Genomic DNA, 72,089 nt, shown 5'->3' with positions numbered 1-72,089 from the left:
ACAGTATATAATCTTGTAAAATGCTTTCTGACTTCTTATTCATTCAGTGCAAGCCCTGAACTTTGGGAAAATCAGAACTTCTTCATTGGTTCTCCAAAGTGTAGCAAAAGATGCAACTCAGATATTCAGGCATGTTAATTAATTATATGACTATCTCACCTTGCTCAATAGCCCCCATTCCCATTCAGGTGTTGTTGCTTAGCTTTAAGTCATGTCAAACTCTTTGCAACCCCATGGACTGCAGTGTGCCAGGCTTCCCTATCCTTCACTATCTCTCAGAGTTTGCTCAGATTCATGTCCATTAAGTTGGTGATGCTATACAATCATCTTGTCCTCTGTCATCCCCCTTCTCCTCATGCCCTCAACCTTTCTCAGCATCAGGATCTTTTCCATTGAGTCAGCTCTTTGTATGAGGTGGCCAAAGCATTAGAACTTCAGCTTCAGCATCATTCCTTTTAGTGAATATTCAGGGTTGATTTCCTTTAGGATGGACTGGTTGGATCTCCTTGCAGTCCACGGGACTCTCAAGAGTCTTCTCTAGCACCACAGTTCAAAAGCATCAATTCTTCAGCATTCAGCCTCCATTCAGTAGCAAACACTAAACCACCTTCACCACAAAACAGCCCATTCAAGATGACTCATTCTTTTTCATTTTAAAATATGTTTTATTGGGTGGCGGGTGCTTAGTCTTTCAGGACACCTTTCCTTTTCTTTCTGTGAGATTTCTTGACACAAGGAGTTCGAGTAACACTATGATGACGGGAGGATATATGTCTAGACCTCAGGTAGGCCTCACTGACTTCAGACTAGGTGTGTGTTTGAATGGCTAAACCCTTGAGAGTCAGTGCATTTTCCATCTGCTCCCCAGCCACTTTCCACCCCATTTATTTTCTCCCAAAACCTCTGGAAGGCAAATCGTTTCTTAATTATTAGCTGCCTGCCAGCTTCCCCATTCTCCCTCCAACCCCTTCCCCATCTACAAGGCAGTGGAGGAGTGAGCGCCTGAGCATGTCATACACAGTGTCTGCTCTACTGTGGCCAATCCAAGGGCTACAGGACCACTCAGAGGCTTTTTTTTTTTTTTTTTTTTTGGCTATAGCCTGAAATGGGAAAGCAGTATGTTCTCACGACTTTTCACTTCCAGCTATCTCACTCCCTGTCCCACCATCTTTGGTCCAGGAGCATCTGGCTCCATCTCAGGGACTCAGAGAGAGTTACCCTAATTCCATCTCCTCCAGAGCTCTCAAAGTCTTCTGTACACTAGAAAGACTTCTTCAACCTTTATGTCCAAGACTTCCCTGATATCCTTTCTTCTCTGTATATTAAGACTGAGAAAAAAAAAAAAACCTCTGACACCCTTGTTTTGCTTTTGCAATGTAAAAAGATTTTGAAATTTAGAAAACATATTCCTCCCAGAAAAGCTTGGTTCTCAAGACTATCATCTGACTGTAAACTAAGGAATAATTTAATTTTGAAGCTCAAAGTTGAATAATGACTTACTTGTTCTAGGAAGTCTCCAACAACTCCCTGAAATAATGACTATTACTCATATGATGGGTGGGGAGTCATAAAGAAGTGGATTTATAATGAATGAAAAATACACTGGATTCAAAACTATTATCCCTTTAAAAAATGTTATTTCAGACAGTGTGTTTTAAAATAGACTCTTATTCACATATCCTTTGATGAATAACCCAAATAAAACAAAGTATGTGAGGCTGACAATACTTAACTTTATAAAGTTACACAGCATATAAATGTTTTGAATAAAAGAGGCAAATTTATATTCTTTTCTGCTAATCTTGGCTGTTATTGCTTAAAAGTGTAATATACAAATGCATTCAAGTTTGTCCTTGAAAAATTAAAAGAACATCATTTTGTAAACCCTGAACCTTGTCTTTACACACAAAAATGATGACTCTAGTTGTGGTCAGAACAAGAGTTTTAACAAAAAAAAAATAAGAGGGCACAAATTCTAAAATTTTGTTCTCTCTAATGTGTATATCTGCTTTGATGTTCATCTACCCCAGAAATGGGTGTTGTTTAAACCACATTTACAGACATTTATGCACTCCTCTGTTTATTTCAGCCTGACTCACTGCTTCTGGAGTAAGGAATGGGGACATGAGAACTGGTCTGCTTCACAGCTGCTGTGTGGATGAAGTCAGGTAATATGTGAAAGGGGTTATGCTTCAGTGGAGGCCTGCATCCTGGTGAGGCACGTAAAGATCAGAGCGTTCACATTTATTCAGCACCTCCTATATGCCAAATGCTTTTGAAGAAGAGAGAGAAAGATTTCATGTAACCTTAAAGACCAAGAATCCTTTTTAACCTAGAAGTTGGAAATATAAACAGAATGAAAGGAGAGAGCTGTCGTTAGTTGAAGGTCGACTGTATAGGTGTTATGCCTATATTATCTTATTTAATCCTCAGAGCAATCCCATACAACAATTTTGTTTTTCAGATAAGACCCGTAAGAGTTAACAGACTTATTAGGACCACATTGGTGGTAACTGACAGGGCAGAGAAGCCCCAGCAAGATGATAGGCACTGGAGCGGTGGCTGCATGGTGCTGGAGGGACTTTGAGGAGATACCCCACGTCCAAGGGCAAAGGAGAAGACCCAGCAACACGGTAGGAGGGGCGAAATCACGTTTAGAATCAAACCCCATACCTGCCAGAGACATTCAGAGGACTCAAACAAAGCTTGTGCACGCCAGGACCCAGGGAACCCGCAGAGACTGAGGCAGAACTGTGTTTGAGTATATCTTGTAGAGGTACGGGTCAACAGTGGACCCCCGCAGGGGCAGGGGCTCTGGGCGCAGCAGACTTGAGTATGGCATAAACCCTCTTGGAGGTCACCATTGACCCCACCTTAGAGCTGCCAGAACTTACACAGGACTGGGGAAATAGGCTATCGGAGGGCACAACAGAACTTTATGTGCACCAGGACCCAGGAGAAAGGAGCAGTGACCCCACAGGAGACTGACCCAGACTTGCCTGTGAGTGTCCAGGAGTCTCCGGCAGAGGCATGGGTCAGTGGTGGCCTGCTGCAGGGTCGGGGGCACTGAGTGAGTGCATGGAACCTTTTGAAGGAGGTCGCCATTATCTTCATTATCTCCACCATAGTTTCAGTTCAGTTCAGTCGCTCAGTCGTGTCCGACTCTTCGCAACCCTGTTTGGCCCCAGGTAAATAACACGGAGGGAACACAGCCCCACCCATCGAAAGAAAATTGGATTTAAGATTTACTGAACATGGCCCATCTGGTGATGTCCATGTGTAGAGTCTTCTCTTGTGTTGTTGGAAGAGGGTGTTTGCTATGACCAGTGCGTTCTCTTGGCAAAATTCTATTAGCCTTTGCCCTGCTTCATTCCATATTCCAAGGCCAAATTTGCCTGTTACTCCAGGTATTTCTTCACTTCCTACCTTTGCATTCCAGTCCCTTATAATGAAAAGGACATCTTTTTTGGGTGTTAGTTCTAAAAGGTCTTGTGAGTCTTCATAGAACCATTCAACTTCAGCTTCTTCAGTGTTACTGGTTGGGGCATAGACTTGGATTACCATGATATTGAGTGGTTTGCCTTGGAAATAAACAGAGATCATTCTGTTGTTCTTGAGATTGCATCCAAGTTCTGCATTTCGGACTCTTTTGTTGACCATGATGGCTACTCTATTTCTTCTAAGGGATTCCTGCCCGCAGTAGTGGATATAATGGTCATCTGAGTTAAATTCATCCATTCGAGTCCATTTTAGTTCACTGATTCCTAGAATGTCAGTGTTCACTCTTTCCATCTCCTGTTTGACCACTTCTAATTTGCTTTGATTCATGGACCTAACATTCCAGGTTCCTATGCAATATTGCTCTTTACAGCATTGAACCTTGTTTCTATCACCAGTCACATCCACAGCGGGGTATTGTTTTTGCTTTGGCTCCATTCCTTCATTCTTTATGGAGTTATTTATCCACTGATCTCCTGTAGCATATTGGGCACCTACCAACCTGGGGAATTCCTCTTTCAGTATCCTATCATTTTGCCTTTTCATACTGTACATGGGGTTCTCAAGGCAAGAATACTGAAGTGGTTTGCCATTCCCTTCTCCACTGGACCACATTCTGTCAAACCTCTCCACCATGACCTGTCCATCTTGGGTGGTCCCACATGGCATGGCTTAGTTTCATTGAGTTAGACAAGGCTGTGGTCCATGTGATCAGATTGGCTAGTTTTCTGTGATTATGGTTTCAGTGTGTCTGCGCTCTGATGCCCTCTCACAACACCTACCGTCTTGGGTTTCTCTTGCCTTGGACGTGGGATGTCTATTCACGGCTGCTCCAGCAAAGCGCAGCTGCTGCTCCTTACCTTGGATGAAGTCGCCCCTCCTGACCTTGAACATGGAGTAGCTCCTCTCCACCCTACTGTGCCCACGCTCCTTGGAAATGGGGTAGCTCATCTCTGCCACTGCCCCTGACCAGGGGCATGGGGTAGCTCCTCTCGGCCGCACTTCTGCGCAGTCTGTCGCAGGTGGCAGACCCTGCTATTTAACTTATATGCAGAGTACATCCTGAGAAACGCTAGGCTGGAAGAAGCACAAGCTGGAATCAAGATTGCTGGGAGAAATATCAGTAACCTCAGATATGCAAATGACACCACCTTTATGGCAAAAAGTGAAGAAGAACTAAAAAGCCTCTTGATGAAAGTGAAAAAGGAAAGTAAAAAAGTTGGCTTAATGTTCAACATTCAGAAAACTAAGATCATGGCATCTGATCGAATCACTACATGAGAAATATATGGGGAAACAGTGGAAACAGTGTCAGACTTTATTTTGGGGGGCTCCAAAATAACTGCAGATGGTGATTACAGCCATGAAATTAAAAGACGCTTACTCTTTGGAAGGAAAGTTATGACCAACCTAGATAGAATATTAAAAAGCAGAGATATTACTTTGCCAACAAAGGTCTGTCTAGTCAAGGCTATGGTTTTTCCAGTGGTCATGTATAGATGTGAGAGTTGGACTGTGAAGAAAGCTGAGCACAGAAGAATTGATGCTTTTGAACTGTGGTGCTGGAGAAGACTCTTGTGAGTCCCTTGGACTGCAAGGAGATCCAACCAGTCTATCCTAAAGGAGACCAGTCCTGGGTGTTCATTGGAAAGACTGATGCTGAAGCTGAAACTCCAATACTTTGGCTACCTCATGTGAAAAGTTGACTCATTGGAAAAGACCCTGATGCTGGGAGGGATTGGGGCCAGGAAGAGAAGGGAATGACAGAGGATGAGGTGGCTGGATGGTATCACCGACTCTATGCACATGAGTCTGAGTGAACTCCAGGAGTTGGTGATGGACAGCGAGGCCTGGTGTGCTGCAGTTCATGGGGTCGCAAAGAATCAGACATGACTGAGACACTGAACTGACTGACTGAGCATGGCCCAACCCATCAGAAGACCCATTCAGTCTCTCCCATCAGGAGCTTCCATAAGCCTCTCATCCTTCTCCATCAGAGAGCAGACAGACCAAAAGCCACAGTCACAGAAAACTAACCAATCTGATCACATGGACCACAGCCTTGTCTGACTCAATGAAACTATGAGCCATGCCGTGTAGGGCCACCCAAGACAAATGGGTCAAGGTGGAGCGTTCTGACAAAATATGGTCCACTGGAGAAGGGAGTAGCAAAATTACTTCAGTATTCTTGCCTTGAGAACCCCATGAGCAGTATGAAAAGGCAAAAAGATAGGACACTGAAAGATGAACTCCCCAGATCAGTAGGTGCCCAATATGCTACTGGAGACCAGTAGAGAAATAACTCAAGAAATAATGAAGACATAGCACCAAAGCAAAAACAATACCCAGTTGTAGATGTGACTGGTGATGGAAGCAAGATCCGATGCTGTAAAGAGCAATATTGCATAGGAACCTGGAGGCATGAATCAAGGCAAATTGGAAGTGGTCAAACAGGAGATGGCAAGAGTGAACGTTGACATTTTAGGAATCAGCAAACTAAAACCATTGGAATGGGTGAATTTAACTCAGATAACCATTATATCTACTACTGTGGGCAAGAATCCCTTAGAAGAAATGGAGTAGCCATCATGGTCAACAAAAGAGTCCAAAATGAAGTACTTGGATGCAATCTCAAAAACAACAGAATGATTTCTGTTCGTTTCCAAGGCAAACCATTCAATATCACAATAATCTAACTCTATGACCTGACCAGTAATGCTGAAGAAACTGAAGCTGAACGGGTCTATGTAGACCTACAAGACCTTTTAGAACTAACACCCAAAAAAGATGTCCCCTTTTCATTGTAGGGGACTGGAATGCAAAAGTAGGAAGGGAAGAAATACCTGGAGTAACAGGCAAATTTGGCCTTGGAGTACAGGATGAAGAAGGGCAAAGGCTAACAGAGTTTTGCCAAGAGAACACACTGGTCATAGCAAACACCGTCTTCCAACAACACAAGAGACAACTCTCCACGTGGACATCAAGAGATGGTCAACACCAAAAACAGATAATATTCTTTGCAGCCAAAGATGGAGAAGCTCTATACAGGCAGAAAAACAAGACCAGAGGCTGACTATGGCTCAGATCATGAATGCCTTATTGCCAAATTCAGACTTAAATTGAAGAAAGTAGAGAGAACTACTAGAGGATTCAGATATTACCTTAATCAAATCGCTAACAGTTATACAGTAGAAGTGACAAATAAATTCAAGGAATTAGATCTGATAGACAGAGTGCCTGAAGAACTATGGATGGAGGTTTGTGACATTGTACAGGAGACAGGGATCAAGACTATCACCAAGAAAAAAGAAATGCAAAAAGTCAAAATGGATATCTGAGGAGGCATTACAAATAGCTGAGGAAAGAAGAGAAGTGAAAGGCAAAGGAGAAAAGGAAAGACATAAGCTTCTGAATTCAGAGTTCCAAGAATAGCAAGAAGAGATAAGAAAGCCTTCCTCAGTGATCAGTGCAAAGAAATAGAGGAAAACAATAGAATGGGAAAGACTCGAGATCTCTTCAAGAAAATTAGAGATACCAAGGGAACATTCCATGTAAATATGGGCACAATAAAGGACAAAAATGGTATCAACCTAACAGAAGCAGAAGATATTAAGAAGAGGTGGCAAGAATACACAGAAAAACCATACCAAAAAAAGATCTTCATGACCCAGATAGTCACCATGGTATATCAGTAGCCTACAGCAAGACTTCCTGGTGTGCGAAGTCAAGTGGGCCTTAAGAAGCATCCCTATGAACAAAGCTAGTGTAGGTGATAGAATTCCAGATGAGCCATTTCAAATCCTAAAAGATGATGCTCTGAAAAAGTGCTGCACTCAATATGCCAGCAAATTTGGAAAACTCCCAGTGGCCACAGGACTGGAAAAGGTCAGTTTTCATTCCAGTCCCTAAGAAAGGCAATGCCAAAGAATGCTCAAACTACCACACAATTGCACTCATCTCATACGCTAGTAAAGTAATGCTCAAAATTCTCCAAGCAAGGCTTCAACAGTACATGAACCATGATCTTCCAGATGTTCGAACTAGATTTAGAAAAGGCAGAGGAACAAGAGATCACATGCCAACATCCACTGGATCGTTGAAAAAGCAAGAGAATTTCAGAAAAACATCTACTTCTGCTTTATTGACTATGCTAAAGCCTTTGACTGTATGGATCACAACAAACTGTGGAAAATTCTTCAAGAGATGGGAATACCAGACCACCTGACCTGCCTCCTGAGAAATCTGTATGCAGGTCAGGAAGCAACAGTTAGAACTGGACATGAAACAGACTGGTTCCAAATAGGAAAAGGAGTATGTCAAGGCTGTATATTATCACCCTGCTTATTTAACTTATATGCAGAGCACATCATGAGAAATGCTGGGCTGGAGGAAGCACAAGCTGCAGTCAAGATTACCAGGAGACTGCCATACAACCCAGCAATCCCACTGCTGGGCATACACACTAAGGAAACCAGAATTGAAAGAGACACATGTACCCTAATATTCATTACAGCACTGTTTATAATAGCCAGGACATGGAAGCAACCTAGATGTCCATCAGCAGATGAATGGGTAAGAAAGCTGTGGTACCTATACATAATGGAGTATTACTCAGCCATTAAAAAGAATACATTTGAATCAGTTCTAATGAGGTGGATGAAATTGGAGCCTATTATACAGAGTGAAGTAAGCCAGAAAGAAAAACACCAATACAGTATACTAATGCATATATATGGAATATAGAACGATGGTAACGACAACCCTGTATGTGAGACAACAAAAGAGACACAGATGTATAGAACAGTCTTTTGGACTCTGTGGGAGAGGGAGGGGTGGATGATTTGGGAGAATGGCATTAAAACATGTATAATATCATATAAGAAATGAATCACCAGTCCAGGTTCAATGCAAGATACAGGAAGCTTGGGGCTGGTGCCCTGGGATGACCCAGAGGGATGGTATGGGGAGGGAGGTGGGAGGGGGTTCAGGATGGGGAACACGTGTACACCCGTGGCAGATGCATGTTGATGTATGGCAAAACCAATACAATATTGTAAAGTAAAAAAAAATAATAAAAATTTTTTTTAATTTTTAATAAATAAAACACACACAAAAAAGAAAAAATTTAAAAAATAATAATAACTTCAGATATGTAAATGACACCACCTTTATGGCAGAAAGTGAAGAGGAACTAAAGAGCCTCTTGATGACAGTGAAAGAGGAGAGTGAAAAAGTTGGCTTAAAGCTCAACATTCAGAAAACTAAGATCATGGCATCTGGTCCCATCACTTCATGGCAAATAGATGGAGAAACAGTAGAAACAGTGACAGACTTTATTTTTGGCGGCTCCAAAATCACTGCAGATGGTGACTGCAGCCATGAAATTAAAAGACGCTTGCTCCTTGGAAGAAAAGCAATGATCAACCTAAACAGCATATTAAAAAAAAAAAAAAAACAGAGACATTACTTTGCCAACAAAGGTCCATCTAGTCAAGGCTATGATTTTTCCAGTGGTCATGTATGGATGTGAGAGTTGGACTGTAAAGAAAGCTGAGTGCTGAAGAACTGATGCTTTTGAACTGTGGTGTTGGAGAAGACTCTTGAGAATCACTTGGACAGCAAGAAGATCCAACCAGTCCATCCTAGAGGAAATCAGTCCTGAATATTCATTGGAAGGACTAATGCTAAAGCTGAAACTCCAATACTTTGGCCACCTGCTGCAAAGAACTGACTCATTTTAAAACCCTGGTGCTGGGAAAGATTAAAGGCAGGAGGAGAAGGGGACGACAGAGGATGAGATTGTTGGATAGCATCACTGAGTCCAAGGACATGAGTTTGAGTAAAATCTGGGAGCTGGCGTTGAATAGGGAGGCTGGTGTGCTGCTGTCCAGGGGGTTGCAAAGAGTTGGACACGACTGAGTGAACTGAACTGAACTGGTGGTAACTGACAGACTGAGGGTGGAACCCATGTCCATTGGATTTCAATGTCAGGCTTTTTAACTACACCAAAAGGAGTCTAAACACGCATTTGCTTGGGGTTTTGTTGCTGTTGTTTTCCATTTGTTATTTTTTATTGGAGTATAATTGCTTTATGGCATTGTGTTAGTTTCTGCTGCATTTGTTGTTTCTCACCTTGGCTACGTTGGTATATTTTTCCCCTGAGAGGTCAGTTAATCAAGATGATTCCATAGTTCAAGGGGATGCCAGCATGGTTGTTGACTGATCTTGTGGAGACTACGTGAGAACTGGAACTCAATATTCCTTAATAAAAGTCCTGGGAAATTGCTGTTAATACTAATAACTAACTGGGAAATCTTACAGGCTTTAACTTAAGGAATTGATTTTTTTCTCCAGATTATCGTGGCTTATCTGGTAATTTTTGTTATTTTACAGAGTACAGTATCTAACTTGTGCTCACTGATAGCTATACTCAGAGTTTATTATGCCTGGACCATTATCCAGCACAAACCTGAGTTTTTGTATGGCTTGGCCATGTAGAAACTATGGCTATGCCATAAATGTACTAATGGAGATAATTATTTCTGTATTTCAGTCCTGTTTTAAACTTCTAGTAGGTTATAAATTATAATACATTAATTCAAGACACAATAAACCATTAATTCATACATGATATAGTATCTAATTAGAGCAGAAAGATGCCACATGCCTTGGGAAGTATATAGGGTTTGAGTCTTGCCCATAACTCTTTTTTGGACTGATTTAGACATGTAAACTCGGAGAAGGCAATGGCACCCCAGTCCAGTACTCTTGCCTGGAAAATCCCATGGATGGAGGAGCCTGGTAGGCTGTAGTCCATGGGGTCGCTAAGAGTCGGACACGACTGAGCGACTTCCTTTTCACTTTTCACTTTCATGCATTGGAGAAGGAAATGGTAACCCACTCCAGTGTTCTTGCCTGGAGGGGGAGGGGGAGCCTGGTGGGCTGCCGTCTATGGGGTCGCACAGAGTCGGACACAACTGAAGCGACTTAGCAGCAGAAGCAGCAGCAAAAGGTCCTGTAGTAGGTTTCCTTCTGTAAACTTCTCTGTCTGGGGTGGCATCTGGAAGAGGAGAATTACACTTCAGCTTTATAACCTTACTGTGCAGCTTTTCTGAAAAGTCACTTAGCTTTATTTACACCTGCCTTGAAAAAATAAGCACTCAAACAGCAATAAACCAGATGGAATCAATAATTTACATATCTCCAGGGGAGTCGGACAAGAAGCAAAAGAAGAAGAAATGATTGACTATTTTACAGAGATTATCTGATTTTAACATGTATGAGATTCCCATATTTTGACTGAATTTAACCGATTCTGGTTTTGCTTTCAATTAATTGCCTATTACTGTGATAGAAAGGAAGTAGGGAAGAGAAGGTGAGAGGGAGGGAAGAAGGAAGAAATGAATCAGAAAAACTTAATTGAGTGTATTCCTTGCTCATGGTGAGTCCTTTCCTTGCCAGGAAATTTTCCGTCCCTATGACTTAATTGCTTTGATCTATTCACTCTAACAACTAGATAAAATAGCATGATTTCCCACCCTGTAAGAAAATAAATATGGCCATTTAACTTGTTCATGTTGATGTCTAAATAATGGATTTTATTCATAAACATACTTTCAGTTGAGCTATTTAGAAAGATAGCTGTAGATGTGTTATAAGCAGTGCTGAAGAACTAGCTCCTGCTTTGTGGAGAGAAAAAATTCCCTGCTCTTATTCTGGAGGGTCACTGTTTCTTGTTTGCTTTGTCAGTGTTTTTTGTTTTGTTTTTTCATTTCTGTGTTTCACTCTCACCCTTAATTGGTGTTTTACTGATCATAAATTGATTCATCTTAGCAGAAGGAGGGGCTGTGTCTCCAACTACCACTCTCTTATTCATATGGAAATTCTGTGTTTCTGCTGTTGTGGCTCCAGGTACAACTCATAGGGAATAGGTCTTCATGTTATGTTGTGCTACAAATTTAATCCCTGGGTTTACACTGTATTTTACCAAAAATCATGACACCATTCTTTGGATCTAGCTATTTTTATTTTATTTAAAGATTATTTCCTTTTTGTTTACCCTTAATAAAATATGTCACATCCACAGAGAGTGTACTTGAAAACAATATTTGTTTTTCCTACTTAAATGATTTTCTTAAAGGGAATCTTTCTCAAGACTGTGTCAGTCAGTTCAGTTCAGCTCAGTCGCTCAGTCATGTCCGACTCTTTGCGACCCCATGAATCGCAGCACGCCAGGCCTCCCCATCCATCACCAACTCCTGGAGTTTACTCAGACTCATGTGCGTCGAGTCAGTGATACCATCCAGCCATCTCATCCTCTGTTGTCCCCTTCTCCCCCTGCCCCAATCCCTCCCAGCATCAGAGTCTTTTCCAATGAGTCAACTCTTCGCATGAGGTGGCCAAAGTATTGGAGTTTCAGCTTCAGCATCATTCCTTCCAAAGAACACCCAGGACTGATCTCCTTTAGGATGGACTGGTTGGACCTCCTTGCATTCCAAGGGACTCTCAAGAGTCTTCTCCAACACCACAGTTCAAAAGCATCACACCGTGTAGTAGCACTAAAAACAAACAGCTGAATTTTCAGCAGCTCTGTTGCCACATTTGTGCTTTCCTCACCACCGCTCTACTGATCCTTACCCTTTCCTTAATGCAAGCACCAGCCTCTCTTTTTTATTGATCGTGTGTGGTTAAAGTCTCAGATCCATTTTAAAATAATGGGTCATGAAATAAACTAAGTTCCCATTAACTGAATAAAGTCTTTAGAGTTAGAAGTAATTGGCCTTGATTGGAAGTCATTTGAGGTTTGTTGAGGTATATCAGAAACAATAATTAATAAATCAACAAATTCAAAAGAAGACAGAAACAGAGGAGAAATAGAACAATGAAAAACAGGACAAATAAAATCAGATAGCAAGATGATAGACTTAAATTCATAGTGAGATGCCACTGCACATCCACTTGAATGGTTAATATTAAAAAGTTTAATGGTATCAAGTTTTGGCAATAATTGTGGATAACAGAAACTCTCAGTGTTGCTAGTGGAGGTGTAAAATGTGACAACCACTTGGGGAAGTTTGACAGTTTGTTAAAATGCTAAACGTATACTTACCGTATGATGAGTGCAACAGGGATGAATCTTGAAAGTCTTGTGCTGAGTGAAAGAAACCATACTTAAAGACCACATGCTTTGATTCCCTTCATGCGAACTTTTAGAAGAGGTGAAAGTATAGTGAAAGAAAGATAAGTACTTGTCATTGGTTTGGGTGAGGGAAGTGGATTGACCACAAAAGTGCATGAAGGAACTTTTGGGGTGATAGAAATTCTCCATATCTTGATTGTAATAGTATTTACCATTGTATACATTTGTCAAAACTCACTGCAGTGTGCACTTAAAATTGTACACTATTGCATGTAAATAATACCTCAATAAAGCTGACACAAAATAATTGAATGAATTGTACTGATCAAAGAGAATTTTCAAAAGGAGAATCTATTATGACAAAGGAAGGAACAGTATTTGGAAGGAGAGGAGAGAGAGAGAGATGACTATGCTTTGTTTTATTGCAGTCATGAAATTGTGTCATATAAGAGCACAGTAGGAAGTTTGTCAAGTAGAATTCAGTCCTCTCAATAAAGAGTGAACCTTCAAATATACCTCTGTGGTGGAATATGTAATATGATAATGAGGTTAAAATGAGATACTAGGTAGAATTAAATGTGGTTCAATCAGTTCCTTTTGAAGATTTGGGAAGGAGTTGATTTTCTTTGGAGATTTGTTTTTTTTTAATTTGTGATTGACATGCAAAAAGCTGTACATATTGAATATTTGCAACTTCAGTTTGGACATAAGTGCACATTCATAAAACCATCACCACAATGAGTGCCATAAAATATCCATCACATCCAAAAGTTTCCTCCCACCCTATTTATTTATTTATTTTTTATAAAACACTTAGCATAAGATTCGATTTGACCTCTTAGTAAAAGTTTAAGTATATGGTAGGGGAGTTTGAGAGGCCTTTGTACAGAAAACAAAGTGGTGATCCTATGAGGGAAAGAATTTGGAGCTTATTAAAAAAAAAAAAAAAGAGTGGATTTAACACTAAAGCCAATCGAGAGAAATCTTTGGGGGCTGTAGTACTGTTTGTCTGTTGGCTTTGTTTGGCTGAAGTCTAATATATCATGTTGTTTTCTTTATGCATTGTTTCTTGTGATTGACTCAGTGCATTCTTCATGGAAGAGCCTTGAACTGAAGAATGGTTGAAGGTCACCATGCTGGAGCCCCAGGTAAGTTTGCCAGAACTAGAACTACTCTTGATATTTACAGCTGAGTTTGCTGTCCTTTCCTTACTGCCCTAGAGGACTGGTATTGTCCAGAACAAGAACAAAAGAAGATGCTTTCTTCCCTGGTCTTTGGCAGTTTCCTATTTCTAGAGACTTGATAGGATAATTCACTAATCCTCAGAATATTGTAAGTAACATATTTGGAGGAGAGTTTGATTCAGTCCATTCTAATTTCAAGAACAGGTTTTTTTTTTTTAATCACATTTGAAATCTACTCAGTTGTCATGGTGAATGAGAGTTCTTTTTCTTTAAGTAGACTTTATCTTTAAAGCAGTCTTAAAATCACAGCAAAATTGAGCAAAAGGTACAGGATATCTTACCCCGTTGCCATAAAGGCAGAGCCTTCCCAGTGATCAACATTGACAACCAGATGTTGAGGTTAGCTATAGCCAAAATCAAACTCCCCCCAAAAAAACTGGTGAATTACTGACTGTACTAAAAGATGAATTAACTTATTTTCTTGAATATTTCTAAAAGACCAAAGTTCTCTAAAGTAGACATTACCTGTATATATTTTTTTATCATAAATCAGTGACTTTATCTAATCTTTGTTAAATTTGCTAAGCAGAGTTGTGATTTCTCTGTAAAACAGGGACATCATGTTTTTATCCGTGTTTGAGAGAGTATGTTGCTTCATGAAATTTAAGCAGAGGGGTGTCTGCAACTTCTAATGAAATGCTTGTTACTGTAAGGTTTGAATTATGATTTCACTCCCTACCACTTCACTCTCCCCATTAGGTAGCACAGCACAGTCATGATAACCTCTGGGATGCTAAACTGGAAAATTCACTCTAGAAAGTCTCACTCATTCACTTCCAATATGCAGCTTCTTGAGTGTTCAGGGTAGATGGGAGCAAAAGAGTTGGCTAATACATAGGAGGAAAATGATTGCTTCTCTTTGACGTAGGCTGAAGGTTCTAGAGTTCTTCCATATTAACCCTCCAGCATCAGTATGACTGTGGATTTCCTGGTTATTGTTTTAGGCCTTCATAATAAAGGCTACAGATCTTCTCCGTCATCTGATCACTCAGCTTTCTAGTCCTATACATAATATGACTGGTCCTTTTAATTCTTTTGCCTGAAAAGCTAAGCACTTTGGGCTTCCCTGGTGTCTCAGATGGTAAAGAATCTGCCTGCAATGCAGGAGACCCAGGTTCAGTCCCTGAGTTGGGAAGATCCCCTGGTGAAGGGGTTGGCAACCCACACCAGTATTCTTGCCTGGAGAATCCCATGGTCAGAGGAGCCTGTCAGGTTACAGTCCATGGGGTCATAAAAAGTCAGACACAACTGAGTAACTAACACTTTCACTCTAGGAGTCAGAGGGGACGCCTTCACAGTATTCCGAAATCTTCAACCTAATTCTAGACTTCACACCAATGGCTGTTTGATCTATGAACTAAAAAGCTACAAAGAGTACGTCTCTGGAGAGCCTTCTGTGATCCTCTATCCTCTCACCAGTCAGTGTTCTGGATCTGCCCTATGTAATTTAGGTTCCCTCACACAAATTGTTTTACCTTTCAGATTTAATTTTATGATTGTGTCAAGTAGATACTATGCTTCATGATCTCTTTCTCTGAATACTGAGTATCTTCATTGTTCAAACTCTCTCTTCTATCTCATTAGTCAGAATTGGGTCTAGGGCTGACTCCAGACCACTTACTGCCAAATGAAGTGAAATTTCCATGGCTAACATAGACCAGTTATGATTCATCCTCATGAACTGTGGGTGGAGACTCCCTTCCTCTGAGACCACTTGTTAATTAAGGTCAGTCGCTCAGTTGCGTCCAAATCTTTGCGACCCCATGGACTACAGCATGCCAGGCCTCCCTGTAAAACACCAGCTCCTGGAGTTTACTCAGACTCATGTCCATCAAGTCGGTGATGCCATCCAACCATCTCATCTTCTGTTGTCCCCTTCTCCTCCTGCCGTCAATCTTTCCCAGCATCAGGATCTTTTCCAATGAGTCAGTTCTTCACATCAGGTGGCCAAAGTATTGGAGTTTCAGCTTTAGCATCAGTCCTTCCAATGAATATTCAGGACCGACTTCCTCTAGGATGTAATGGTTGGATCTCCTTGCTGTCTACAGGACTCTCGGAGTCATCTCCAACACCACAGTTCAAAAGCATCAATTCTTTGGTGCTCAGCTTTCTTTATAGTCCAACTCTCACATCCATACATGACCACTGGGAAAACCATAGCTATAACTAGATGGACCTTTGTTGGCAAAGTAATGTCTCTGCTTTTTAATAAGCTGCCTAGGTTTGTCATAGCTTTTCTTCCATGGAGCAAGCGTCTTTTAATTTCATGGCTGCGATCACCATCTGCAGTGATTTTGGAGCCCCCAAAAATAAAGTCAGCCACTGTTTCCTCGTCTATTTGCCATGAAGTGATGGGACCAAATGCCATGATCTTAATTTTCTGAATGTTGAGTTTTAAGCCAACTTTTTCACTCTCCTCTTTTACTTTTATCAAGGGGCTCTTTAGTTCTTCTTTGCTTTCTGCCATAAGAGTGGTGTCATCTGCATATCTGAGGTTATTGATATTTCTCCCAGCAATCTTGATTCCAGCTTGTGGTTCATCCAGCCCAGTGTTTCTCATGATGTAAGCTGCATATAAGTTAAATAAGCAGGGTGACAATACACAGCCTTGAGGTACTCCTTTTTCTATTTGGAACCAATCTGTTGTTCCATGTCCAGTTCTAACTGTTGTTTCTTGACCTGCATACATATTTCTCAGGAGGCAGGTAAGATGGTCTGGTATTCCCATTTCTTGAGGAATTTTCCACAGTTTGTTGTGATCCACACAGTCAAAGGCTTTAGCATAGTCAATAAAGCAGAAGTAGATGTTTTTCTAGAACTCTCTTGCTTTTTCAGTGATCCAATTGATGTTGGCAATTTGATCTCTGGTTCCTTTGCCTTTTCTAAATCCAGCTTGAACATCTGGAAGTTCACGGTTCACGTACTGTTGAAGCCTGGCTTGGAGAACAATGAATATTACTTTGCTAGTGTGTGAGACGAATGCAATTGTGCAGTATTTTAAACATTCTTTGGCATTGCCTTTCTTTGGGATTAAAATGAAAAATGACATTTTCTAGTCCTCTGATCACTGCTGAGTTTTCCAAATTGGCTGGAACATTGAGTGCAGCACTTTCTTAGCATCATCTTTTAGGATTTGAAATAGCTCAACTGGAATTCCATCACCTCCACTAGCTTTTTTCATAGTGATGCTTCCTAAGGCCCACTTGACTTAACATTCCAGGATGTCTGGCTTTAGGTGAGTGATCACACCATCGTTATTATCAGGTTGTGAAGATCTTTTTTGTATGGTTTTTCTGTGTATTCTTGCCACCTCTTCTTAATATCTTCTGCTTCTGTTAGGTCAATACCATTTCTATCTTTTATTGTGCCCATCTTTACATGAAAATTCCCATGGTGTCTCTAATTTTCTTGAAGAGATCTCTAGTCTTTCCCATTCTATTGTGACTGGTGATAGAAGTAAAGTCTAATGCTGTAAAGAGCAATATTGCATAGGAACCTGGAATGTTAGGTCCATGAATCAAGGAAAATTGAAAGTGGTCAAAAAGATGACAAGAGTGAACATCGACATTTTAGGAATCAGCAAACTAAAATAGACTGGAATGGGTGAATTTAATTCAGATGACCATTATATCTACTACTGTGGGCAAGAGTCCCTTAGAAAAAATAGAGTAGCCATCATAGTCAACAAAAGAGTCCAAAATGAATTACTTGGATGCAGTCTCAAAAACGACAGAATGATCTGTTTGTTTCCAAGGCAAACCATTCAATATCACAATAATCTAAGTCTGTGCCCCGACCAATAATGCTGAAGAAGCTGAAGTTGAATGGTTCTATGAAGACCTACAAGACCTTCTAGAACTAACACCCAAAAAAGATGTCCTTTTCATTATAGGGGACTGGAATGCAAAAGTAGGAAGTCAAGAAACACCTGGAGTAACAGGCAAATTTGGCCTTAGAGTACAAATGAAGAAGGGGCAAAGGCTAACAGAGTTTTGCCAAGAGAACGCACTGGTCGTAGCAAATACCGTCTTCCAGCAGCACGAGAACACTCTACTTATGGACATCACCAGATGGTCAGTACAAAATCAGGTTGATTATATTCTTTGGAGCCAAAGATGGAGAAGCTCTATACAGCCAGCAAAATCAAGACCGGGAGCTGACTGTAGCTCTGATCATGAACTCCTTATTGCCAAATTGGGATTCAAATTGAAGAAAGTAGAGAAAACCACTGGACCATTCAGGTATGACCTAAATCAAATCCCTTACGACTATATAGTGGAAGTGACAAATAGATTCAACGGATTAGACCTGACAGACAGAGTGCCTGAAGAACTATGGATGGAGGTTTGTGACACTGTACAGGAGATAGGGATCAAGACCATCCCCAAGAAAAAGAAATGCAAAAAGGCAAAATGGTTGTCTGAGGAGGCCTTACAAACAGCTATGAAAAGAGAAGCGAAAGGCCAAGAGAAAAGGAAAGATATACCCTTTTGAATGCAGAGTTCCAAAGAATAGCAAGGAGAGATAAGAAAGCCTTACTCAGTGATCAATGCAAAGAAATAGAGGAAAACAATAGAATGGGAAAGACTAGAGCTTTCTTCAAGAAAATTAGAGATACCAAGGGAACTTGTTAATTTTGGTTCTGTTTATAGGAAAGAAGGTTGTCCCATTGATCTTGCAACAAACTGATTCTGCCATAGATATATCCTGAAAAATGTTTACTTCTTGGACTGGATGTGGAGAGATCTAATAAAAAGATAAATGACCCAAAATGAGAAGGCAGGAAAGGCAGCAAAATAACCCAGAACACAAAGAATTCCTATGTAGAATATATTGTAACAAAATATGCGGTTAAATTTTGCTTACTTAAATATATATTTAAAGAGTGAAATTCCTAGATAGACTGGTTATTATGTTTATGATTTTCTAGCCAAGGGTTCTATATGACTGATGAATTGGTGTCAAGCAAGAAAATTAGAAAGAAAAGGCAAAATGTCTCATCTCAAATTCTTCACTTCTATACTCACCTCTGAACTTCTGAATTGATGAGGTTCTATGGGGATGGGGGAGGGGCTCCTATTTAATATATTCTAACTTTTTTAAAATCTCTTCCTCAAAGGAAATCAGAGAGGAAGGAAGTTACTTTGGTAGTTTCACTAACATGACTTGACTGAGAAATCAGCAGATGCACATAGCCACGATCTTGCCTCTCTCTTCTAAGGCAAATATTTACGCTGAACAGGCATGTGGGATTGACATGTAATGACGACAGGTCCACCCATTTCATGAAACACCCTAAAAGACTTCAACAAATAAAGTGAAGTCTGACTAGTTGTACTTATTTTTCTTCTTTGAAGTGGTCTGAGTATTCAGAGATGCTGATATCCACTCCTGATTATGAAATAGGATGACATCACCAAATATTACTTTGGAGGAGAAAATGTGAATGTGAAACTGTTGGTAACTCGGTGGTCTCCTACTCTTTGCAACTCCATGGGCTGTAGCCCTCCAGGCTCCTCTGTCCATGGGATTCTCCTGGCAAGAATACTGGAGTGGGTTGCCATGCCCTTCTCCAAGAGATCTTCCCAACCTAGTGATCAAACTCAGGTCTCTTGCATTGCAGGCAGATTCTTTACCATTTGAGCCACCCAGGAAGCAGATCTAGTTGACTCTGTACTCTTTATGTCTACCTCCTCTTCATACTGACTTTTATTAGTCTACCAGAAGCCAGAGTTTATGCTATGGTTGTAAATCTTTTAGACTAAATTTAATTTTATAGCAAACAATATGCCAGGGATCACTGAAGTTTTTTAAACTATTTAAAAATCGTTTTATATTTATATATGTTCATGTTTTAAATGTTATAGTTTAACCCAGTGTCAAGCACTTTGACTAGTATTACAGAAGAAAGAGGGAAAAAAAAAAAAAACCTGCCACAGAAGACACTATACCAGGACCGTAAATTGATGGAGGGATATATTAGCATTTAAGTGAAAAAATGTTAAATCTGAGAGCTCCTGTTTAATGTTTATAACCATTGTATCACTTTGTTATTTCCATAAACTAATGAGTAACTCAGAAGACATGATTTAGTCATGGTTGAAGTATTGGTGTGTATAGTGAAAAGACAAGGAGTTGGCCTAGATAAGTAGTTCTCAAATTTTAGTGTTCATTATTAGTACCATTTAGAGGACATGTTAAAACATGCATTGTTTGGCCCCATCCCCAGATTATGATCCAGTAAGTATAAACTGGGATATGAAAATTGGCATTTTGACAAGTTTCAGCTGATGCTAATGTTTCTGGGCCAGGGTCCATAGTTTGGGAACCAATAGCTTAAAGTAAAGAGTGGCATGACTGCACGATAAAAAAAGCAGTGTAGCCCAGATTTTAAAATTGTTCTTTCCTTGCTCATTTATGATGTGAAAATGTTAGTCACTCAGTCATGTCTGACTCTTTGTGACCCCATGGACTGTAGCCCACCATGCTCCTCTGTCCATAGAATTCTCCAGGTAGGAATACTGGAGTGGGTAGCCATTCCCTTCTCCAAGGGATCTTCCTGACCCAATAACTGAACCCACGACTCCCTCATTACAGGCGGATTCCTTACCATCTGAACTACCTTTATTCTGACTTTCTTGAGGCCAGAATCACTGTATTACTCCCCGTCTTTCACCAGTGTCTACTGGGATGTCCGGCACATAATAGGCCATAGTTACTGGATAAATACCCTCACTGTCACCCTCTGTTGGCTCCACTGATAACAGATTAGAATTCCCAGAATGTTTCTGTTTAAAGCAGTTCAACCAACTCAAAATTCTTCAAGTTTCAGTTCAAAAGAATGTCCCAAAGATCTTGTCTTTGATTCCTCTTTGCATTTTCTCCAGTTTGGAAACAGAAGGTCATTGCTGTGGTTAAAGTAAAACAAAATACAACTCTTAAGAAGTTGTTTGGTTGTAGATAAAAATAAGAATCTTCACTCCAAAAAGCAATGTCACTTGAATATCCAGACTGTTTCATAAGGTATAATAGAAATTGATCATCTCTACCATCAAAAAGAACACAAATAACAAATATTGGCAAGGATGTGGGAAAAAGAGAGCCTCCTACGATGTTGATGGGAATGTAAATTGGTGCAGCCACTGTGGAAAACAATATAGAGGTTTCTCAAAAAACTAAAAGTATGACCTAGCAATTCCACTTCTGAATAAAGATCCAAAAAAATAACACCACAACACTAAGATACATTCACCAAATGTTGAAAAGGTACATACACCAAGTGTTCATAGCAGCATTGTTTATAATTGCAAAGATAAGGAAGCAACCCAAATGTCCAACAGAACAGATCAAGAAGATGCAGTATACACACACACACAAACACACAATGGAATACTACTCACACAGAAAAAAGAATGAAATTTCTCCATTTGCAGCAACATGGCTGAACTTGAAGGGCCTTATGCCAAGTGAGATAAGTCAGAGAAAGACAATTATTGTATGGTATCACTTATATATGCAATTTTTTAAATGCAACAAGCAAGTGAGTATGTTAAAAATAAAAAAACAGACTCACAGATACAGAGAACAAGCCAGTGGTTACCAGTGGCAGGGAGGGGCAACATAGGGGTGGGGGAGATACAAACTATTGGGTATAAGATAGGCTCAAGGATGTATTGTACAACATGGGAAATATAGCCAATATTCTGTAATAATTGTAAATGGAAAGTAACCTTTAAAATTGTATAAAAAACAAAATAATTTAAGCTCTTAAATTTCAAGCTACTTCCCTTTAGCATTTTTGTTCATTTATTCAACTAGCATTTCTTAAACTTCTTCCAGATGAGTTATTCTTTCCTTATCCTTCTTTGGTATCTGATAACATCTCTATTTTAGCACTTATCACACTCTACTGGGGGGAAAAGGAACACTGTTTAATGTCTGTATCCCACAGCAGTTGTGTAGGCTCCTTGGGAATATCTGTCTGGATTAGGCTTGACACTTGAAATATAAAAAAGGTATGTCACATAGTCATTCACTTAAAAGACTTTCCAGTTGAGAAGATGAGACAAAAGTGTACATTACTATATTCATTTAGAACCACAAAGACTTGTAATATTCTATGAATTTTATTACTTCACTAGAAATTTCAAACTTTTTGGAGAAAAATCCTAATCATCTTAAAAGCAGGGACAGACCATCTCATGAAATTTTGTCCTATTTGTAGTTAATGCTCATTGAGTCTTTGTTGGATGTAATGATATAATTTGACAGACATATAGAAGGCTTCTAAGGTCAGGCACTGTAACATACATACATACATCCTTTCCATCTTATATAAAGTCCTGCATATAGTTAGGCAGTTATTAAACCTGGAAGTTCTCAGGAGAGCTAACTTAACTCCAAAGTGTTTTAGCTCTATAAATGACTTATTAATCCAAGAAAAAGAAAGTCCTGGCTAATAATCTTTAAATCAGATGCCTTGCCCAGAAACTGGGCAGGGCTGCATTTAAAACAGCAACAAGTAAGTGAAATAGGGAGGTTAAAGTCTAAACTGATATTAACATAGACTGTGTTCAGATGAAATTATAGTGGATAAGGGCACCAAGAATTTTATCAGGTCAAATTGTTCCCATAAATTATAAATGTTTTGCTGGATAAAATGATCCCATGAGTCTCCTGAGCCGCTGTGCTAAATCTGGTCCTTCACTTGAAAACTGGACCTCATTGTGCAAGCAAGGAATAGAATGATTAAAAGGAAACAAGAGCAAAGACAGAGACTTATTTCTACTCTCCTCCCTAAACCAGAGGATGAGTGAATGCTTAAACTGCAGAAACATTCATTGACTATTTCTCTGGCAGAATTATTCTCTATAGTCATAGTTCATTAGCTTTGGCAGCTTTCTTTTTTCTGTTTAAGTTCAGGACAGGCTGGTATGCAAGGACTGATGATATTGAAGAATGCTTTAAAATCTGTCTCAAATTGCTAACTAACAAGGAAGAAAGATATTTCATAGATACCTCTAAGTAACTAAAAATGTACTGATATGTTAAAACAAAAACTAAAATATATAAAGAAATGTACTATATTCTTCATTTTACCATGGAGCTGAGATTGTATGAGTTTTTATATTTATAAATCACAGCACTGAAAGAAGGATCAACTATACATATTGGCTTAATTTGCTCTATTTTCTGGAACCTGCTAGTGGAGCTGCAGGTGAGCTTGGAAACAGCCTGATTCTAAACATTGGCCTTTGGAACCCCTTATGATCTGTGCCACTGATCTGTGTGCTTGTATGCAGTGTGCACCATCAACTTCTGAAGGTCTGGTCTTGAAGTACCAGTACTTTCAGGCTATAAATACCCTGGGTTAAATGGGAATAAGTCATTTATCTGGTGAAAAGAAAAGTATAGAAACTATAGATACTTAGACTTTGCAATCAGTTACACACCCCTAGTGATATCCATTCTGTCCATTTTCTGTCATAGGAGACCAACTCCACTGTGAAACAAAGCTGCATTATAAATTACAGGAATGTATCCTGTATCCTATATAATAACCATTAAACTTAGTAGTGCTCTCACTGCTATATACCTCCTCACTTCATTTTTTTATCTATTAAAAAATCCACAGATTCTTTTTTAATTTTGAAAAATATTACCTTTTATGACATAGAGGTTATAGAAACCTGTAGTTTATAGAAACCAAACTTATCATCATTTGTTTTGCCACTTAATGTACCTTCAAAGTGCAGCTTTTCTATCCTGTGGATGCTTGAAAGCACTTTTCACTTTAGGAGGATTTCTCACATTCTGAAATGCAATATACCTTGGAGGTAGTGTGGGCTGTCAGAAACATGTCCAGTGTGCTGCCCTGCCACCTCCCACAACCATGGCAGATGCTGATACTTTTTTTGGTAGCTTCAGACTCAGAATCCTTTTCTATACATGCTTCAAGCAGCCACCATCAGTTGATTAGTGGTTAACATTAAAAATCAAAACTTTTTAAACACTGGTTCCAGGTTTCTATCGCTCAAGGATCAAATTTTGCCTTTGAGATCCAAAGATGTACCTACAAACTCAGACCCCCAATAAAAATGGATAAAATTGCAAAGCCCACAGGATTTTCCTTTCCCTAAGAACTCAAAAAATACTTGGCACAATTTGCAATAAAGGGAAACAAATTTGGGATTTTTTACCTTTTCTATCCAACTTGGAACTGTGAGTTTAATTGCTACCCAACCTAGATAATGAATTGACATTTAGTTGATAATTTTCAACAAGTTTAGCAAGGTCAGCATTGTTGTTCTGAAGAGGGAAGAGTCGAAATTCACACTGAATATCTTCTATTTGTCAAGACACTATATTTTTTCAATTTTTATATTTTTTCCTCACAGTGGTTTCTAGGAGAAATAAGAAATCTTGTTTACTCTTGAGGAAATTGAGACCTAGAAGATTAAATTACTTAAGTCATGCAACAATTAAGTGGCAATCCAAAATCCAAACAAATTTGCAACTCTCAACAAGGATCTTGGCTGTTTTATGAAACCTTAAAGATTTTATTTTTTCTTTTGTTTGAGTTCTGTGTGTTCCTATATTGAGCTAGCAGATTCTGAGTAAATAAATCCATAGATTAGAAATTCTGGATTTGTCTCACCAGTTCCCAGAGATCTCAGTTATGCTTTGTTCCTGTGTGTGAGTCACAAGACAAGGAGTTAAACTCTCCACTGATGTAAAAAAAAAATGAAATTTTAAAATGCCACGTAAACATGATGCCATATAAAATAACAATAATACTCAATGTAGAAGATTTTCTTTTCAAATACTAGCTGTTTTTGTTTTATGAATTTATTATTTAAATCTTAGAATTACCTTTCTCAATGAACATAAAAGTACCTCCTGGGATTTTGATTGAAATTGCATAGAATCTATTGATTAGTTTATGGAGAATTGACATATTTATGATATTAAGATTTCTATTACACAGTCATGCATTATCTATATTTACTTAACCTTCAGCAATTTCTTTTTGTAATATTTTATAGTTTTCTATGCAGAGGTTTTATACCTCTTTTGTTAAATTTATTCCTAGAATTTAAGGATTTTCATGTATTTTAAAGTTTTATTTTCTACTTGTTTCTAATCATATAATAATTAATATTTTATATTAGCCTTTTATCCAGCATGCTTTCTGAGTTCACATATTAATTCCAGATTATAAATCTTTTGGATTGTGTGCTTAGAAAATATGTAATTTGTGAATTATGACAGGCATTATCCTTATTTTCACACCCTTATACTTTTTGCTTTTTCTAGCTCATGTCATTTTTTAGGACCTCCAAGCCCAATTTTTAATAAAAGTGGTGATATCAAGCATCTCTATCTCATTTCTAGTTTCAGAGGGAAAGCTTTGAATATTTCACCATTGTTGTTTCATGTAGGTTTTATGTTGGCACTCTTTACTAGTTTAAGAAAATTCCCATTTTACTCTTAATTTGTTAAGAAATTTTAAAATTATTTTAGCCACATGCATGCTAAGTTGCTTCAGTCATATTCCAGCTCTTTGTGACCCTATGGACTGTAGGGTCCTCTGTCTGCCAGGCTCCTCTGTCCATGGGGTTCTCCAGGCAAGGATACTGGAATGAATTGCTATGGCCTCCTCCTGCGGATCTTCCCAGCCTAGGGATCAAACCCACATCTCTTACATTTCTTGCATTGGCAAGCATGTTCTTTACCACTAGCGTCACCTGGGAAGCCCCAGTTTTAGCCGTAGGTAGGTGTTAAATTTTATAAATTCTTTTTTCTTACGTGTTTAATTGATCATATGATTTTTATTTGTTAAAGTGAGAAATTATACTTGCTGCATTTTTTCATGTTAAAATAGTTTTGCATTTCTAAAATAAACCCTGCTTGGTTGTGACATCCTACTTTTTTTTTTTAATTTGCTACTGGGTTTGATATCTTTTAATGAAAATTGCATTTGTGTTCTTAAAACAGAAACCTTTAGTTTTCTTTTCCTATAATGTATCTGACAGGTTTTTGTAACAAGATTATCCTTCTTTTATATAATGAGGTAGGAAGTATTTCTTTCTTTTCTGTTCTCTTCAGAATTTTTTTAAGATTAACCCTGTTCTTTATAGAGAGCAGCAGATGAGATGGTTAGATAGCATCACTGACTCAAGGGACAGGAGTCTGAGCAAGTGCCAGGAGACAGCAAAGGCCAGGGAAGCCTGGGGTGCTGTAGGCCATGGGGCTGCAGAGTCAGACACAACTAAGCAACTAAACAACAACAACTGTTTATAAACATTTGGGGAATTTTACTGGTGAACCATTAATAACCTCAATCAGTAGAGGTTTTGTCATGAAAAGATTACGTTTTACTGCAAATTTAATTTTTAAAGTAAATATAGAAAATTTTAAATTTTCTGAATCTTGTGTAAGGTTTAGTCCATTATGCTTTTCAAGCAACTTGTTCTTTTTATGTGAATTTTTTAATTTAGTGGATAAAGCTAAATATCTTCTTTTGATCCTTTTAATTTAGTGCATAAAGAATGTGGAATGATGTGTTACAGATGAAATGATTCATTTCTCATTTTGGTAATAGGTTTGTTCTTTTTCCCTTTTAAATATTTTGCTAGTAACTTATCATTTTTATTAGTCTTTTCCAAAAAATCAACGCGTATTATGTACTTTTGTTATATATTTCTTCTGTTCCAAAATTATTATCTCCTTTTAACTTCTTTCAGTAAAATTTCATTTATTTTCAAACTTGTTCAGGAAGGATACTTAAATAATTAATTTCAGGATTTTTCCCCTCATATATTTGGTACTATAAATTTTTTTCTAACTGTATCCAAAAAAGTGATATATTTTCATTTTTCAGTTTAAAATTTTCTAATTTTAATAATTATTTCCCCATTGATTTAATAAGATTTTAAAAATATTTTGAAGTATGTGTGTAGAACTAGTTAGAAAATTTCTCATTTTTTTGATTCTGTGTGGGCTCAGTCTCTTAGTCATGTCCGACTCTTGGCGCCTGCATGGACTGTAGCCCACCGAACTGCTCTGTCCTTGGAATTTTCCAAGCAACCATACTGGAGCAGGTTGTCATTTCCTACTCCAGGGGATCTTCCCAACCCAGGCATCAAACCCGCATCTCTTGCATTGGCAGGTGGATTCTTAAATTTAGCTTAATTCCATAGTGGTCAGAAAACATATCTGAGTTATTTCAATTATTTTAAATTGCTGTGACTTTTTCCGTATGGCCCACCATTTTATCAACATTAGTAAGCTCTTCAGATGCACCTGGAAGGAAGGTACACTCTGTCATTACCAAGTGTAACATTTCATGTATGTCATAGCAAATTTGTTACTCTTGTATTCAGATAGATCTCGTCTTCACTGATGTTATCTCACCCGATCACTTTGTGAGAGAGGTGTGCTAAACTTCCCTGTTAAGTTTGCATATTTGTCTATTTCTGGTTTTAGTTCTTTTAAGATTTACTCTGGTATAATCTGCCTTACGTGTTTTAAACTTTAGAATTATTACATCTTTCTGAAGGCCTGAACCTTTTATCATTATGGAATGACTTTTTTAATTTCTAAAAATGCCTTTTGCTTCCGTCTTTACAGTTTCTACAATGGTTTTCATTTGGCTTTTTAAGTCGCTGTTTGTGTCATGTTCCCCTTTTACCTTCACCTTTTGTTGTTGTTCTTCTTAAGCAACACATAGTTATTTTTAATCTTGTCTGAAAAATGTTTGTCCTTTAACGAGAGCATTTAGACCACTCACAATTGATGTAATTATTAGCATCTTTAGGCATGGCTACTGCCTAGTGGTTTAATTTCTCTTGTTCTACCTTTACATATTTCTTTTTTGCTTTGCTTTTATTAAATATTATCTTTTTTTAATTTATTCATCTTAATTGGAGGCTAATTACTTTACAATATTGTAGTGGTTTTGCCATACATTGCCATGAATCAGCCATGGGTGTACATGTGTTCCCCATCCTGAACACCCCCCACCTCCCTCCCCATCCCATCCCTCTGGGTCATCCCAGTGCACCAGCCCCGAGCACCCTGTCTCATGCATCAAAGCTGGACTGGTGATCTGTTTCACATATGATAATATACATGTTTCAATGCCATTCTCCCAAACCATCCCACCCTCTTCCTCTCCCATAGAGTCCAAAAGACTGTCATCTGTGTCTCTTTTGCTGTCTTGCACATAGGGTCATCATTACTATCTTTCTATATTATCTTTATTATTTTAAGTTCTCTTGTTACACATTCTTTTTCTCCTCCTTTGCTTTACCTGTATTCTTTATATTTCTCTTTATTTTCAGTAGAGGTTACAACATGAATCCTTAACTTTATTTAGAATCTAATATAAATTAATATTTTTGCCACTTTCTAAATACTTTTACAGCCTCAGATCCCTCTATTACCATTTACTACAACTGCCTTTTAAAATTAGTATTCTGTTGAATTTTAATTTCTGTATATATTTTAAATCCTGCCAAATATTATTACTCTTTTGTGTGATTAGTATTTATTTTTATCTGTGAATATTTTTGTTCATGCTTTTGGTCTTTATTTCTTTATACAGTCTTGAATTTCCATCTAGGATCAGGACTGATTTTCTTCTCCCTGAAGAACTCCATTTATTATGTCTTTTAGTCCATTTCTAGTCTTGACAAATTCTCTACTTTTTTCTGTCTGGAAATGTCTTCATTTCACATTCACTCTTAAAAGATATTTGTGCTGTGTATAGAAATCTGGGTTGTTAGTTTTTTCTTTTACAGTGCTTTAGGGATATTGATCTTATGGCTTCAGTTATTTCTGTTGAGAAAATGTATCTTTTATTCTGTGGCTGTTTTTAAGGTTAACTCTTTATTTGGATGTTCAGCATTTTGTTATGTTGTGCCAAGGTAGATTCCTTTTGTTGTGAGATCATACTGCTTCTTAAATCTATAACTTGACATCTTTTTATAATTTTGAAAAAAATCTCAGCCAAAATTTTTTCAGTTATCACTTTTGCTCCATTTTCTTGCTCCTCTCCATCTAGACTCCAGTCACATGTTATTAAAAGTTTGCGTTATGTTGTATATGTCTTTTATGCTCTGTTTTTTCTTTGTTTTTTTCCTAAATCTTGTGCTTGAGTTTTGATATTTTCTATTAATTGACCTCCCAGGTCACAAAATCTCTTGAGTTAAGTTCTATCTACTGTTAAACCCATTGAATAGACTTTTAAATTTTAGTCATTGTGCTTTCTGTTCCGCAGCTTCCATTTGACAAGTGTCATTTATTTTCTTGACCACATTAATAATCCCAGTGATATTTAAAGTCAATGACAGATAGTGCCAATATCTGGGTCAACTGTAGATCTGTTTCTATTACCTGTTTTTTTCTTGATCCTGCTTCTTGCTACACTTGGAAAGTTTGAATACATGTGGGCATTGCATATGAGACTTTTGAGGCTGTGGGTGTTTTCTTCCTACTGGGAAGATTCTCCCATCCTCTTGCTAATATCAGAGGGGCAAGTTATCTCTACCCTGTAAGAACCTGAGCCATCTTGTAGCTCTTTTGAAATCTTTGTATGTGTCTTACTCTTTCTTTCCTGACTCCCCATTAGGAACTTCAAGATTCCTAATAAGTGTTTAGGGTGCCCCCCAGGGACCTTTTCTTCAATAAGTCATGAACTCCAATTTTTATATCTCCAATACCTAGAGATTGTCAAAACCTTCTCTGTAGTTTTTAGCTGCTTTTTGTGGTCCTCTTAACCTTTTGCCCTATATAGTAAATGTCTTGAAAAGACAGCAGGTGTTTGATATTGGCTACACTCTTTTATGTGTATCTCATATCTAAAGATGGAGAAGGCAATGGCACCCCACTCCAGTACTCTTGCCTGGAGAATCCCATGTATGAAGAAGCCTGGTAGGCTACAGTCCATGGAGTTGACAAAGAGTCGGACACGACTGAGTCCCTTCACTTTCACTTTTCACTTTCATGCATTGGAGAAGGAAATGGCAACCCACTCCAGTGTTCTTGCCTGGAGAATCCCAGGGATGGAGGAGCCTGGTGGGCTGCTGTCTATGGGGTTGCACAGAGTCGGACACAACTGAAGTGACTTAGCAGTAGCAGCAGCATATCTAAAGAATATTGGCATCCTGGCTCACATCCACCTCCCATAGCAACCTAAACCTCAAATTCTGTCTCCATATTCCTGAGTTTGCTTAAAACTCTGATGACTTCTCTGCCACCCTTTGTTCTGTAAGCCTGATACAGGTTTCTAAGAATTGGCAAATCCCCTGAGAGGAAAAGTGGCCTGAAGGAAATTGTGCTTCTCATCTTTCTGCAGTGTAGATCCACTTGTCTTGGTTGATTCATTATCTCTCTGATCCTTCAAATCATTCCTTTCTTGTAGCTTTTTTTTCAGTTTTTCTAATTGTTCTCAGCAGAAGCATTGAACTTCTACAAGCTACTCTATCAAGCCAAAAGCAAGATGTCTGTGTAGTTACATTTTTTTCCTCTATGCATGCTTCAGTTAACTAATGAGTTCTGAAGACTTTGTTGTTGCTTAAATACTCCAGACCTCAGGACTCCTAAATGTTCTCTTTGCATAAGAGAGTAAGAGACAATAATTCTTTATAGAACTAAACCCACGATTGCAGATATTGCTCAAGAGTGCCACTATGGATGTGAGAAGGGTCAGAAGGAAGGCCAGTGTTGCCTCATGACATAGGCCAAGAGGGGACATTTGCCTTTCCAACCTCCTCTCTTTATCTTCTATGCTTCCTTTTACCAAACTAACTAGTGTAGTGTCCTTCTTTCCAAATGTTATCTCCTGAGGCACAGCCCCAGTCTTGGTGTCAGGGGATATGTTAAAATTTTTATTTATATAGAATAATTTCCAACAGATACCAGTTACATAGATTATAATATGAATGGGGACGCCGATGCTCATGCAGTTGAGTCCAGGGTTTTCCTTACTTAGATCATCTAGCACAGTGTTCTATGTGCCACACCATGGTCCTTTATATCAGTTCTTCCTCTCCCCTTCCCCTGTTCCTGTCTGCACTTTGCCTCTTATTTGCCAGTGACTAGAACAAAGCTAGTGGAGGTGATGGAATTCCAGTTGAACTATTTCAAATCCTGAAAGATGATGCTGTGAAAGTGCTGCACTCAATATGCCAGCAAATTTGGAAAACTCAGCAGTGGCCACAGGACTGGAAAAGGTCCGTTTGCATTCCAATCCCAAAGAAAGGCAATGCCAAAGAATGCTCAAACTACCGCACAATTGCACTCATCTCACATGCTAGTAAAGTAATGCTCAAAATTCTCCAAGCCAGGCTTCAGCAATACGTGAACCGTGAATTTCCAGATGTTCAAGCTGGTTTTAGAAAAGGCAGAGGAACCAGAGACCAAATTGCCAACATCCACTGGATCATGGAAAAAGCAAAAGAGTTCCAGAAAAACATCTATTTCTGCTTTATTGACTATGCCAAAGCCTTTGACTGTGTGGATCACAATAAACTGTGGAAAATCCTGAAAGAGATGGGAATACCAGACCACCTGACCTGCCTCTTGATAAATTTGTATGCAGGTCAGGAAGCAACAGTTAGAACTGGACGTGGAACAACAGACTGGTTCCAAATAGGAAAAGGAGTACGTCAAGGCTGTGTATTGTCACCCTGCTTATTTAACTTCTACGCAGAGTACATCATGAGAAACGCTGGACTGGAAGAAGCACAAGCTGGAATCAAGATTGCCGGGAGAAATATCAATAACCTCAGATATGCCGATCACACCACCCATATGGCAGAAAGTGAAGAGGAACTAAAAAGCCTCTTGATGAAAGTGAAAGAGGAGAGTGAAAAAGTTGGCTTAAAACTCAACATTCAGAAAACAAAGATCTGGTCCCATCACTTCATGGGAAATAGATGGAGAAACAGTGGAAACAGTGTCAGACTTTATTTTTTTGGGCTCTAAAATCACTGCAGATGGTGACTGCAGCCATGAAATTAAAAGACGCTTACTCCTTGGAAGGAAAGTTATGACCAACCTAGATAGCATATTCAAAATCAGAGACATTACTTTGCCAACAAAGGTCCATCTTGTTAAGGCTATGGTTTTTCCAGTGGTCATGTATGGATGTGAGAGTTGGAATGTGAAGAAAGCTAAGCACCAAAGAATTGATGGTTTTGAACTGTGGTGTTGGAGAAGACTCTTGAGAGTCCCTTGGACTGCAAGGAGATCCAACCAGTCCCTTCTGAAGGAGATCAGCCCTGGGATTTCCTTGGAAGGAATGATGCTAAAGCTGAAACTCCAGTAGTTTGGCCACCTCATGTGAAGAGTTGACTCATTGTAAAAGGCTATGATGCTGGGAGGGATTGAGTGCAGGAGGAGAAGGGGACGACAGGATGAGATGGCTGGATGGCATCGCTAACTCGATGGACGTGGGTCTGGGAAAAAGAATAGATGCATGTATATGTATAACTGAATCATTTTGCTGTATAGCTGAAACTAACACAACTTTGTTAATCAACTATATTCCAATATAAAACAAACAGTTTTAGAAAATAGTTGCCCACAACACAAATACTTTATCTAGTTCTATATGTAAAGAACAAATGAAAGAAATAGTGTCATCAGAAGGGTATATGCAGATGTCTTTTAGTGAATCTGGAAATGGTACGTACCTTAATGTGGTGACATAGGAAGGTACTGAATATCAGGAGAAAGATGTTAAGATCTATTCCATTCTTCTAAAGGTGAGTTTTCTGCAGAAATTAAATGTGGATGCATTTATTTTTGATGCATATCTATTTATAAAGCCATTTTTTTTAAAACACAGATTAAGATTAAACACAGATTAAGAAAACAGCTTATAGCATAATGATTATAATGTTATGAATTTTTATAATGCTATAACATGGATTGTTATACATAACATAATGAATTATTAAAAGGTGAGCCATTGCAAAGATCAAAGAATAGAGCTTTGGGCAGCCATTCCAGAAGCTCTCCACATTCCCGTTACCAATCACAAATCCTTCTTTCCTTCATAAAATTTACCTCTATTCTGATTTTCATAGTTGTGATGTCTTTGCATTTCTTTAAACATTTCCACCCCAATGTGTATCTCTAAACACTATAATTAATTTTGCCCATTTTTAAAATAGTATTTTAAAAGTATTTCTTAGTCTAAATATTCTCCCCACATCTCTTTTTATGTTCTTTATTAATTGGATAAACCTAGATTTGACCTGTAGAGATCCTGCACTCTAGATTTTGCTGATTACAATGACATATCCTTGTTTTGGTGTGTTAATTGCTTCCCAGAATGCTGTTAGGCAGTTTGGAAGAGCTGTGAACTTTGGACTAATCAGAGAAGCCATTCATCATTCACTAGCATCTATACATTGTGCAAAATCTTTTTGCCCAGTCACTAAAAAGCATTCAGTGTGATTCAAATGGTCAGTTTCTGTGAGACTTGCCAGCAATCCTTTTGCGAGGTAATCATAAATGAATACAGTCAATGAAGCTTTCAGTTTAATAAAAGGCTAAGATATGTGTGCTTATGCACATGGACTTGGTTTTCTGACTCCGCCTTCTTCCTGACTGGTTGCTCATTGTGTCAGTTAGGGAGACAATAAGAAGTAAATTAACAGTGAATTAATATCCCCTGGGACAGTATTTCTCAAGACGTGTGTTGGAGAACACTAATGGCCCTTGGTATATTAATACATGGCCCCCCAGAAAAGGCATCTGTAGTTAAATAAATTTGGAAAATGCCAACTGACAGTGCTCTTGAGCATATGAATGTTGCTGAAAAGTCCTGCATTAAATAAAATTGTTTAATTTTGGCTAACTTATTTTTCCAAATTTCTTTGGCCAGAAAGGGCTTTGTTTGTCTGTTTACACTGATTATCTCATGATATCTTATGATATACATGTTTACCATGAATTCAGTTGGAAAATTATGATCAAGATTGCATTGAATCTATAGAGCAAGTTGAAGAACGTAGCCATGTTAACAATATTAAATCTTCTGATCCATGAACACCAGCCTTTCCACTTATTTAGATCTTCTTTAATTTCTTTCAACAATGACTTGTGCTTTTAAGGGTACAGGTTTTACACTTTTTTGTTAAATTTATTCCTACATATTTTATTATTTTTGATACTGTTGTAAGTGGGATTGTTTTCTTAATTTTCTTTTGGGATTATAAATTGTAAATGTATAGAATCACAATAAACTTTTTGTGTGTTGAGAGTCTTTTCTGCCTCTTTTCAACCTTTTGGACTTACTAGTTGTAATAATTATTAAACAGTTCCCTAGGCTTTTCTATACACAAGGTCATGTCGTCAAGCAACGACATTTTATTTCTGCCTTTCCAATCTGGATGTCGTTCACTTCATTTTCTTGCCTAATTGGCTTCACCAGGACCTTCAGTATAATGTGGGATAGAAGTAATGAAAGTCGACATCCTTGTCTTGTTCCTGATCTTGAAGAGAAAGCATTCAGTATTCACCATTAAGTATGAATATTTTAGCTGGACTATATTCAACTTGATCATGGTATGTAATCCTCTTTATGTATTGCTGGATTTAGTTTGCTGGTTATTTTGTGAGTAGTTTCGTACCTATATTCTTAAGAGATACTGGTCTGTAGTTTTTCTCTTGTGATTTTTTTGCTCAGGTTTGGATTAGTAGAGCTTCATAGAATGAGTTGGGAAGTGTTCCTTCCTGTTCTATTTTTTTATGAAGGATTGATATCAATTCTTATTAAACATTTGGCAGAATTCAGCAGTGAAGCCATCTGGGCTGGGGCTTTCCTTTGTGGATAGTTTTTTGATTACTAATTCACTCTCTTTATTTGTTATAGATCTGTTCAATTTGTTTATTCCTTCTTGAATCAGTTTGAGCAGTTTTTATCTTTTCAGTAATTTGTCCATTTCATCTAAGTTATCTAACTTATTAGCATACACTGTTTATAGTATTCTGTAATAATCACTTTTATTTCTGTAAGATGAGTAGTAATGTCCTCTGTTTCATTCCTGATTTTAGCGATTTGAGTCTCCTCTCTTTGTTTGTTAATAAGTCTTGCTAAAGGTTTGTTCATTTTTTCTATATTTTTTGAGATATAATTGACATACAATATTGTATAAGTTTAAGGTATGCAGTGTGTTGATTTGATATACTTATTTATTATAAAATGATTACCACAGTAGCATTAGCTAAGACCTTCTTCATATCATATAATTGTCATCTATTTTTTGTGGTGATAACACTTAAGATGTACAGTTTTAGCAACTTTCAAGTGTAAAAATACAGTATTAAAATAACTATAATCACTATGTTGTATGCTAGATATCCATAACTTACTCATTGTATAGCTGGAAGTTTGTACTCTTAAAGGTTGTCAATTTTGATCTTTTCAAATAACCTACTTTTGGTTTCATTAATCTTATCCATTTTTTTCATTTTTCTTTTTACCTCTACTCTGGTCTTTATTCCTATATTCTGTTTGCTTTGGGTTCAGTTTGTCTTTTCTCTCTAGTGTCTTAAGCTAGATGGTTATTGTACTGATTTGAGATCTTTCTTATTTTTTATTATAGGCATTTATGGCTATAAATGTCTCTCCAAGCACTGCTTTTACAGCTGCATTTTGTTAGTTTTGGCATTCTGTGTCTTCATTTCCATTTATCTCAAAAGTATTTTGTAATTTCTTTTTTGACATATTGATTATTTAGAAGTATATTGGAAAAGACTCTGATGCTGGGAAGGATTGGGGGCAAGAGGAGAAGGGGACGACAGAGGATGAGATGGCTGGATGGCATCACTGACTCTATGGACGTGAGTCTCAGTGAACTCTGGGAGTTGGTGTTGGACAGGGAGGCCTGGTGTGCTGCGATTCATGGGGTCGCAAAGAGTCGGACACGACTGAGTGACTGATCTGATCTTATCTGATCTGATGTTGTTTAATATCCATGTATTTATGAGCTTCCCAAATTTGTTTCTATTATTGAATTCTGATGTTATTTCATTATGCTTAGAGAATACTATGAGGTTTATTTTATAGCTTAGCATGTCACCTACCCTGAGAATGTTCCACGTGCATTGGGAAAGAATGTATATTCTGTTGTTGTTGAGTGGGGTAGTCTATAGATGCCTCTTAAGTCTAGTTGCTTTGTAAGTGTTTTGATGCTTTCATTTCCTTGTTCATCATCTGCCAGTTGTTTTACTCATTATTTAAAATGAAATATTGAGGTCTCCAACTAGTATTGTTTAATTGTTTACTTCTCCCTTATTTTCTATAAGTTTTTGCCTCATGTATTTTGGTGCTCAGTTACTAGGCACATATCTGTTTATAATTTGTTGTATATGCCTGATGGATTAACCCTTTTATAAAAGAATTTACTCTTATAAAATTCCTGTACTTATCCCTAGTAATATTTTTGTTTTAAAGTATATTTTGACTATTAATATAGCCACCTTAGTTTTGTTACGGTTGCTGTTGCATGGTATACTTTTTTCACGCCTTTGCCTTTTAATCTATTTGTCTCTTTAAGTCTAAAGTATGGCTGTTGTACATAGCACATAGTTTGATATTATTTTTTTATCCAGTTGTCTTTTGCATGGATTATTTAATCCATACACATCTCATGTTATATTGGAGAAGGCAATGGCACCCCACTCCAGTACTCTTGCCTGGAAAATCCCATGGACGGAGGAGCCTGGTGGGCTGCAGTCCATGGGGTCGCTAAGAGTCAGACATGACTGAGAGACTTCACTTTCACTTTTCACTGTCATGCGTTGGAGAAGGAAATGGCAACCCACTCCAGTGTTCTTGCCTGGAGAATCCCAGGGACAGGGGAGCCTGGTGGGCTGTCGTCTCTGGGGTCGCACAGAGTCGGACATGACTGAAGCAACTTAGCAGCATGTTATATTGATATAGTTAAGATTTGCATTTGTAGTTTTGCTTTTTGTTTTTTATATGTCTCATGTCATTTTTGTTCCTCTATTCCTTCTTTACTGCTTTCTTTTCCTTAAACATTTTCTAATGTAATGTTTTCATTTCTTTAATGATTTTTTACAGTTCTTACTGGGTTTTTTTTCTTATTTATTGCTGTAGGGCTTAATATATACATCTTAAGATGTCAGCATCTACATCAAATTTATGTTAACTTAATTCCAGTGAGATACAGAAATTTAATTCTAGGAAATCTAGTTTATTGGTTAGGCTAGTAATTAAGCTACTAGCTTGCTCGTAACTGCTTTCCACCAAAACCTCCATCATCTGTGAGCACATCCTTAGGCTTAGATTTACTCACATTCTGACTCAAAAAAATAAGTCCTCTTGGGTAGAGCTTCAGACCTCTCTAGTCTATGGCCTGCCTCTTGCCCAGGGCAAAGATCTCTGAGCCATGCGCTAGAGCTGGGTTTAGGGACAAGTGCTGTGCTTTTCTCTGAGTGACACTCCTGCTATAATAGCTGGGCACTGGATGGAGGGTGGTAGTCTCTGGTCCTCTTTGTTGCCTTTCCTAGTCTGGAACCTCAGACCCAGGTATGAACTGGGGACCTAAGTGTTCTTAGGGTGTCATGCATACATACGTAGGGCCTCTTCCCATGAGTAGGAGCTGGACAGAAAAAGGGAGCCCCCAGTCTCTTGATGGCACTTACCAGGAACTTAGCTATGCCACAAACATCTGGGACGTGGAATGAGAAATGTGGGTGTTCTGCCCTCCTTGGAAAGACACTATAGCCCTTGACACGTGGCTGTAGCGAAAAGGAGTCCTGTGCTCCTGGCTGCCTAGAGTGGAATTTCTCTAGGCAGAGAAACAGGGAGAAGGAAGTGGGTTGTGGTTCAGCTAGCACAGATAATTGCTGTTCTTGCTGCGTTTTAGTAGATTTCTTGAAGAAATGAATTTTCCTTTTCTGCATGTCTTTAGGATCATTTTCAGCAACTTTAAATGTTTTTTTTTTTTTAATGACTTCAATAGTATATTGAACACCTATGTCTTTACCAAGAAACCTAAGAATTAAAACATTACAGAGGTGACCATAGTCCTCTCTGTTCTTCTTCCTAATCTCATTTCTCTCTCTTTCTCCAGAAATAATCAATACCTTGAATTTAGAGTTTCACATTCCTGTCATATGTTTATCTTTTATTACATATATATACATTCTGAAACAGAAAACACATGATTCTTTAAGGTTTATAATAATACATATGTATAAAGATATTGAGGCTGTATCATTAAAAAAGAGAAAGAAATTCAGTTCTTGCTTTATAAAACACAGATAAATGCAGGAATATTAGCTGAAACTATCCCTTCGAATAAATTGAGCCTTAAAGTTCATCATTTGTGACCTAGAAGTACTTGTCTCATTGTTATGTAAAAATATCTGAAATAACATGACAACCTGCTGTCACTAATTGATAACCACATCTGGACTGTGAAGTGGTAGAGGTTTCCTGGAGTTACAAGGCCCCAGTATGACACTATAGAGGGTTAATATGCATCTCTCTCAATACCTACCCAGCAAATTCCACTTTACATGGACACGTGAGGCCTCAACATAGCAGTACTAACCTGGGAAAGTAGTGGGTGATGGTTTTCTAGAATAGAAAGCCATTCAAGGGAGACTGTTATTTTAGGAGGTAAATCAAGCAAGAGAAGAATGTATGGAATTTCAGAGTCAGAACTTTTGAAAAGCTTGAGTTGAGAACCAGAGAAAAAGGGGGATAAGAAAATGACTTAAGGTCTCTCTGTGACCTTATTAACCTGTGACATATTAACCTGGCTGAAAAGATAGATGGAGACTGGAGAAGAAAGAAGGTCTATAGTCTGTAGGGAGTTTTTGTTTAAGGAAAGGGATGGGAGTCAGTAGCAAGTTCATTGGAAGGGGCCTATGAAAGACCTGAGATAATACCGAATGACCAGGGTTCTGTTCAGTCCCTAAAGGGCACGGTGTGAATGGAACCTGTTCATACGATGAGATATTGCTCCTGTGGTTATATTATGTGGAAGAGGTGAAGAAATTTTGCAAATGGGCCTGACTTTATTAGGTGATGCACTTGAAAGCAAGCTCTCCTGCTGGCCTTGAAGAGGCAAACAACCACATCTGAATTGCCATCAGAAATGGGTGGCCTCTCAGAGCTGAGGGTCTCAGTCCTATAGAAATTGAAGAAATTGAACTCCACCAGCAACTTGAGTAAACTTGAAAGAGGACTCACCTCCAGATAAGGATGCTTCCCAGCCAACATTTTGATTGTAGGTTTGTGACACCCTGAGCAGGAGACCCAGTTAGATTGTGCCCAGACTCCTGACCCACAGAAACTGTGAGATAATTAGTGTTGTTTTAAACCACTAAATTTGTAGTAATTTGTTACATAGCAATCAAAAACTAGCACAGATCTCTTTCAAAATGTTTGCTTGAGACATCAAAGTACCTAGTCAGGCTTCTAGAAAAAAATATCACAATGACTTGGATCATTTTGGAATATACTTGACCTATGTGATTATCCCATTGGCCTATCTATTCCTTTATTCCCAAGGCATGAGAAGGGCCATTCTTGAGCTAGTTTTTAAGACCATGTTTTAATTGCTTAGTTTTGTAGTGTTTTACCTATGGCTATCAACAAAAGGTTTCAGAATTTTATAGTAATACTGTATTTTCTGTTTACTAAATAATGGTATTTAAAAGTGGTAACTTTATGCCAAATTGGTTTTTCTTTTGTCAAAGACTGACATCTTCATTTATGTAATTATATTTTCAGTGGTCTCTCCTGGCTTTTTCCACTCACCCAATGGGTTCTGTCCTACAGGCATTGTTATTGAAGGAAAGAAAAGTAAATGTCTTAATGATTTTCCCCTTAGCACTTTAGGCAATTCTAAGATGGATGGTGGAGAGCTTGGATAAAGACACAAATTCTTGGTGCTGATAAAATAAAAAGAGATATGTGCTTCAGAAATTACTATTCAAAGTATGGTTTCATTCACTTTTACCTTTAATCTGTAAAATTGGATTCTTTTACCCAGAATCCATTGGAAGCTTAACAGTCCCTGTATACGATTATATGTTTAATATAAGGAAGTATTCTTTAATTTGGGTTTTTAATTCATTTTGTATGTGAAAAGAAAACAGTTTTTTCATTAAGGAATAAAGGAGTCAGAAATAATCAGACTTGCTCTGCCCTTTGTATCATCTCCTCTTAGACCAGTGAACTTCTAAAGAAACAAGGTTAAACAAATGTCTGTATTGACGAAAATGGTATATTTAGATTTGTCAGGATGAATCTTATGTTTTAAATTTAGAAATGTACCGCATGCTAATGACATTGAATGACACTGAGTTGAGAGGAGGCTTCTCCATCTATTGTGAGGTTGCTCATGAGTAAAGCGAGTTAACAAGTGGAGTGGCCAGGCATATACAGTTTATAAGTGGATATCTGCTCTTCCTTCTTTTCTATACCGTTTCTTGCAAAGAAGTAAAGGTGGAAAAAATCTTTCAAAATCTAGTGCCCCAAAATGCAGTGCAGAATGGCAACAGCAGCTCAAAAAAGCTCTGAGAGGTAGAGGGAAAAGTGCTTAGAAATGATGCTAGATTATTAGCACAAGAATTCTGAGAGAGTCACTAAATTGTAAAGCTGTTTGTTTCTAACGCTGCAAGGATTTTTCAAGTTGTAGTTGGATGACTTAAAGTGACATTTGTGGACACTTAAGAGGCATGTGAAACAATTGTCATTGTTAGGATCTTAAAGAAGTTGCTGACCTGAGTACATGTAACCCTCTCATTAGAAAAAATAAAATAAAATCACCCCAAGTGATCCAGAGACACAGCCTTTCTCTCCAAGGGAAAAAGATACAGCAACACCCAAAGCATGGCTTCTGGTGAAACAATAAACTCAACAGTCAGAAGTTAAGCTGCACCAGAGAGAACTAATAGAGCAGAACAGAATCTTTAGAAACAAGTTCCTTTTTGTTATTCTAGAGTTTCAACAAGTCATTCTGCTTCCTTCCTACTTCCTGGTGCATTAGTAGAGACAAAGAACTGTGCCTGCAAAATAACCTATGAAATAAACAGGTCAGTTCCACTGAACTAAATTCACTGCAATTTGCAACAGGTAACATTCTTTGCCAGCCTGTCCATGGGACAGGTTTCCCTGTCGTACTTCAGCCAGGAGGATTTAGTGCTCTAGCACATTACCATGTCAGACCACCTGGAAAGCAATAGTTTAATCATGTCAATGAAAATAATCAATAAAAAACCTATACTAGGAGTAGAAAAGAGTTTTATCTGAGCCAAACTGAGGAATACAACTCAGAAGACAGTCTCTTAGAAAATTAGGAGAGTCTACCTCAGAGAAGCATTTTCAGCACAATTTTATGTCTTATCAGAACTAAAGAACATCAAACAAGTCAAGAATACATTCCTTCGGGGCTTCAAAAAAAGGAAAAACAGATCAACATGTTCACAACACGGCACTGGGGAAGACAGTCTTATAATACTGGAGGAGTACCAACATTGGAATCTCAGGAAGGGAGGCTTTTTATATGTATTTTCAACATGGATATTCTTTACTTCTGGCCAGTGACAGCATATGTAAAATGTATGTTTGATAGACCACAAACAGACTGCTTTAGTTAACATAAAATTCAAGTTAACTCATGTATTAGTCAGAATGACTTTCTTGTACCTCAGTATGTGAACATTTCTTTTATCCATAATATAAGTAGAAAATAAAGTTATACTTAGGAATATAAGTACATAAATGTTAATATTTGTTATACTCAAAGATCAAATTAGAGATAGCATGTCAGTCAACTTTGAAAGCTCACAAAAATACTTTATTTCAGAATTCGCATGGCAGATAAAGAAACCTCATTTTGTTGCCTCCCTTTTCTGTGTCCCAGGACAGTAGAGAAGCATAGAATATCCCAAACCCTAACTTGGTTAGTCGTCTCTGAGTGCCTCCAACACAGTGCATCTTGAACTCCAGAAAGAAAATACCTTGTTTTTTTATTGTATAATGTTAAGGCTTTTCTTCTCTTGGCATTCTTGTCTAGTGCTATGAGCTAACAGTGTTGGAAATGATTATGTTTAGGTAATTTACTTGCAATCACCACGGAGACAACTTGAATCTAAACTTGAATTATGAAATAAACTTCAGTCTTTATGTTTTGACTTTATCTACACAGTACGGATATTTACATTGGATCCAAATAATTGTTTTTTTCTTGATAACATAGGTGAAATGCTTCTCTCTTCATACATATTAAATGAAAGAAGAAGCCCAATGATGAAATAAATCAGCCATGTGTTTAAGCTTCCAACTTTGTCATTATGTTTTATCACATCAGGATCTTTTCCCAAGAATTCTTTCCCATTTTTATCCCCATGTCGACTCTAATTAATTTATTCAATACAGTTTGTAAAATGTTAGTAAGAAAGGGCTTTTCTGGAAGCAGTTTTAGGTTTACAGAAAAATGAATGGGAAGTAGAATTCCCATATACTCTCTCACCACTCTCCTCAGTTTTTCTTATTATTACCAATTTGCATTAGTATAATACAGTTGGTACAAGCAGTGAGACAATGTTGAGACATTATTGACTGAAGTTTATAGTTTACAATAGGGTTCACCTTTGTGTTATACATTATGTTGGTCTTAAATATATAATGACATGTATCAACCATTACAGTATCATAAAAAGAATCCAGGTATGACTTGAGAGTGTCACTTTTCTGGTTCTATAGATATTGTAAAACTTGTAAACAAGAAAAAAATATATATATATGTTTGTTGAGATCAAGAAGAGCTATTGTCAAGTTACTTCCAAAGGTTACCTCCAGCACTGTATATTGCTTCTGTTCAATGGAGCAGACACTGATGTAAAAGGAATGATTTTTCTCTAGCTTTTTCTACGCTGGAGATGAAAACTGCCTTACGTAGGTTATCAGTTCAGTTAAGTTCAGCCACTCAGTCATGTCCGACTCTTTGCAACTCCATGGATTGCAGTATACCTGGCCTCCCTGTCCATCACCAACTCACGGAGTTTACTCAAACTCATGTCCATTGAGTCGGTGATGTCATCCAACCATCTCATCCTGTCATCCCCTTCTCCTCTTGCCTTCAATCTTTCCCAGCATCAGCATCTTTTCCAGTGAGTCAGCTCTTCACATCAGGTGGCCAAAGTATTGGAGTTTCAGATTCAACATCAGTCCTTCCAATGAACATTCAGGACTTATTTCCTTTAGGATGGACTGGTTAGATCTCTCTGAAGTCCATGGGATCTCAAGAGTCTTCTCCAACACCACAGTTCAAAAGCATCAATTCTTCAGCCCTCAGCATTCTTTATGGTCCAACTGTCACATCCGTGCATGACTACTGGAAAAAACATAGCTTTGACTACATGGACCTTTGTTGGTAGAGTAGTGTCTCTGCTTTTTAATATGCTGTCTAGGTTGGTCATAACTTTTCTTCCAAGGAGTAAGCGTCTTTTAATTTCATGGCTGCATTCAGCGTCTGCAGTCATTTTGGACCCCCAAAAATAAAGTCTGTCACTGTTTCCACTGTTTCTTCACCTATTTGCCATGAAGTGATGGGACCAGATGCCATGATCTTAGTTTTTTAATGTTGAGCTTTAAGCCAACTATCCCACTCTCCTCTTTCACTTTCATCAAGAGGCTCTTTAGTTCTTCTTCACTTTCTGCCATAAGGGTGGTGTCACCTGCATATCTGAGGTTATTGATATTTCTCCCAGCAATCTTGATTCCAGCTTGTGCTTCATCCAGCCTGGCATTTCTCATGATGTACTCTGCATATAAGTTAAATAAGCAGGGTGACAATATACAGCCTTGATGTACTCCTTTTCCTATTTGGAACCAGTCTGTTGTTCCATGTCCAATTCTAACTGTTGCTTCCTGACCTGCATACAGATTTCTCAAGAGGCAGGTCAGGTGTTCTGATATTCCCACCTCTTTCAGAATTTTCCACAGTTTCTGTGATCCATACAGTCAAAGGCTTTGGCATAGTCAATAAAGCAGAAATAGATGTTTTTCTGGAACTCTCTTGCTTTTTCAATGATCCAGCAGATTTTGGAAATTTGGTCTTTGGTTCCTCTGCCTTTTCTAAAACCAGCTAGAACATCTGGAAGTTCACGGTTCACATATTGTTGAAGCTTGGCTTGGAGAATTTTGAGCATTACTTTACTAGCGTTATGTAGGTTATAAACAGATATAAATGAAAATTAAGAGGAACAAAACCATCCCCAAGAAAAAGAAATGCAAAAATGCAAAACGGTTGTCTGAGGAGGCCTTACAAATAGCCGAGAAAAAAAAAGTGAAAGGCAAAGCTGAAAAGGAAGGATATACCCATCTGAATGCAGAGTTCCAAAGAATAGCAAGGAGAAATAAGAAAACCTTCTGAAGTGATCAGTGTAAAGAAATAGAAGAAAAGAATAGAATGAGAAAGACTAGAGATCTCTTCATGAAAATTAGAGATACCAAGGGAACGTTTCATGCAAAGATGGGCACAATAAAGGACAAAAATGGTTTGGACCTAAAAGAAGTGGAAGATGTTAAGAAGAGGTGGCAAGAATACACAGAAGAATTATACAAAAAAGAACTTCATGACCCAGATAACCCCAGTGGTGTGATCACTCACCTAGAGCCAAATATCCTGGAGTGTGAAGTCAAGTGGGCCTTAGAGAGCAACACTACGAACAAAGCTAGTGGAGGTGATGGAATTCCAGTTGAGCTATTCCAAATCCTAAAAGAATATGCTGTGAAAGTGTGCTGGATTCATGCCAACAAATTTGGAGAACTCAGCAGTGGCCACAGGATTGGAAAAGGTCAGTTTTCATTCCAATCCCTAAGAAAGGCAATGCCAAAAATGTTCAACCTACCACACACTTGCATTCACCTCACACACTAGCAAAGTCATGCTGAAAATTCTCCAAGCCAGGATTCAACAGTACATGAACCGAGAACTTCCAGATGTTCAAGCTGGATTTAGAAAAGGCAGAGGAACCAAAGATCAAATTGCCAACATCTGTTGGATCATAGAAAAAGCAAGAAAATTCCAGAAAGACATCTGCTTCATTGACTACACTAAAGCCTTTGACTGTGTGGATTAAAAGAAACTGTGGAAAATTCTTAAAGTGATGGGAATACCAGACCACCTTACCTGCCTCCTGTGAAACCTGTATGCAGATCAAGAAGCAACAGTTAGACTGGTTCCAAATTGCAAAAGGAGTACATCAAGGCTGTATATTGTAACCTTGCTTATTTAATTTATATGCAGTATATCATGTGAAATACTGGACTGGATGAAACACAAGCTGGAATCAAGATTGCTGGCAGAAATATCAATAACCTCACATATGTAGATGACACCACCCTTATGGCAGAAAGCGATGAAGAACTAAAGAGCCTCTTGATGAAAGTGAAAGAGGAGAGTGAAAAAACTGGCTTAAAACTCAAAATTCAAAAAACTAAGATCATGGCATCTGGTCCCATCACTTCATGGCAAATAGAAGAGGCAAAGTGAAAGTAGTGACAGATTTTATTTTGGGGGGCTCCAGAATCACTGCAGATGGTGACTGCAGCCTTGAAATTAAAAGACGCTTGCTCCTTGGAAGGAAAACTATGACAAACATAGACAGCATATTAAAAACCAGACACATCACTTTGCCGACATAGGTCTATATAGTTAAAGCTATGGTTTTTCCAGTGGTCATGTATGGATGTGAGAGTTGGACCATAAAGAAAGCTGAGCACTGAAGAACTGATGCTTCTGAACTGTGGTGTTAGAGAAGACTCTTGAGAGTCCCTTGAACAGCAAGGAGATCAAACCAGTCAATCCTAAAGGAAATCGATCCTAAATATTCATTGGAAAGATTGATGCTGAAGCTGAAGCTCCAATACTTTGGCCACCTGATGCAAAGAACTGACTCGTGGGAAAAGACCCAGATGCTGGGAATGATTGAACGCAGGAGGAGAAGGGGATGACAGAGGATGAGATAGATGGATGGCATCCCTGACTTGATGGGCATGAGTTTGAACAAGCTCCGGGAGTTGGTGGTGGGCAGGGAACCCTGGCTTGCTACAGTCTGCAGGGTCACAAAGAGTTGGACAGGACTGAGTGACTGAACTGAACCAATTAAGTCTTGCTTTGCTTATGTGAGGCTTAGTACAAGTGAATCCACTTTGGCCCTGTTACTTCTTTTTAGCAATCCTCCCCTACCCCCCCCCCAAAAAAATCCTCCCCTTTTGATCAGACCCTCAACTCAACTGAGAAATGCAATCAAATTATAAGGCAGTAGGAGCACTCTCAGCTACTTTTCTGTAGTTCTCAAAGCTTTTGTTGATCCTTTATGTGTTATCCACTGGTCATGACATTTCACTTAATCTCTGTAATAAATGACAAGTCACAGCTTCAGGGTTTTTAATATGGTCATTCTCTTTGTTCTATTTTTGAAGTTCCAGTTATGGAGATCATTTGCTTAGAGGCCAATGGCTGTGAGCTTACATTTAAAACCTTTAAGAACCCACAAACTGCCCAGGAGGTTACTATGTTTCTTATAAGCAGGATAATTCCAATCTGGATGCAGTTTAGAGCCATTGTCCCCAAGACCCAAACCAATCAAAATCAAATAAGTCAAAGGAAGTCCCCATTGAAGGAGTCACCTTTTTTAGCCATGTGACTTGCTCAGTGATGTTATGAAATAGCTTTACCTTGCCCAGAAATATTAAACCAGGAATAGCAGGTAGTATTGGCTACAGCATATATAACTCCTTATACAGTTAAAAGATAATCAAGGGCTATTGTATTATCAAGAAAACTTGGGCCAGAGAGTCTAAGGATTGTTTGGGTCATTTGTTGCTTTACTTTCAAGAGTTAAGAAAACGTTCCTGGTTATAGCCTCATTTGCATTTACTCCAAACTAAGGAAGTAGATGGGGAAACAGTGGAAACAGTGTCAGATTTTATTTTTCTGGGCTCCAAAATCACTACAGATGGTGACTGCAGCCATGAAATTAAAAGACGCTTGCTCCTTGGAAGGAAAGTTATGACCAACCTAGACAGCATATTCAAAAGCAGAGACATTACTTTGCCAACAAAGGTCCGTCTAGTCAAGGCCATGGTTTTTCCAGTGGTCATGTATGGATGTGAGAGTTGGACTGTGAAGAAGGCTGAGCGCTGAAGAATTGATGCTTTTGAACTGTGGTGTTGGAGAAGACTCTTAAGAGTCCCTTGGACTGCAAGGAGATCCAACCAGTCCATTCTGAAGGAGACCAGCCCTGGGATTTCTTTGGAAGGAATGATGCTGAAGCTGAAACTCCAGTACTTTGGCCACTCATGCGAAGAGTTGACTCATTGGAAAAGACTCTGATGCTGAGAGGGCTTGGGGGCAAGAGGAGAAGAGGATGACGAGGATGAGATGGCTGGATGACATCACTGACTCGATGGACATGAGTCTGAGTGAACTCCGGGAGTTGGTGATGGACAGGGAGGCCTGGCATACTGCGATCCATGGGGTCACAAAGAGTCGGACACGACTGAGCAACTGATCTGATCTGATCTGAAGGAAGTAGGGCCCTGCCAGTGGAAGCAAATCCTGAATCATGAATGCCTTGATAATTTCTGTTTAAATCTATGACTCAGGACTGGAAAGGTCACAGCCACGGAGGCCATAAAATTTTAAGAGTCTATAAACCACACAAGCGGATATTCCTGGTGGTCCAGTGGCTAAGACATCTGTGCTCCCAATGCAGGGGGCCTGGGTTCAATCCCTGATCAGGAAACTAGATCCTTCTTGCTGTAATTAAAGATCCTGATCACTATCAAAAACAACAGAATGATCTCGGTTCATTTCTCATAACTAATTTTTCAGCGTGCCACCGAACATATTTACTGATAGATCTTTCCACTGTTCTGTAAAAGGAAAACAGAAGTGGATAAACCTGTGTTTAGTCATTAATAACTCACTTGGAAATGATCCGTATATTTAATGACTTGTTGTTCAGTCCTTCAGTCATGTCTATCTCTTTGCAACCTCATTGATGCCGGGTTTCCCTGTCCTTCACTGTCTCCCAGAGTTTGCTCAAACTCATGTCCGTTGAGTCGATGATGCCATCCAACCATCTCAATATTCTCTTGCCCCTATCATTTAATTTAACTTAGCAAAACTTTGTTTCAGGATCTCAAAAAGATTTGTGAAAAGTTCATCTAAAACTCTTTATCGTACTTACATCTATTCAGTTTACTTGTTCTTCAGAAGTTATGTTTATATTACCCACAAAAACTTCATGAGCCATTAGACAGAGTCAGCAATCATCCCAAGTTTTTTGTTTTGTTTAGTTTGACTCACAAATTTTCTAAGCTCTGACATGACCTAATGGACTGTTAATAAAGCTAGGTTAGAATGAAAGTTGTATGTCAGAATTATTTTTAATGTTGATAACTCTAAAGACATACCTATTTAATTTAACCAAGAAACAAACTGGCTTTTATTTACTAAAGCTTATTATCTCAGGTCTTGTGAACCTGAAAAGTATTGGACTATGTTTTATTGTTTTTTTAAGAATTTTGTGAATATGTAATTCATATAAGCATTTAATTTTCTTTAGAACAGTTAAATACCTTTACAGATTAGTTTTGGCATTACCAAGTGGAGGTAGAAAATACCACACGTATGGAGACACATGTGAGCGTATAGATGTATGAAGAGACCTCATAGCTTCAGTACACTTAAGACATCTCATTTGCCCACATTTCAAGTGACCTTTCCACACCCTCCTTTTCTTTCACTGATAAGAATTGCTTCCTTGAAGTTTGCACTTTATCATTTACATCTCAAAGGTACAGGGTAAGAACGCAGGTTATAAGTCATTTAAGAGAAATAGAGGAGGCTTTGAAATTGGTAAAAAGGAATGGGTAAACTTTGAATTGCCTCTGGAGCTGCATTTCTTGTTTTGCAAAGATTTTTAAGGACCCTTCCTCTCAATTCCTCAAGGAATTGGCTTGCAACTTAAATGATATCATAGGTTGACCCACCTATAAATTCTTTTACAGGAGCTTTAAAAGGTTTCTCTTTCCCTCTGGATATGTAGTTTTATTTTAGTTTAAGGGAGAAGGCTTTTAAAATGTTTCTAGTAGGCTTTGCAATTTGGCCAATTTCTGACCACAGAGCTACTTTGTAAGTTTTTTAGCTGGGACAAACAGTAAATATTTCTGGCAGTACTAAACAACCCTTTGGACTCAAGAGGCATTCCCAATGAGGTTGCAAAAGAAATTTTATTTTCTTCTTTCTACTGAGGACTGCAGACAGAGATCCAGGAGAGCTGATTCTGGTAAGGAATCTTACCCTTAGCTGGCTTGTCAGTTTTTTCAGGCAAGTAAGGTTTAAACTAGGGGGTGTAGCTTCAGTGTTCCAGAATTTGACAAAGTTCTTCATTAACTTTTAGTTTACCTTAGCTGTTTAAGGGAATACCATAGCAATTTACCAGAAAATCTCTCAGAGTTGTATCAACTCTGAAAGAGGCCAATAGGAAGGTTCTCCTTTGAGGGTAGACAAGAAGGCATGTGAGTCTGATGTCGAAAAATTTGCATAAGCCCTTTGAAGATAATCTCTTTTCATGTATTCCAGATGATAATAATTGAGACATTGATCCCTGGACCAGCATTTTAAAGATCAACCCCTTGGAGTATGCAGAGTTGGGGGATCCAGGTATTAATTTTAGTGTCTGACAGAGCTCTTGTAGCTGTAGAGCTAATGGTTTGCTTCACTTTTGCTTATGATCTTGTATTTGAAATTCTCATTAGCCTTTAGCAACAAACTTTTTAATAAAGTTATTTGGGAGTCTTCTTTTTGTAATGTTTTTTATACCAATTAAAATAAGTATTTCATTCTGTTTGATATGAAAGCCTATAAAGTACTTTCAGGTACACTACTTAGGCCAATTATCTTGTATATTTGAAATATGTACTACTGTGGGCAAGAATCCCTTAGAAGAAATGGAGTAGCCATCATAGTCAACAAAAGAGTCCGACATGCAGTACTTGGATGCAATCTCAAAAACGACAGAATGATCTCCATTCATTTCCAAGGCAAATCATTCAATATCACAGTAATCCAAATCTGTGCCCAGACCAGTAGTGCTGAAGAAGCTGAAGTTGAATGGTTCTATGAAGACATACAAGACCTTCTAGAACTAACACCCCAAAAAGATGCCCTTTTCATTATAAGGGACTGGAATGCAAAAGTAGGAAGTCAAGAAATACCCGGAGTAACAGGCAAATTTAGCCTTGGAGTACAAAACGAAGCAGGGCAAAGACTAATAGAGTTTTGCTGAAAGAACACACTGGTCATAGCAAACATCCTCTTCCAACAACACAAGAGAGGACTCTACACATGGACATCACCAGATGGTCAACACCAAAATCAGACTGATTTTATTCTTTGTAGCTGAAGATGGAGAAGCTCTATACAGTCAGCAAAAACAAGACTGGGAGCTGACTGTGTGGCTCAGATCATGAATTCCTTATTGCCAAATTCAGATTTAAATTGAAGAAAGTAGGGAAAAACACTATTCAGGTATGACCTAAATCAAATCCCTTATGATTATACCCTGGAAGTGACAAATAGATTTAACGAATTAGATCTGATAGAGAGCCTGAAGAACTATGGACAGAGGTTCATGACATTGTACAAGAGGCAGTGATAGACACCATCCCCAAGAAAAAGAAATGCAAAAAGCAAATGGTTGTCTGAGGAGGCCTTACAAATAGCTGAGAAAAGACGAGAAGTGAAAGGCAAAGGAGAAAAGGAAAGATATACCCATTTGGATGCAGAGTTCCAAAGAATAGCAAGGAGAGATAAGACAGCCTTCCTCAGTGATCAATGCAAAGAAATAGAGGAAGATAATAAAATGGGAAAGACTAGAGATTTCTTTAAGAAAATTAGAGATAAAAAAAGGAACGTGTCATGCAAAGATGGGCTCAATAAAGGACAAAAACCATATGGACCTTACTGAAGCAGAAAATATTAAGAAGAGGTGGCAAGAAAACATGGAAGTACTATACAAAAGAGATCTTCATGACCCAGATTACCACGATGGTGTGATCACTCACCTAGAGCCAGACATTAGAATGTGAAGTCAGGGAGGCCTTAGGAAGCATCACCACGAACAAAGCTAATGGAGGTGATGGAATTTGAGTTGAGCTATTTCAAACCCTAAAGATGATGCTGTGATAAAGCACTACACTCAATATGCCAGCAAATCTGGAAAATTCATCAGTGGCCACAGGACTGGAAAAGGTCAATTTTCATTCCAATCCCAAAGAAAGGCAATGCCAAAGAATGTTCAAACTACCACACAATTGCACTCATCTCACACACTCAATGCTCAAAATTTTCAAGCCAGGTTTCAACAGTACATGAACTGTGAACTTCCAGATGTTCAAGCTGAATTTAGAAAAGGCAGAGGAACCAGAGATCAAATTGTGAAAATCCACTGATTCATTGAAAAAGCAAGAGAGTTCCAAAAAACATCTGCTTTATTGACTATGCCAAAGCCTTTGACTGTGTGGATCACAACAAACTCTGGAAAAAATCTTCAAGGGTTGAGACTACCAGACCACCTGACCTGCCTCTTGAGACATCTGTATGTAGGTCAGGAAACAACAGTTAGAACTGAGCATGGAACACTAGACTGGTTCCAAATAGGAAAAGGAGTCTGTCAAGGCTATATATTGTCACCCTGCTTATTTAGCTTATATGTAGGGTGCATCATATGAAATGCCAGGTTGAATGAAGCACAAGCTGGAATCAAGATTGCCGGGAGAAATATGCAGATGACACCACCCTTATGGCAGAAAGTAAAGAATAACTGAAGAGCCTCTTGATGAAAGTGAAAGAGGAGAGTGGAAAAGTTGGCATAAAACTCAGCATTCAGAAAACTAAGATCATGGCATCTGGTCCCATCACTTCATGGCAAATAGATGGGGAAACAGTGGAAACAGTGACAGAATTTATTTTGGGGGACTCCAAAATCACTGCAGATGGTGACTGCAGCCATAAAATTAAAAGACGCTTGCTCCTTGGAAGAAAAGTTATGACCAACCTAGACAGCATATTAAAAAGCAGAGACATTACTTTGCCAACAAAATTCTGTCTAGTCAAAGCTATGGTTGTTCCAATAGTCATGTATGAATATGAGAGTTGGACCATAAAGAAAGCTGAGCACTGAAGAAGTGATGATTTTGAACTGTGGTGTTGGAGAAGACTCTTGAGAATCCCCTGGACTGCAATGAGTTCCGACCAATCCATCCTGGAGGAAGTCAGTCCTGAATATTCATTGGAAGGACTGATGCTGAAGCTGAAACTCCAATACTTTGGCCACCTGATGCAAAGAGCTGACTCATTTGAAAAGACCCTGATGCTGGGAAAGATTGAAGGCAGGAGGAGAAGGGGATGACAAAGGATGAGATGGTTGGATGGCATCACTGACTCGATGGACATGAGTTTGAGCAAGGTACGGGAGTTGGTGATGGACAGGAAGGCCTGGCGTGCTGCATTCCATGCGATTACAAAGAGTCGGACACTACTGAGCAACTGAACTGAACTGAACTGATTTGAAATGTTTCACATAATGGGCATAGTTTCTAGGTTGTGTCTTTGGTAGTATTTTACCATGTTTGTAGATATTTATAGCTTTGTATGGATGTGAGAGTTGGACTATGAAGAAAGCTGAGCACTGAAGAATTGATGCTTTTGAACTGCGGTGTTGGAGAAGACTCTTGAGAGTCCCTTGGACTGCAAGGAGATCCAACCAGTCCATCCTGAAGGAGATCAGCCCTGGGATTTCTTTGGAAGGAATGATGCTAAAGCTGAAACTCCAGTACTTTGGCCACCTCATGCGAAGAGTTGACTCATTGGAAAAGACTCTGATGCAGGGAGGGATTAGGGCAGGAGGAGAAGGGGACGACAGAGGATGAGTTGGCTGGATGGCATCACTGACTCGATGGATGTGAGTTTGAGTGAACTCCGGGAGTTGGTGATGGACAGGGAGGCCTGGCGTGCTGCGATTCACGGGGTTGCAAAGAGTAGGACACGACTGAGCGACTGAACTGAACTGAACTGATAGCTTTGGGGACTGTAGTTCTTAGACATAAAATAAGCAGGTGTGCCACCAGGTGGCACACTTAACATTTTGGTTTTGAAGATCCCATTTTTTACTTTGTTATTGTTGTAATTATTTTTAGCTAAGCCTTTGTGTTCTCAGAGCCAAACTAATACCTAAAAGTGATGTGCCACACAGTTAAGAATTGTGTGATGTTTCACAGTTTACCTGGCATGGAAATTTTCTTCAAGTTGGCAGGTGACCTAGGATAAATCCAACTTTTTCATTACCAACTTATTCTGTGTAGTGAGTGCTCTAAGAACTCTTAAATACTCAACCAGTGCCCAACTTTTGTGGTTTTTTTCCCCAAAGATTTCTATTAGCAATAGACCTTGTCTAGACAAACCAAGACAAAGAAACATGCACCTTAACACACTAACAATAATGAAGAGATGTTAGTGGACTAGACAAGAGAAAACCAACTACCAACAATTTCCAGTGTGAACCAGACCAGCATTCTCCTGCAAATGTGGCCTGTAAACTGAAACTGGGGGAGTTCCAGTCTGACTGAACCAAAGGTTTGGGACTCAGACTGCAGTTGGAACTGTCTGCCAGCTCAAGCTGATCCGCTAAGCCCTGAACTGGAAAGACAGTTAGATCAGGAGCTCAACACAACAGAGTGGAGCTCGGAACCCTGCTGAACTTAGCCATGGTCCTTGAAAATGGCGATAATAAAGACAGTGAACTCAAAACAGAGTTCTAGGGTACCACACCTGTGTTTCTCATTGTCCTTGAATGCTGTAAGAAGCTCCCCTTGGATGCCCTTGCTGCTACCAAACCTGTTAACAAGAGAAATTCAACCGAATAAACTTAAAGATAAAATTTACTTCATTAAATGATTCGGGAATGGGGCAGCATCCCATATAGCAAATAGAGAGGACTCTCCACCAAGCTGAAGGAAAGAAAAGGCTTTTAAAGGCAGAAAGGGAGTGAGTGTAAAAGGAAATTATTAGCAAAAAATGCATTGTTTCAGGCAAGGTCACCCTTCTCAAGGGAATGGGAGGAATCTTTTGGGTAGATTATCTTACTAGTGCTGACTGGGTAATTCCAAGTTGACTGGTTAAAGGTTACATTCTTGACATGTGCTGAAACAGCATTTAGGTTAGGTATTAAGTCTTGGTTTCCTCATGTGGGACTTAGCATAAGTGTCTCCATTTGGGGCCTATTATGTCTTTTTAGCACCATGGTTTATTTTTAGCTTTATTTTCTTATGGTCAGCTTCTGCCAAGTTTTAATATTTCCTTCTATAAAGTTAGTGTGCAAATACCTCTCAAGTTTAATGTGTATCCAGATCACCTAGATATCTTTTTTTAATGCATATTATGTTTCAATCAGTTTTGATACATGTCTAGCAAGTTCTCAGATCATGCTGATACTTCTGGTTCATAGAATACATTTTGAGTAGCAAGGTCCCATTCCATTATTTCTCTAGATTTTATAATAAATCCTGACCTTCTCTTCACCTGTTCCTTACTAAGTGGTCCCAACTTACATTCAGTGTAACAGTGACTAACAGTTTGGTGTTTTTTTTAAAAAGGCTCAATCTTATTTAATCCTCACAGTAACATCTCCGGTAGATTGGAAGTTCTGTTGGTTTCCTCAGTGAGAAAAGGGAGCCCAAGAGTACAGTGACCCTTTCCAGGCACTTCTCAACCTTGGCTTTTCTGTCATACGTCTCTGTACTAGCTGTTTCCGAAGGAACTGTGGACATACACAGAGCATGGACATCTTCACTTTAGGTAATTTGCCTGAGAAGCCTTTTTCTCTCAGTCTGTCGTGTCCTTATTTCTCTCATGAGCTTGTTCTGCTTGCCTTTGGTGTTTTTTCTTTCAGATTGAGGTGGAAATTGGCTTGACCTCCCATGAAGCTCTCTAGGGACAGTTTTTCTGGGTGTTGATTTAACATTTGCGTGTCTCTTTTCAGCTGACTGGTTGGCATCCGTGAAGCTCCATTTTTTTTTTTTTAATTATAGCTTTCTCTAGTGGGTTCCTAATGTGTGTTAGTATAATACAAGTTTAAGGAAATCTTCGGTAAAGAAATCTGTTTCCCTATGTTGAAACCTATATATTTTTTTAAACTTACATGGCCATGTAACTCTTGGTTTTGGTGGCAAAGACATTCTTTTTCCTTTTGCTAATGTTCCTACGTTTTATATACAGATACAAATATCTACTTACCAACCACTCTTCTAGGTTCTCATTAAGTAACAAACATTATGTAAGTACTTTAAAAGACATTGTCTCTTTTATACTCACCGTTACCCTCGGAAGTATTATAAGCTCTTTTTTACAGGAGAGAATTAAATCAAGGCTTAGTAACTTACACAAAATATTTAGCTAATTCAGGACAGAGTTTGAATTCAATTTAGGATGCCTGGTTAGAGAGTGGGTTATATATCTCTTGGGGACACCTTAGTGCTTTTCAAGTACAGCATTGGCCCTTTCCTTAGGACTAGGACCATTCAGCTAATTCTGACATTGTTTAAAATAAAAAGATGTCAGGGTGGAGGTACAGTTAGTGAGAGTTGTGGGAGAATACTGAGCTTTCGAGCATACTTGACTGATAAAATGAATGCCCAGAAGGCTGTTTGTCACCTAGTAAATGTGGCTCAGTCCCAGAGAAAAATCATTCTCAGAAGAGTTTTTAATGCATTTTACAGGTGTCTCTCTGCTTGCCATGGCTCTTTCCCCAGGGCACCTTTGCAAAACTGATGAATAAGAGGTGACATGACTGGGGGTGTCTGACTGGCACACCTTATGTGAAAAGATGGCGAGCTCTGCTCTTAGCCAGTAAAGTCACATCTAATTTCTAAAACTGAGTTAGAATAATAATGACAATAAAAGACCCAGAGCACCACTTTATTACATCCCATGGTGTTTATAGTTCTTGGCAACAACAAGGGAGAAAAATCCTGCAATCAAATTCGGGTGATCTGCACGACAGAAGTATCAGCGCAAGACAGAAGAAGCAGGAAATTGTTGATGGTTTTCATTATGTGTAATGCTGCTGAGAGCTCTATTTGTCTTCACCTTGAAGCTCTGGAGAAAATCTGACGCTCCTTGGCATCATTAGCTTTTTCGACTGAACCATCTTGCTATTTAATAAGCATCAAGCCCTTCAGGTTATTTTGGAATGTTTTCCTTTCCTGGTGCCTGGGGTTTTCTGTTCCTAAAAGAGATACGTTTGAGAAAATCTGGGAGGTTCTAGGTGCTGTTTATTATTTAGATGAACGTTTTCATCATTTTTAAAATCACAAGATTCCAGGGAACGTGAATGGAGTGAAGAGTGTTGGCTTCAACTGCAGCACCACATTATAATGAGAAACGTTGGGTAGGTAACCTGATCTCAGTTTCCTCCCTGTGATGTGTGATCATAGTACCTATCTCACTGGGTTGGGGCAAGTATTTGAAAGCATCTCTATGATATCTCCAGCCACATTAGGCGTTCCCTGATTAGTCACTTGTTTCTTGTAACAAGCCTAGGGAAAATGTACTGAGGGGAAGAACGCACTCTGTTCTCCTGGGCAGAGCTAATAGTCCAGATAATGGCCATGCTTTAGAGATGAACTTGGATGGTTCTTACCAGCTGGTATTTCTGTCTTTTCAGAGGTCAGAGATACGTATATGAGCCAGTTCTGGGAGAAAATTGAATGCAAGAAGAATAAGCAGTTATCAAGATTGACCAGAGAACTGGTTTTGCACATACTGGACAAACAGTCAGATTACCTTTTGTATCATCTTTTGGGTTATAAGTCTTTACCATTCATGCATTAATAAATTTGTACAGAAGAAGAGTTTTTTCATGATATCTTTCTAAATTTGAAGTTGTCACTATCATAGCATTGGTTTAGATGTAATTAAATGTCTTAGTTCCTTTCTGTTTTTCTACTGTCTCTGATTGAGTATACCAAAGTTAATCAGGCAGAATTGAAAAGGATGGTTCTAGATCAGATACTCAGGTAAGCTAATTTCCAGACTTTTTCAACCTCTTGCCTTTTCTTTCTATTCTTCTAACTTTTGAACATCACAGAGCTCCCTTCTTGGATACAGTTCTTTAAACTATTTATTCTCATTTATCTGTAATTTGGGAAACTGTCTGATAAGATCATTTTGGCTTAGAGTGGTTCTGTTTTAGGAGGAGGTGGTGTCTTTCATACCCTCCTCTGCTGCTGCAGGCTGGCCCTACGTTTAGCCAACCAAGGCAGAAGAAACTTATACTTTTCATCATCGGAAAGCATGGGCTGAGTTGGACTATCACTTGAAACCAGAAGTTCCTACTTAGCAACTGAAATTTTTCACATGGATCACAAATACCAGAGCCGAGGGTGGGTGTTCCGAGGCCAGATGCTTAGAATTATAAAGGGAAATTCAAAACCTAAATTAAGATCCTGGGAGAATCTGAAATAAGATTCTGCTTTTATTTATGGGCTTCAAAGTTTTTTCCCTTGTAAATCCAGATGTGAAGTACCTGAGTGCCTGTATGTGTGTGTACATGTACATGAGTGTATGTGTGTACATATGTGTACCTGTATGTAAAAGTGTATGAAGTTGGGTGTGTGTGCATATGTACCTCTCAGTGTGTGCGTGTACCCATATAACTGACCTGTTATTTGGAGGCCTTAATCTCAGAAGTATCATAAACAGTCCATCTTTGATTCTGAGTATTTACTTTCTGATAATTTACAGTAATTACAAGTATTTCTATGGTGGTTTAGTTTTATGATGATATCAGGAAATCAGAGTCCTGTGCCCACTACAGCTCTATTTAGCAACCCCTTTGCCCCAATATTACCGAAATTTCTGTCTGTATTATCCCCCTGGGAGGCCACATAGCAGTAATGTGTGCGGTCTGTGCCTCAGAGAGCTCTGTGTTAAAATCTCTGCTACTTAATGGCTGTATAATCTTGGACAGAGGTTCATTCATTCTTTACTTCATTAAAATTCACTTTCTTCATTTTCAGAACAGAGGACATGTAACTGAAAAGCTTGCTGTGAGTTCTACATAAAAGAAAACATATAAACTAGCAGTGTGTGGCATATATTAGGTGCCTAAGAAATGTTAATTGGACTTCCTAGGTGGCTCAGACAGTAAAGATCTGCCTGCAATGCAGGAGACCGGGGTTCAATCCCTGGATCCAGATGATCCCCCGGAGAAGGGAATTCTCCAGAATTCTTGCCTGGAGAATTCCGGGGACAGAGCAGCCTGGTGGGCTGTAGTCCATGGGGTCGCAAAGAGCTGGACACAACTGAGGGACTAACAGGAACAACAACAACAAATGTTAATTAACTGTCTCCATTCTCTCTCTGGTATTAAATTTAAACTCACGGAACACTAATTTTTCCCATATCTTTTTTCCAAAAGGTTAGTTGAGGGTCAGAAAGTGTAAGTAATTTTTCCAAGGCCACACAACTTGTAAGAGGAAGATGGATGATTAAAACTGAAGTTCGTCTGATATGAAAGGTTTTTGGCAGCTAAAATGCTGGTCTGAAACACAAACTTAAGGAGTACCTATTTTACATCTCCATTTTCAGCAGGCCTATACCTAAGCGATCTTAGCATCTTACCCCCTGCTCCAAAGTCTTTCTGAGAACATTAGACACAGTTAACCACTTACAGATGCAATGGAAGAGGGAGAAGAAAACAATTTAACAAAAGGAATTAGGAAAGGGAAATTAGATTTAGAGAGAGACTTTTTTCTGGTTTTCATTTTCAGTTTCTACAGTCTCCTACTGTTCATTGCTAAAGATTTTCCTCAAATATTGAAAGTTGTTTTTCCCTCCACAGACCTTGTTCACTCTCCATCCCAGTAAAGAAGTATTCTTCTATTGTATTATTTTGATGTATGCTTTGAGTATGCTTGCGTCTAAATACCAGATGCTGTTCATGATATTACACAGACAGAAGAATGTTTAGTTCTGACCCAAGGTGAAGAACTAGCACTAAAACCTAACTTTTAGGGGGATGAATTTAATAAGGGTGGAATGGCAAGTTAAACTGTTATCAATTTCCATGAGAAGAAAGAATTCCTTTTGTCAGTTTTTGCTCTGTGCGATGGCATCCCACTGCAGTACTCTTGCCTGGAAAATCCCATGGATGGAGGAGCCCGGTAGGCTGCAGTCCATGGGGTCGCTAGGAGTCGGACACGACTGAGTGACTTCACTTTCACTTTTCACTTGCATGCATTGGAGAAGGCAATGGCAACCCACTCCAGTGTTCTTGCCTGGAGAATCCCAGGGATGGGGAAGCCTGGTGGGCTGCCATCTATGGGGTCGCACAGAGTCGGACACGACTGAAGCGACTTAGCAGCAGCAGCAGCATCTTTAGGTGACAGTATCTTTGATAAAGGCATTTTGGTTCTGTTTTCCTGAATGTAATCCCTTCTATTGCCAAGGAGAATCACCAATATGTTAAATGGTAGAATTAAATAGAATTACTCAATTGCCAAGAGTTGCCAATATGTTAAAATAGTCTTTATTTTTGCTTTTTACAATTCTACTTCAGTGAAAAAAAAAAAAAGAGAGAGAGAGAGAGAGAAAGACAAGGTTGCTGAAAGTACCCAAATGTAATACTCTGGTACATAATTAAGTGTTTCAAAACAGCCTTTCACACTACTTTAGTAAGCCTGATATATATCAGGAGACTGCAGAATCCTGCTAGGTGCAGCTGGGCATTCCCAGTAGACTGTCTGTCTCTAATGGTGACCTGAGTGTGCTCAGAAATGTCCAACTCTTTGTGACCCCATGGACTGTAGCCTGTCAAGCTCCTCTGTCCACAGAATTCGCCAGGCAAGCAAACTGAAGTAGGTTGCCATTTCCTACTCCAAATGATCACTTGGGGCCAGAAATATTCCTGTGATATTAAGTGTTATGGAGAGGCTTGCATCATCTGAGAATGTATTTTTTAGGACTTGGGATCATGTGGGATGTTACCCTTGAGAGTGGCTAGAGAAGGAAAGCCTAGAGCCAGTAGCTGACCACTGCTAACTTATTTCCTGACCCTACCAGCAAAGTCACAGACTCCTCACTGGTCACAGTATATGCCTCCAAGTGCCTTGTGTGAATCCTGGATCCAAACCTCTGGTCACCGTTTGCCAAGAGAAAGTACTAGAGTTTGAAATAGGCTAGGAGAAGGAAATGGCAACCCACTCCAGTGTTCTTGCCTGGAGAATCCCAGGGATGGGGGAGCCTGGTGGGCTGCCGACTATGGGGTTGCACAGAGTCAGACATGACTGAAGCGACTTAGCAGCAGCAGCAGCAGCAGCCTCCAAGGAAGCTTTTGACAGCAGCTCTGCCCATGGCCATGCTTCCTGCTTCCATGTCAGGAGGTGCTTAGGGAGGAAAGGGAAGGAACCTCCTGGATTTCTGTCACTGTCCCTTCTCTTCCCACCTCCCTTGGCCTCCTGTTCTCTGGGAACTGAAATAACTAGAGATTTGCCTTAAATAATTGACCTCTTTTATTTTGATCCATTAAAGAATAAGAGAGAAGTCATAGTAGTAAGTAGTAGGAGATGTGGGAAAAGGAAAAAAAAATCAGTCTTTGTTGCATTCTTACTGGCTGTCACACATTTTATGTACATGCTTATTCAGGTCTCATGTAACCCAGGTAAGCATTCAGTCAGTCATCCATTCATCCACATTTATGGTGTGCCTGTTGTATGCCATGCACCACTTTAGGGGCTGATTCGTAAAAATTCTAAATTCAAAGAGTAAGAATCTGAGAGGTTAAGTAACTTGTTCAAAATTATACAGATAATAGTGGAGAAGCAAAATTCTAATCCAGGATAGTTCTTTCAAATGACCCCTGCGGTTCTCCTCTCTTTAGGTGAGAGGCAGTAATTGTTAAGAAATTGAATGTGAAATTTAACTTGCCTTTATACAAGTTATAAAGACCCCTTTTAGCTGGATCAGTTTTTCCTGAATGCTTAAAGCTGAAAGGATATTTCCACGTAGTTTATGCAGTGTATGAGGAACATGACTGCTTCATTTTCTTTCTTTGATTTCAGTTTCCTTCTACATCATCTCCACTCTCCTGATCTCCACTACTAGGGGCATCTGTGTCTTTAAGACCCCCTGACACCCCACCCTCAACTTTCCATTTCTTCTTCTTACATGATGTAGATAGGTCACAGATTCTTAATGGAGTACAGAGTACTTTGCAAGCTTAGCTTCAAGATCCCCTTCCAAACATATTAGTAACCCTTAAAACCCTTTTGGGTAGAAATTTGGAGTTTCTACTATCAATTCATTTGACTGATTCACCAAATAAAGTTCCATATCAAACTTTTCATTTAGAACCAAAATAATTTGTGATTTGTTGCTGTGCTGTGCTTAGTCGCCAGTCATGTCTGACTCTTTGCAACCCATGGCCTGTAGCCCGCCAGGCTCCTCTGTCCTTGGAGATTCTCTAGGAAAGCACACTGGAGTAGGTTGCCATGCCCTCCTCCAGGGGATCTTCCCAACCCAGGGATCAAACTAGGGTCTCCTGCGTTGCAGGTGATTTGTTAAGCAAATAATTTCTGAGTCAAATTTGTTGTGTGTTTGAATGATTCTTCTATTGACACTTTTCATCTGTAGTAATAATACGGTGATTTGTGACATGTGGAGAAACATTAGAGAAGTTTTCTTCTGCTTATGTTGTAGAAGAAATGAGATATTTTGTTCACTGTTTTAAAATTTTTAAATTTAAAGTCTTGATGCATTTGCTTGGTTTTGATATTACTTAATAGCTACTCTTTCTAGATTAAAACCATTTGGCCATGTTTTTTTTTTTTTTTTTATGTAAAATTTCATTTTTAATTTTATTTTTTAATCTGTAGGAAAATGTGTGTGACTTCAGTCTCATCTATACAGCCTTCTGTAGTTACATAAGAATAAGGGCCTTCTATAGTCTAGAAATCAAGGTGCACAGCTAATAAAATCAAGCATTATTTCTTTTTTTTGTTGTTGTTGAGTGAAGAGATTTTAATGGAATGCTAAACTGCTTAGATTTACAGTACAGTCTTTTTTTTTTGAATTATAATAAAATTATTTATCTTAGTGACTTTCAATAACTTTGAAAAACGTGTGTGTTGAATTTTCAAGCTACATTAATTTTGAGAACTATAGTTAAACATATTTGAGTATTTAAATCATTTTTTCTTTGTACTATAATGTCAGTAAAATGATATGGCCATATTCTTTTTTTTTTTTTTTTGACAGCTTTAATTTTTCAGCACTTTATTATTTTTTTTATTTGATAAATTTAACACCTTTTATTGCCATACCTCATTTTACTGTGCTTTGCTTTAGTGAGCTTTATAGATACATGTTTTTGTTTTTGTTTTTGTTTTCCTTGTTAATTTTCTGTTTAGTTGATCTATCCATAAGTGTGAGTGGGGTATTAAAGTCTCCCACTATTATTGTGTTATTGTTAATTTCTCCTTTCATACTTGTTAGGATTTGTCTTACATACTGCGGTGCTCCCATGTTGGGTGGATATATATTTATAATTGTTATATCTTCTTCTTGGATTGATCCTTTGATCATTATGTAGTGACCTTCTTTGTCTCTTTTCACAGCCTTTGTTTTAAAGTCTAATTTATCTGATACGAGTATTGTGACTCCTGCTTTCTTTTGGTCCCAATTTGCATGGAAAATCTTTTTCCAGCCCTTCACTTTCAGTCTGTATGTGTCCCCTGTTTTGAGGTGGGTCTCTTGTAGACAACATATGTAGGGGTCTTGTTTTTGTATCCATTCAGCCAGTCTTTGTCTTTTGGTTGGGGCATTCAACCCATTTACGTTTAAGGTAATTACTGATAAGTATGATACCGTTGCCATTTACTTTATTGTTTTGGGTTCGAGTTTATACACCATTTTTGTGTTTCCTGTCTAGAGAATATCCTTTAGTATTTGTTGGAGAGCTGGTTTGGTGGTGCAGAATTCTCTCAGCTTTTGCTTGTCTGAAAAGCTTTTGACTTCTCCTTCATACTTGAATGAGATCCTTGCTGGGTACAATAATCTGGGCTGTAGGTTATTTTCTTTCATCATTTTAAGTATGTCTTGCCATTCCCTCCTGGCTTGAAGAGTTTCTATTGAAAGATCAGCTGTTATCCTTATGGGAATTCCCTTGTGTGTTATTTGTTGTTTTTCCCTTGCTGCTTTTAATATTTGTTCTTTGTGTTTGATCTTTGTTAATCTGATTAATATGTGTCTTGGGGTGTTTCTCCTTGGGTTTATCCTGTTTGGGACTCTCTGGGTTTCTTGGACTTGGGTGATTATTTCCTTCCCCATTTTAGGGAAGTTTTCCACTATTATCTCCTCAAGTATTTTCTCATGGTCTTTCTTTTTGTCTTCTTCTTCTGGAACCCCTATGATTCGAATGTTGTAGCGTTTAATATTGTCCTGGAGGTCTCTGAGATTGTCCTCATTTCTTTTAATTCGTTTTTCTTTTATCCTCTCTGATTCATTTATTTCTACCATTCTATCTTCTAATTCACTAATCCTATCTTCTGCCTCTGTTATTCTACTATTTGTTGGCTCCAGAGTGTTTTTAATTTCATTTATTGCATTATTCATTATATATTGACTCTTTTTTATTTCTTCTAGGTCCTTGTTAAACCTTTCTTGCATCTTCTCAATCCTTGTCTCCAGGCTATTTATCTGTGATTCCATTTTAATTTCAAGATTTTGGATCAATTTCACTATCATTATTTGGAATTCTTTATCAGGTAGATTCCCTATCTCTTCCTCTTTTGTTTGGTTTGGTGGGCATTTATCCTGTTCCTTTATCTGCTGGGTATTCCTCTGTCTCTTCATCTTGTTTAAATTGCTGAGTTTGGGAGTCCTTTCTGTATTCTGGCAGTTTGTGGAGTTCTCTTTATTGTGGCGTTTCCTTGCTGTGTGTGGGTATGTAGAGGTGGCTTGTCAAGGTTTCCTGGTTAGGGAAGCTTGTGTCGGTGTTCTGGTGGGTGGAGCTGTATTTCTTCTCTTTGTTCAGTCGCGCTATGGGGAGGGAGGGAGGGATGCTGCAAACAAATGACACTGGCGTGCGCTCGCAGTGCCTCAGCCACACTGGGTCTGCCCCCGCTCACGGCGCGTGTAGCCTCCCTGCCCACACTGCTCAGGCTCTAGGTTGTTCCGCCGGGAACAATCCGAGGCTGGCCCTGGGTTGCATGCACCTCCCAGGTCCAAGCCGTTCAGGTTCAGGCACTCAGGTAGTCCTCAGAGGCGCAGACTCAGTTGGGGCTGCGTTTTGTGCTCTTCCCAGGTCCGAGCAGCTCAGGTGATGAGGTGTTTGGCGAGCGCCAATGCTGCGACTTATCGCCTCCCCGTCACTTGGTTATCTGGGTGTAAAACCGGCACACCTTCTCAGGCAGATGTTGACCGTCCAGACCCCCAATAAGTTTTAGTTAGCAAAGAAACCAGTTTTATAGATAATGTCTCTCTGGGGCTGCGATTGCCCCCTTCCGGCTCTGGCTGCCTGTCACCGGAGGGGGAAGGTTTGCAGCCGGCTACCTCTGTTTAGTCCTTTGTTCCGTGCGCGGGCTGGCGGTGTCTTAGGTTAGGGCTGGCTTTTCGCATGGTAGATATCCCACAGTCTGGTTTGCTAGCCCAAATTATTTCGCTCAGATAGTGCTCAGGGTATTCAGGCCAGATTCTTACTCTCAGCGATGCAGCCCGTGCCGCGCCTCCCTGCCCAGCCCCCGCTTGCTAATGGCGGATGCAGGCGTCTGCGCTGCTTCTCCGCTGGAGGAGTTACCGTAGGGCTCGCAATCTGCGAGTTTTAATTGTTTATTTATTTTTTCTCCCTGTTATGTTGTCCTCTGTGCTTCCAAAGCTCGGCACGGATTCGGCAGTGAGATGGTTTCCTGGTGTTTGGAAACTTCTCTCTTTTTAAGACTCCCTTCCCGGGACGGAACTCCGTCCCTCCCTCTTTTGTCTCTTTTATTGTCTTTAATATTTTTTCCTACCTCCTTTCGAGGAGTTGGGTTGCTTTTCTGGGTGCCTGGTGTCCTCTGCCGGCATTCAGAAGTTGTTTTGAGGAATTTACTCGACGTTTAAATGCTCTTTTGATGAATTTGTGGGGGAGAAAGTGTTTTCCCCGTCCTACTCCTCCGCCATCTTGGCGCCTTCCCCTGGCCATGTTTTTTTAATGGATTATTTATTTAGGATTTAGAAGAATGGACCTATTGCTTAGGCATATTGAATAACACAATGATAAAGTCAGTCCTTTAAAATGGTAACTTTAAAAAATTTCTTTAGAGATTTAATGGGATTTCTCAACTACTCTGTTTTAATAGCATATCAAGAACAGCTTTGGTAGTACAATTCATAAACAGTTCTTTTATGAACCAAATGAATTTTTTATTGCTTTCAGAAATGAATCTCCACCCATGAGACACTTATAGTAACAGAACAAATGAAAATTCAGTGTTTTTGAAGTAAAAATGCAGTGTGGGAACAGAACCGTACAGTATTATAGCGAAGGTAAGAAGGTTCCTTAGCATCTAACGTACAACAGTAGTTGAAGTTGTTTGACTGTTAGATAAGAAACGATGCTTGTGAAAAGGTTCTCTGATTCACAAAGCAGTAAAAGGCAAGCGGGGCCTTCTACCTCAGCTGGAAACCTGAAAGGGACTCTCTAGGTTATTTTTAATTTTTCAGATAAAAGTTATTTTTCACAAAGAAACAGGCAGGTGGTGAAGAACATAGATTTGCCTTGATTCTGCATATCACTTGCATCTCTGTCATACTTGTCTCCAGCTTCTGATCCTATCCTACAAGCAATGCTTATGTTATTGCTAACCCATGTCTTTACCAATGCATTAACACATTCTTTATTTCCCCAAACCACCATCACTTGTAAAAGAAATAGAGACCTCCAACTTCTTCTCTGTTGGTCATAAATATGCCACAGTAGCTTCCGAAATATTATCACTGAGACAGGCAGTGAGTGTTTTCTGTTATTTTATTCTAAGAATGTTAAACCCTAACTGAATGTTATTATATACATTGTTCATTATTATATACAAGTGAGATATTAGAAGTTTCTGAAATGAACGTCTGCCTAAGACCAATATTTAAGTTGTAGTCTGTATCTATTCCAGTATCGTACAATTTAGATACAAATCCTTCTTCTATTGACATGGAAGAAATTTTGCCATTCAGTCTCTGAATAGAGTAAATGGAAATCTTAAAAAAGTAAATACAAGGAATTCACAGAAGACATTCTATTTTCTAAGGAAATTAAGCTTATCTTCCTTAACTTAAATTTCTCAATTTGGAATATTCTCTGTGGGGTTTGAATTTAATCAGTAGAATTTTTAAATTTATAAAAAGATACTTTTGGGGTGATTTCATCAGGTGACCCAAAGAAAAACTACAGTTGCTTTTATACATTGGGTTAATCTTTTAGGATAAATATGTAGAGTTTGGGAAAGAGTAGAGGAGAGAAAGGTGAGTCCTTACCTCACTTCTCACTAGGTCTTAACATGACCTACTGTAGGTGAATTACTTAAACTTCTCACTAGGTCTTAACATGACCTACTGTAGGTGAATTACTTAAGTTCTTATTTTAAACAGAATGAATATTGAAAAATGCTTGCTGAATAAATTAATGAAATACATGGCACAAGGCGTTGAGATGTTTGCTTAACTCCATATGACTTATAAAGGAATTTTTTGAGGATTTTTTTGAGGTGAATAGCCCTTTACGCAAGATATATCACTAAGCTAAAATAAATAAATTTAAAAGGTTTCATATAGACCAACTCTAAATTGCTGCCCTATATCCTACTGTATACATAGAATACTGCAGAAAGTGTACAATGTTGGTGTGGTTGTATAGAGTCAATAATAATTGGTTCTGAATATAAAACACCAAAAAAGATACACAAGTGCAGAAGCAGAAGTGTACACATACCCAGGCATGTGTAAAATATGTATTCTCTCCATGTAAATACATACAGATTACATACCTGTCATATTTTTCACGTATATCTGAATCACTTTATACCAGCATGAGCTTGGCTCAGCAGTTAGGTTGATTTAGACAGCCAGTCTCATGAAAGTGAGCATTCGCTTGGTAAATTTCTGCAGATCCTAGGATAATGGTCTGCATTATCATTTCTTTAACTGCACACCAGGGGACTTCTTAAAATCACAGGATGTTTAGTGATTGGAACCTGGGGCTCTGGGTATTAAAAAAAATCTCCAGGTGACCTGGATGCACATTATGTTTGGAATGTTTTTTATACCATATCTGAGCACTCTATGAATTCCCTCTTTGACTTCATTTTTGGCCCCTAACTATTTCTTTTGAGGGGAAAAAGGGATCAAACCATTTTAATGAGGGGCTTTCGGTAAGCTCAAACGGCTGGGAGGATAATGAGATCTTACGTCCTCAGCCTGGCTGGGATCTCCCAGCTTCATTGTTGCTGTAAGCCCCTGACCGTTCTTAGTTTCTTGGCAGATCAGGGAAGAATTTCTATGGATTAATATTTACTTTCCATGTTTTTTTCTTATTTTCAGTGGGCTTGGTATCTGGAATGTCGTACTGATAAACACAGAAGCCTAAGCACATTTTCTTGGTGTACCACCACAGATCGTTTCTGTAGATGACTTGAATGGTGATCTAACCACCTTCCTGGGATGGAGGAGGGGAAATACTTAGGGACAGAACATATATTTATATTTCACTGAATTATTTAGTCTTAATAAAAATCATAAAAGGAATGAAAATGGCACATGAGAGCAATAACTTCTAGAAATTTGCAAGTAAAAGTATTTCAATCAAAAAAATTAAAGAAAGATTAGGGAAAAGAATCATCACTTTATGTGCGTGATGGGAATGTTCCGTCAGATCCTTCTCTGTTGTTTCCTTTGGTGTTTCTGTTCAAATGTGGCTTGAATTTGTCACATACATGAATTGCTATACGTTTTTATTATTCTTCACTCTTCATCAGACTTTCTCCTTTTGGTGCCATGTGCTTATTTTTTTTTTCCAATCTTCTACTTCCCTTTAATTGATTCTGCTTAAAATTGGTCTCTCAGTCACTTTCCTTCTCTCTTAGTAATTCTCCTTCCATCTGTTTCCTTCTCACTCACAGACACACTAGACAGACAGCTTGATCACAGCTCTTTCCCTTACCCTATCTCCAACATTTTTTTACTTCTCCTTTTCTTGAAGAAAAAATTGATTTTTATAGAAATGTTTCTCCCCTTTATTCTCAATAAAAAGCAGGCAGCATGTAAAAAATCTTAGAAACCTGGAAAAAAATGAAAATCTTGCTGAACAGCAGTCATTTTTAGAATGAAGAATGCCTGATAAAAACACAGATCTCTCAGATTTCAGAGAGTGAAATCAATAGTTTTCTCCATGCTGTTTCAATGTGAAGGAGACAAAAACAAAGATCTAAAGTAATAGCAGCAAGAAGAGAGCTCACGGAACAGAATCGACTCTTACTGCTAACAGGCCTGTAAACTGAAATGGTTGCAGGCCTCTGAAAGGGTCTTGAAGAATATGGATCCATGCTGAGAGGCAAAAGTGAGAATGCTGGGCCACCATCTTTGGTCTCAAAAAAAAAAATGCATTTGAGAGTGAATGCATTCCAGGAGTTGGTGATGGGCAGGGAGGCCTGGCGTGCTGCAACTCGTGGGGTCGCAAAGAGTCGGACACAACTGAGCGACTGAACTGAACTGAAGAGTAAAATGTGATTTAAAAAAAAAAACTACAGTTTTGTGGAATCTTCTGTATAAACATTCACATGTTTATGGTACTTTGCAAGTCATCACTGACTTAACACATTTAATTCTCACAGCTACTCCTATAAAACAGATTGTTTTCCTCTCCATTTTTCGGGTGGGGAAACTAAGGCATACATCTGTTAGCCAACTTACTCAGGATTATGAAGCTGATAGGTGGAAGTGCCAATATTCAGACACAGGTAAGGAAATAGCAACCCACTCCAGTATTCTTGCCTGGGAAATCCCATGGACAGAGGAGCCTGGTAGGCTATAGTCCATAGGGACACAAAAAGAGTCAGACATGACTTAGCAACTAAACAGCAGTAACTGCCTGACTCATCTCTTCACCAAAATGCTGCCTCAATCTTAAACCAAGGGTAGAAAAGAGAATGGCATCGTGGGTGATGAGTGATTTTAAGCCTTTGCACAGGATAGAGTCCTCAGGTACTATATTTAAACTTAAATGGATCTTAGAGAAAATTTTGTCAGTCCTCATTTCATAGACAAGGAAAATAATTCTCAGAGACTAGAAAGAATTAGCTCAAGGATGTCTTTTGTCTGTGAGATTAAAACCCCAAATCCCTCTGATGACAAAGCCTTGACTTTTTTAAGTCCTAGTCCCTGCTCCTTCCCACACATTATATTCCCCATTGATTTCTTACAGCACTAGAAAGTCCACCACTGAGAATACTTTTCAATAAAGGTACTGGCATTCAGAAATCTTCAGCTGACACATGGATTCATTACCCTGAGGGAACCACACAGTTATTGTTTTTCTCTGGGTTTATAGTTCCATCAGAGGGCCTCTTTTCTGTTTTACTGGAGAAAGAGGCAGGGGAGGACACCCTGGGCCTTTACTGTCCCCCTCCACTCACAGATTTCCTGCCTTGGAAAAAAAAAAAATGTACCTAGAGTTGCTCTCTCAGTGAACAGGTTACTTGTTGCAAAACTGTTCTTGAGCATTCAGAACATTGTGCTTTAGAGAATGGTAGCATCTTAAGTGCAGGCATTGTACTGTTTGGGTTTTGCTTTGTTTTGTTTTTTTATGTTGAAGAGGTTCTTTATTGTTGTTTTCAGCAACTACACAGGTGAAGGTATAACCAATTCATTCTCGCTGCGTGACCCCATGGAGAGCTGGAACATTCATGTTCAAAGAAAATTCTTTGAATTGAGTCCACAAAGACTTCCCTCCAAGAATACAGAGCTCTGTAAGTTGAACTTTCTGTGTTCACAGAAAGCTGTGAATCAAGTGACATCTTCCAGTGATTTTCTCTGGCACCCTCATACTTCCCAAACTTTGTTGGATCTCCAAAGTAGTCATTTTTTCTATTACAGCTAAAGATGCCAGCCGTATAGCCAGTAGAAACCAGTACTGCCAGGAAAGCTGCTCTCTGTGGATCTGAGGCTCTATCGTTAGATTGGGCAAAGGCATTTCCCGATCAATGGAATGTCTTGACAAACAGTTCTGACATGTACCAGGGAACCATTCACCACAGTCATGACTCCAGGGAGTAGACTTTCACTTTACTTAAATCTGCATCAAGGAATCTGCAAGGTAGCATCCCATATACTCATTTTTCTTGAACCACTTGGGTAGAATAATTTACATGGTGAGCGAAGGACTAGCTTCAACAGTGTTCTCCTTAGAACTCTGACCGCTACCAACACTGCAGAAACAATACATATTGATTCTTTTTTCTTTTTTTCCTTTTGGCAGATTTCAGCAGGGTAAGATTCCTTCATAATAAAAATGGGATTGAATCATTAACCTTGCTCCACTCCACAGATGAATGTCAGTTATTGTCTGCTCCCAGAACATTGCTAAAAGGTCTAAATTACTGTAATTTGGTACTCATCTTTCATAGCCATTCTTCAAGGAGCACAGGACCGCGGCCAGGGGGCCTCCGCTTCCCCTGAAGAGAAGCACGGGCTGTGGCAGCCAGGCTGAGGCACTGAGCTCTGTGTTTGTGGTTCCCTTGAGAGCTGCGTCTGAGGAGCTGCGATATTATCCTCAACTCTTCCCAATTTAAAGAGAAAAAGCCTGCTTTTAAATCTGCGCTGCTGTTGATTTCAGTTCTTTTAAATCCACTAGAGCAGGGTTTTTCAAAGTGTGCCCTGTTTCTCTATATGTTGGATTAGGGGAGTAGAAAGAGAGAGGGTCCCAGGAGAATAATTCTGTGAGAAACTACATGTTTACTATATCAATGTATGTATAACTTTTTCTAATAGTTCAGTCACTTCTTTTTTATCTTTTTTTTTTTAATTTTAGGTACGCATCTACAGTTTAGTTTTTATCCTATAGCAGACATGCTTAGAGTAATCAAAGGAACTCCACCTCAAAGAGTAGAAATAGAGTCACTTACAGACAAGAAAGGCAATATTTGTGTGTGTGTTTTTGTTTGTGGGTTGTGTGTGTGTGTGATTCAGATAAAAAGGTTTGCCTTTGACAAGTTGCCAGTCTCACCATAGAGTTTACTTAATATGTAAACTTTTCTTATAAACTTTTCTATAAAATTTTCTTCTATTATTCCTCTTTGTTTTCCTTCACTTAAAAAAAATTCAGTTCACCCCTTTACAATGAGTCATTGGCTATAAACTATTACTTTATTATGAGTTGTTATACATGTTACTTAAATGGCAATAGATTTTTTAAAAAACCTATGTATATAATTAGAATACTGTTGCATAATCAAGTTTCTGAAGACATTTATTTCCAACATAAGGGAAACATTAAACAGTTTGAAAATACTTGGTCTAAAATTCATGTAACTATAGCTTTGGGCTCACAGTCTCTAGTTTAGAAAATTTTTGCACTGCTCTGCTTTCTTTTCACAATCTTTTACCACTTCCTTCTCCATCAAACTGACCTTTTATTTTAATGGGTTTTCCAGAGAGAACTTGCTGTAATAGAGGCAATCTATTGTTGGACATGATTTCAGATGACAACTTTGCAGTTTTGATGTACTTTATGTTACTTAATTGAACAGGAATAGACAGTTTAATGAGACATTCTCTATATTATTTTATTTTTAATTGGCAAAACCAGGATGACTCACACCCAGGTTTTAGGTAAATATTAAACTAAAGAGACAGGAGGAAGCTGAAGGAAGAGTGGTTTCTGGTTTTGCCAAGATGATGAAATAACAGGTTTCAAGTTCTGTCCTCCTAAGTGAATGTGGAGAAATCATAGAAGCACAAGGGAACTATGAATTTAGGGAACTAACAGAGGAGAAACACTCCCGCCGGCCTCATAGATGGAAGACCTTCTGAGAATTGTCTGCACAGGAT

The sequence above is a fragment of the Bos javanicus genome, chromosome 7 (genome assembly GCF_032452875.1).
Source record: "Bos javanicus breed banteng chromosome 7, ARS-OSU_banteng_1.0, whole genome shotgun sequence".
NCBI classification, from domain to species: Eukaryota; Metazoa; Chordata; class Mammalia; order Artiodactyla; family Bovidae; genus Bos; species Bos javanicus.
This window is presented reverse-complemented; position numbering follows the sequence as displayed.